General features: G+C 40.7%; 1 protein-coding gene and 1 pseudogene across 2 annotated transcripts; both read left to right on the plus strand.

Annotated features, from left to right (window-relative positions):
- The first annotated feature begins 1684 nt into the window (after positions 1–1684).
- Positions 1685–36347, plus strand: LOC147442077 (uncharacterized). The gene is made up of 3 exons (XM_086529326.1): positions 1685–2399; positions 2499–2616; positions 36137–36347. Exons 1-3 carry the CDS (start codon positions 1685–1687, stop codon positions 36345–36347), a joined length of 1044 nt encoding a protein of 347 aa, XP_086385452.1.
- A 21175-nt stretch (positions 36348–57522) lies between these two features.
- On the plus strand, positions 57523–60108 carry LOC147442078 (L-type lectin-domain containing receptor kinase IX.1-like; annotated as a pseudogene). The gene is made up of 2 exons (XR_015190280.1): positions 57523–58925; positions 59095–60108. The product of XR_015190280.1 is annotated as an L-type lectin-domain containing receptor kinase IX.1-like (transcript).
- The last annotated feature ends 11981 nt before the right edge of the window (positions 60109–72089 follow it).

A 72089-nucleotide genomic window follows, 5' to 3' on the forward strand; every position in this document is an offset into this window, starting at 1 on the left:
TAATTGTTCCCTTAATCTTGGATAAGCTATACCTGTCGCATGAAAGGTCTTCCCAATATGATTTCATAATTGAGTTTTTTTCCAAAGTCTACTATGGCAAAAGTGTGTTGATATTCAAGTCCACAGAAATTGACTATCTGTTTTTCAAGCAGCCCTAATGGTCTCTCAATGTGTTCGTCATCCAATTGCAATTTCATTTGAGTTTGTCTAATGGCTGGTTGTCCCTAGGATTCCATTATTGCTTTCATGGCTATGGCTATGCTTGCTCCACTATCCAGTATTGCCATGGTTCAATGTCATTATATTTCACTGGAAGGGTGGTGTTTCTTTCTTCCCCTTCGTAATATTCTTTGACTTTGTTCATTGAAACGGATCGAATCTCTTTGTTGTCCATTTTTTTTTTCAAATTTTCCAATTTTTTTGAGATTAGCCCCGTTATCCCCACCTTCTCTAGGGTTTTCTGTAGATCATTCCATAAATATAGTCTGAGTTTTAACAGTTCTCCCAAGGTAAGAGTGCACTGGATGGGTGTAGACATGATTGAATGAATGTTGTCTACTTCTAGGGTCTGTTTAGCTCTTTTTACTTGAGTGGTCTTACACACTATAGATTCATCTTCGTTATCTCCCAAGTAAGAGGGTAATGTTTTCAAAGTCAATGGTTTCGACATTCCTAAAGCTTTAGATCCACAATCCCTGTACAAGGATTGTGCATCCATGTTCATATCAGAAGGTAGGTTGTCCAACCAAACTTCCTCTATAGGACCTGACTTTAGAGTTAGGCTCCCATCATTGATCTCTCTAACTTTTTCCCATAAGTGTCCTGGCCAGTCTTCCTCTACAAATGGAATTCCGTCTAAGGCATCTTCGTTGTCCGGCACTATAAGTTCTGGTCCTTTTGTTTCAAGGTGGGATTCTACCACCACATCGGGTTTTTCTTTAGTGTCTCTTACCACAATCTCTTTAGGTTTTGCGATACTTTCAAGATTGGGTTTTTGTTTTTCCAGCATTTCTTGCATGATTCTTACCAAATTTTGATAAGCTTCTAGCGTAGCTGCTTCCATGTCTGGAGAAGGATAGTTTTTCCATTTGTTTTCCATGTTTTGGCCTGCTTTAAGTCCTACTTGGTAGGCTTCCAAGGCTGCATTAATAGGCTCAAAACCAAAATGGATCCTCCAGATTTCACGGTTGTTTCCTTGATTTCACTTGTAGTTTCTTTCACCTTTTCTTGGAATAGATTTTTTGCTTTCTCCTCGATTTCAACCCGTTGTTTTTGTTTTCTCACTCATATCTTGCTCGTGGGAGCATCCTCGACGTTCCGGGAGTATTCTCATAGGCGACCTGGGGTTTTACCCCCCTTTAGAAGCCGTTCGAGCCCTCAAAATTTTGTTCTGAGCAGCGTAGCAGAAGTTACTTTTCGGAGGCGTTTAGATCAAGAGGGTGTGCTTTTTGACAGATTTTCTTCAGGTAAACAGTTCTTTTGGGAAGCAGCTTGTCTTAGCTTTGTGCTGAGATTTTGTGTAGAGTTTTGCTTACATTGGAGAGGAGATTTGTGAATCTCTTGGAGGTTCTTTTTCTCTCTTGTGTGCATCCACAGCATGGCTCAATCTACGGAGAAAGAGATTTGTGGTGCGTTTACATCCGAAGAAAAATTGGATGGTACTAACTATTCTCTTTGGTCTTTTATGGCCAAAAATGTTTTGGTTGGTAAAGGATTGTGGGATTATGTATCTGGAGATGAAGTTCGTCCATTTAGCATTGCACCTGCCACGCCTGGTCGTGGTGCAGCTGTTGGTGCAGGACCCTCACAAGTCACTCCAGAGCAAAAGAGATGGGATACTAAAGATGCACAAGCTATGGCTGTGATTGCCTTAACCATAAAGAGGACAATCACACCACATATCAGATCTTGCAGAACTTCTGAGGATGCTTGGAACACTCTACAAGCTATGTTTGGAGGAAGAAACGCTGCCAGAATAGAGTTTTTGAAGAAACAACTTGACAAAATACAGATGGACGAAGGTGACGATATCGTCGAGCATCTTACAAAAATCAGGGATCTTAAAGAGCAATTTCTTAGCATTGATGAAGTGATTCCAGAGAAGGACTTGGTTTCCAAAACACTCAATTCACTACCACCATCTTATTTGACTTTTCAGACTTCTTTGACTCTGTCTTTGCGAGCTAATCCTGAGCCTCTTCGTTTTGAAGAGTTAGTGACTTTGCTATTGCAGGAGGATCAATCACGTAAGAACAAGTCTTTACAGGTGGATGTTATGGATCATGCTCTTGTTGTACAGAACAAAAACAAGGGTAAAGAGAGTGCTCATCACTCCAAGTCTGGTGCAGGACAGTCTTTAGAGAAGTCTAAAGGTGATTCCGACAAGTCCAAGAAGAAAGGTAAATGTCACTACTGCAAGAAACCTGGTCACTACATTAGTGAGTGTAAAAAGAGAATTGCTAAAGAAAAGAAGAAAGAGTCAAGTTTGGTTGTTTCAGCTTCTGGTGATTCTTCTACAGCTAAAGAAGAGTCTACAAACTTTGTGCACGATTCATATGCTTTCTTAGTATATTCATATTTTTCTGCTTACAGTGTTGACGAGACACAAATGATTTGGTACTTTGATAGTGGTGCATCCAGGCATATTACTTCAAGGAAGGATTTGTTTTGTTCATTGGATACAGCTCCAGCAGGAAAGAAGGTGACATGTGCAAATAATGCTTCTTATCCAATCAAAGGCGTTGGTAAGATTTTGATTACCATTTCAGATGGTTCAGATTTATGCTTGCCAGATGTCTTATATGTTCCAGGGATCAAGAAGAATTTGTTGTCTGTATCCTCTCTTGCAAAAAATGGTCTTCGGGTCATTTTTGAGGATGACAGATGTGTTGTACGAGATCGAGAGAATGGTGATTCTCTTATCACTACAAGTATGCTGGAAAATGGACTATTTGTGCTAGATCATTATGAAAAGCAGATTCAAGTATGTATTATAGAAACAAAGACTCAGGCCATGCAGGATGTTGAGTTGTGGCATGCTAGATTTGGGCATGTTGGTTATGGCAGTTTGATGACTTTACAACGTCATAATATGGTGCATGATTTGTCTTTATTGGAGATGCCACCAAGACATGTATGTGAAGGTTGCGTTCTTGGAAAGATGCACAGATTTGCATTTTCGTAGGATGGTTCAGTTAGAGGGACACGAAAGTTGAAGCTTGTACACAGTGATGTATGTAGTCCTATGAGGACGCCATCTATAGGAAACAGCCTTTATTTTTTGACCTTCATTGATGACTTTTCCAGGTTTTGTTGGGTGTATCTACTCAAAGCAAAGTCAGATGTGTTTGCAATTTTTCAACATTATGTCGCCATGGTTGAAAATGAAACAGGTTGCAAAGTATAGACTCTTCGTACCGATCGAGGAGGTGAATACATGTCAGGTGCATTTAAGGATTTTTTGGGAAAGAAAGGCATTAAACACCAATGCACTATGCCATACACACCACAACAGAATGGTGTTGCAGAAAGGAAGAACAGGTCTTTAATGGAGACGGCTAGATGTATGCTCAAGGCTAAGAGTTTGCCTCATAAGCTATGGATGGAGGCAGTTGCTTGTGCAACACATGTTTTGAACAGGTGTCCTACTCGTGCCTTGAAGACCATTACTCCATATGAAGCTTGGTATGACAGAAAAACTTCAGTCAGTTATCTTCGTGTTTTTGGTTGTCTTGCTTATGCTCACATCCCTCAGCAGTTATGTGGAAAGCTTGATGATAAGGCAATCAAATGTATATTTGTGGGGTACGGTAGTGGAAGTAAAGGTTATAGACTTTACAATCCTGCTACAAACAAGATTTTTGAAAGTCGTGATGTAACTTTTGCAGAAACTACTGCTCAACCTATGGTTGCTTTTGATGTACCTCATATGCAGACACATGATGTATTTGAAGGTTTGCTTCCTTCTTTTGTGGAGAATCAAGAATCACAACAGGTTGATAATCTTGATCAATCTTTTGATCAGCATGTGACACCTCATGATGTAGAGGAAATTGTGCGTGAAGAGCAAGAAGTTCTCAGGGAAGAAAGAACCTTGCCTAAATGGGTTCAGAAAACTTTGCAGGATAGCAAGTTGGATGCACCGTTGCCACGAAAAACACGTGCTGGTACTACTTTTGGCAGAGAGCAAGTAGATTTGGTTTGCTTTAGCACTCTTTGTGACGCAGATGAGCCTGATTCATTTGAACAAGCTTTAGAGTGTGTTCAACGGAAAGATGCTATGCAGCAAGAAATTGATTCTATTCATAAGAATCATACATGGGATCTAGTGGACTTGCCTACAGGTAAAAAGCCTATTGGTACAAAGTGGGTTTTTAAGGTAAAAAGGAAACAAGATGGTACTGTTGAGACAGGTACAAAGCAAGGCTTGTGGCAAAAGGCTATGCACAACAGAAAGGCATAGATTATGATGAAACCTTTGCTCCTACTTCTCGTGCGTCCAGAGTTAGATCACTAGTTGCAATTGCTGCTCATCATGGTTGGAAAGTGCATCAGTTGGATATCAAAACTGCTTTTTTGAATGGTGATTTGCAGGAAGAAGTTTATGAAAGTCAACCAAGTGGTTTTGTTGTAAAAGGTCAAGAGCAAAATGTATGTAGATTGCGTAAAGCTTTGTATGGTCTCAAACAGGCTCCAAGAGCATGGTCAGGGATTGGCCAGGGATTTCAGAATAGTCCAACAGAAAGTACTTTGTATGTCAAAAAGAGAGATGGAGTTCTCATTATGCTAACAATTTATGTGGATGATATGCTTCTTACAGGCAATACTGCAGATGAAATTGAAGCGTTTAAAGATGCTTTGAGAAAAACCTTTGAGATGTCTGATCTTGGTTTGCTACATTATTACTTGGGTATTCAGTTTGTGCAATCAGAGGATGGCATATACATGTTGCAGGCAAAATATTTGCATAAAATTTTGGACAAGTTTGGTATGCAAAATTGTAAACCAATCTCTACACCCGTAGAAACTGGATCAAAGTTGAGCATGCACGATGCTGGAGAACCTTTTGATGTACATACTTATGCAGCAGCGGTTGGTTGCTTGATATATTTGGCAGGAAACACTCGTCCAGACATTCAATTTGGGGTTTCACAAGCAAGCATATTTATGCACAGCCCAGGTATGCATCATTGGTAGGGTGTGAAGCGCATACTTCGTTACCTTTCAGGTACCCCTAATCTTTCCATGTTCTTTCCAAGGGGGGATATGTATAGAAAGCACAGTTCTATGCAGCTTCTTGGTTACAGCGATTCAGATTGGGCTGGTGATTTTGACACACGACATTCCACAAGTGGGAATTGTTTTTTCTTGGGAAATGCATGTATATCTTGGCTAAGCAAGAAGCAACCCACAGTGGCTACATCAACTTGTGAAGCTGAGTACAGGGTAGCTTTCACAACAACAGTTGATTGTGTATGGATACGCAGGTTATTGGCAGATCTTTGTGAGTGTCAACAAGCACCCACTACCATTTTCACTGACAGTCAGAGTGCTATGGCAGTTGCAAGGAATCCAGTATTTCATGCAAGAACAAAGCACATAGAGGTTCACTACCACTATGTCAGGGAAAGGCTACATGTAGGGGAGATCACACTAACTTACTGTCCTACACAGGATAACATTGCAGATCTATTTACGAAGGCGTTATCACGAGAAAATTTTGAAGCTTTCCGAAAAGCTTTGGGCTTACTCTCATACACATGATGATCTGCTACCTTGTACAAATTCACACTATCACTACAAGGGGGATTTGTAGACATGTAGTAGTGTTAGTGTGTAGTCTGAGTTTGTATATACTCTATTATTCTAATACAGAGAGATAGACTACAGAGATCTCATACACAAGCTCTGTGTCTTCTCCTTCTCCATCTTCTTCCTACTCTGAGTTGCTATCTTCCTTCTGTTTCCTGTTTCATCATCTTCACCAATAATTTCCAAACAATTAAGACAAAGGTTTTCTTTCTTTGCAAAGTCCAACTCTTTGTTTGAGAGTGGTCCATGAGGCCCCTCGGGTCTCGTAGATGGTTCATTGTTGCCATTATTTCTATGCATATACTTCCTCTTGTTTTGTGATGTGCATGCTGAAAAAGAAGATGATCTTTTCGATGCAAAAGTAAGTGAACAGTTGGACTAGTGCAGTATCTTGCCATCATCATGATCTTGAATGGGATCATCATAAATATGAGATTGCTTGATTGCCTCATCAAGCGTCTTGGGATCCTTACTTTAAACATTCTTTTAAAGTTCAAAATTTAGAGCTCGCAAGAAAAAACACGCACTTGCTGAAAATCATCTAGGCCATCAAGCTTGAGGATTATGTCTGGATATGAAGATATATATTGGGTTAGTGTGTGATCTTTCTTCTTACACTTATTCCACGCTTTCCAGTTTCTTTGCTTTTGATTAGAAGGAAAAAACTATTTTCAAAAAGCAACCTCAAACTCTGCCCAGTTTTTCAATCGGGTAAGTGTTTTGTATGCCATCCACCATTTGTAAGCAATGAATATCAATCCACTTATTGTGAGAAGTATTTACTGTATCTTTATTAGGATATTTCTCTTCGTCTCCAAACTTTTGCAATTTCTTGCTCTTAAGCAATTCAACAACCTTGTTTGAGTCAAGACGACCCAGAGACACATGTTACCAAGAGTAGATTAGCTCTAATTGTGTCTTCTAAAGGACCAACCCCTCGCACAGTATCTCCGACAAGTGGTATTCCTGTTACATGCGTATACATAAAATTCACAAGCAAATATATGAGTGTAGTCATATTTTCATTTAAATCATTGTTCTTGTTATCTAATCCATCAAATCGTGCTTTTAGGATAATAAAATCATGCATATCCACAAAATCATGATCAATTGCTGCCCTTCATCTCTCATGACATCCATCATGTGAACATCAACAGGAGGTTGTATAAGGGCAAGATTAATGGATGGGTTGCGAATGGACAACCTTCTTTAAAATCAAAGCGATGATCACTTGGAATTTTTGACGCCTTGGTAACATTACATACTCAAGAAAAATAATATATGAGCTCCGAGACCAAACCGGGACCAAATCTTGATTTCATGAAATAATCATTGTCTTCTTGATAAATTTTCGATCAAATCTCCAACTATGCTATGAAATCGTTGTAAACCATTGCTTGGATGATGTAATCCAAAGCCGTAAGTCACTCTAGTGATTGTGGTTTAAGCCGCAAATTGCTTGATTGTTAATAGTCCTTTCGAACAACCTGTCAGGGATTTTGGACCAAGGACTTAATTCAAAGCTCAAAAGTGTGAACTCTCAAGAAGAGAGGGGAGATGGCAATAAGCAAGTCAAAAAAAAAGTTGCGAGATTCTAGCGGTCGATAGGGCCCAAATTTCGCAGTAGAATCGAGAGTTGAGCAAGAGGGCAGGGCACCCCTTTGAGACCAAGGTTGACCTATTTCGAGCAAGTCAACATCGCTTGCGTTGTTTGTGTAAGCAAGCTTACACGCGCACATATCAAAGCTATCCATAGAATTTTGCATACATTCTCTCCCCCCTCCACATGCACGAATTTCCTTTCCCAAAAGAAGGTAACTTTTCTAAACGTAGCTCTATTGCAAAATCATGCCAACCTGGGCTAGAGAGAGAAAGTGCTAAAGCCTTGCTCCTTACGGCAACGAAAGAGAGAGATTCCCCCTGTTCACATATCAATGTAGGATCAAAGGGGGAAACAAGCATTCTATTATCCACCCAATCATCTTCTTATATAGACCTTAGCCCAAGATACCCCTTACAGTACAACTAGAGCACTCATACTATTATCTGGCCATTGCATCAGTGAGAACTTTCCTTCTCTTTGGACATAAAACAATTTGCATGATGTTTGCATAGGTAAGGATTTTTATTTTTTTAATTAGCAATATACTATTTAAAGAAAGAAATAGAAGATTTTATCATTCTAGTGCACGTATAGAGAAATCAAGAGATTAATCAAAGGACCTAGCTTGGGTACACTCCCAAATCCCCGACTCCGCATGGGAGACAACATCAAAGATGCATTTGGGATATACATAAAGTCTTATATATTGGTATGGGGAAAAACATCAAAGAGGCATTTGGCACTAAACAAAGTCATATAACTTTAAGAACCATAGGGTCTTTAACACAAATATTGCAAAAATATACGGATATACCAGTGGGCACATCCATTCCGTCATCTCATTTTAGCTCATACATCCTGAAACACATCATTATTCACCATCTTCGCCTTAGTACCAGACAACTCAGACTCCAAAAAAACAACTTGAGTGTTTAGTCTAGACAGCTGAGTTTGGGTGCCTAAAAGTTGGGCCTTTCTGTCTAAAAGCACCGCTTGCATGCCATTCACAGTATTTTGAAGCAAAGTCATTTGGGTTTGCAATGACTAATTCTGTTGGAAAACTTGGGCAACATTTTCATGACTTAAGCCACAAGTTGGATCTTGTAATAGTTTTGTTACCTTTTTTGCACCTAAAGATAATTTTTTGGTCTTTACTCCCTGCAGAGATTTATAAATTGCTAACACTCTCATATTTGACTTTCCTGCAACTTCTTTTGCAGAGCGAGGGGTCAAGGCATTTTTCTCTACAGTGAAAAACTTCACTCTGGACCCAGTTGGCAAACTTTTTTCGAGAGAGACAGGAGTAACATACATTTTGATGGGCGAGTTTAAAAATACCTTGAGCACGTCCTTTACATTTTGGTCTTCATCAATGGCAAAGTCTTTGACTGGGTTAACCATAAACGTTCTTCCGACAGACTTTCCTTCTTAGTCTTGATATAGGTCTTGAAACAGCCGAATGCTTCACGTTTACCTTACAAATCTCCCTTATCAGCTTTACTTTAGATAAAAAACAAGCTCCTATAGCGTTTAAAAACCCTTTTTATATTTTCGGGGATGCATAACCGAGATTCACTTAGAAAGAAAAAAATATAGCTTACTTTTAAATCAAAAATCGCAAAAATTTACAGTGTTGAAAAACGCTTTGTAGAATATTAGGACCTGTGTATATAAGATTATAATTATAAAAAGAAAAAATACAACAACTTTCCTAAATTCCCTTGGTCTAGGTCATATGAGCTAGGCCAGAACCTTTACTATTTATTTTACATTAAACTTTTTTTCGGCCTTACATTAACACTAGAATGGTAACCTAACAGGACATAAAAGTGTCCTTTCAAGGTTTTGGGAAAAAATTCCAAAACCATAGTAGATCCACTCATTTTGAAAAATCCTTTCATGAGCTTATAGTTCAATAACTACTACATATGGAAAAAATGAGAAACTTGTAATTTTTCTCATCCCTTGGTCACTACAAGCCTCCAAAGTTGATGGACCAGTGCATTTTGCTTAAAACAGCAATTTCTTACGGTTGATTGCATATAAATAAGAGTGGAGATGTTTGTAGGACATGAGATAAAATGCCCCGTTAACTTCAATCGGTTGGTGACCAAAACATATGGTTGCTTTTACCTCACTAATTTTTTTTTGGGCAAAAAAAATAGGTACAAAAAAGTTGCATTTTTGCCATTCTGCGGACCTATCATCAAAGTTTTTATAGTCACGCTCAATACAGATACTATATACATGTTTTCTTAGTTCCCTTTGGGCCTCTCGATTCAAAAGGAGCCATGGAGCATGTCAAAAGGATAATGGATCTCTTACAATTGGAACCTTGGGAGCAATGATAAAGTGCTAAATACAGCAAACATGAAAAAACTGGGTTTAGCATTATGACCTCTAGAAACCCATAGAAACTACTCAATATCTAGCCAAGTTTGTAGTCTATGATTAGATATAGTTACTACCTACAAAATACACACAATTGGCCTAAGAAACTAGCAATATTGAGAAAGTTATACTTGCTACTCTAAAATGTATCGTATTCTTCAGCAATTCAAAAACTCAACCATCATCATATACTATGCTATATAGCATATTAGGTCCCCCAAAACTCAAGGAAGATTAGCTTTATGTTACACATTACACTTACACAATCAAAATTGAATTTGGATATCAAGAAAGCCACCAAAAAAATCATCAAAGTGCTAATTTTGGCCAAAAAACAGGATTATGCAATTCTTGTAAATTGGTCATAACTTTCAATTTTAACACTTAGCTCTCCCTACAAGCATCAAAACATGTTAAGAACTATAAAGGCCTAACCTCTAGACATCTAAACCTCACAAACATGAAGTTTAGAGTGGTATAGTTGCCAAAAATTGAAAAAAAGCCAAAAACAGGACCCGTTTTTTCACACAGTTTACGTTCAAAAATGTTGTGCAAGAGTAAGGTTAATGGTGAGATCGATGCTAAAAAAAAAATGCTAAGTTTTTTTCAGCTCATAAGGCAACTTTGTGGATATATAGCACCTAGAAATTCATTTTCATACTCTTCAAATAATTCAAGCAAAATGGTCACTTAACAGGACACAAAAGTGTCCAAGGACATAAAAGTGTATTGTTACCATTCTAGTGTTAAAATAAAATCAGAAACTGTTCTAGCATTCAAAAATGCTTTCCAGTTTTCAGAGTCCTGCATAACAAAAAAGATTTACATAAAAAGCAAAGTTTCTCTAAGATTTGAACACAGGTAGAGCGACTAGGAATTATATAAAAGAGCACCGCTAACAACTCAACCACAAAAAACACTGTAAAAAAGATCAATAGCTACTTTCTATATTTAAAAAAGGCATGCACCGCCCACAACACTAGAAAAAAGAACCGTCCATGAAGAGACAGGAGGGAGGGGGGCGAGGAGGGGGGATGACAGCACGCAGTCAGGGCAGGCTGCACTCTTTGCAAGGAAAGGGGCAAATGCCCCCCATATATGCATTGTAAGAGAAAGCTCTAGCACATAGAGCTCCCGGTGGACCGACGCTAGAGTGAAGACACAAGAAACGTGGAGGAAGGGGGATTGCAGATCGTGGAGGCGGGGCTTGGATTCTACGAGATAACGAGTTATGCAACGACCATCGAACAAAGGTCCACTTCCGCCAATGCCCCAAGGAGATGGTGGGGGGGTGGGATGACAGGAGGCGGCCAGGCTGTGAGGAAGAAGAAGGGGGTGGGTGGGAAGGTTGATAAGTGGAGGCGAGGGGGAAGTGAAAGAGTAGGCTTGTGAAGGCTGCCATCTATTTATAAGAACCCAGTGGAGAGGGGTTCGAGAGAAGGTACCAGCTGAACGGAGGCAAGCCACTTGCCACGAGCCAGTTGTCTCTCACTTGTTTAGACCAGACAATGCAGCTCAAATGCTTTCTTGAACTGTTTACAACTTTTCTACCTTGCCAATGTGGCTTTGTCATTAACCATAGTAAGACAAGTTTGAAGTCTTCTAATGGTACTACTCCAAACATTGTTGCTCTAGCAGGCTGTTAGATCATACAAGATGGACAAATATTTAGGCTTTTGGGTATCCCTATGGGTTTCAAGGTAATTCTGGAACAAAGGTGGATTTAGATAATGGATTTAGAGAGAGTACTTTTGTGAAATTACTTTGTGAGCATAGCAGGTGAACATAATTGTAGCAACATAAACATAGCATTTAGTTAACTTGGCATGAACAATAGCATTTAGTTAACTTGGCATGAACAATACTTTTGTAAGAGAGTGATTTTAGAGAACATGACAACAATCGATGACTGAATTTATGTGGAGCCGGTGGTCCTCCCTCCAATAGGCATTTGTAGTATGATTTCTCCCATCAAGAGAGACTTGTTAAAATAAAATCTTTGTGTTCCTTTGTGACCTAGGTGATGCAATGAAGATGGAAAGCTTCATGCATCACAAATATAACATAATATTTGTGGAAAGCTTTGACTATCACAAGCCTCAGTCCCAAGACATCAAACACCTTTGAAGGTGGAGAGAGCTAGTAAGGAATGGAGGTAGGAAAGAGGAAGAAGAAACATTTCATAGGAGAAAGAACTAGCTCCTCACTTATCATCACTATTCTTGCTAGCATACATAATAGCATAGTAATGAAGATGGGGAAGATGGAAAGCTTAAAAACTAAATCATGGCTCTTGGTTGGAGTTGCATTCCATAGCCAAGAGTGCTGGTGTAGGCTCTCAACCTCTCTACTTGCTTGGAAGAGGAGAGGGAGCTCTTGCACTTTACACTTCACACAATGAGTGTGTGTGTGTGTGTGTGTGTGTGTGTGTGTGTGTGTGTGTGTGTGTGAGAGAGAGAGAGAGAGAGAGAGAGAGAGAGAGAGAGAGAGAGAGAGAGAGAATATATAGTGTTGACTTTTGCACACTTCAAGCCACTCATCTTGCACCCGGTTCCCACCACAAGCTTGGTCCTTAAGCCCCTCTAGTTTGGACCGGATTCCTACCTCAAGTACAACCCTAGCATCTCAAGCATGACAAGCACCTCAAGCATCTAAGTCATCAAGCACCTCAAGAAGATCAATCATCAAGCACGTCAAGCTTCTGAAACACCTTAAGCTTGGGCCGGGTTCCCACCTCAAGCTCAGCCATAGCTTTTACCTAAGGTCAAAGGCCTTTTACACTAACTATTGGAGGTCTTCAATGAAGGTAACCCTAGGGTCTTTATACTCCATTGGTTAGCCTTGCTCTTTGATAGACCATCTCTCATTTGGGCCCCTTTACCATTGGCCCCATGTTGACATAGGTCTACAAGCATATATCTATATCCTAACCCTTGTTCCCCGTTTATTCTCCCACATTAAATGATTAGTTTAATATGAGAAAATCATTTGAGTTGGTTAGATATTAGATTTTATGACATCACCTCTCTCTAGAAAGCATAGTGGCCCTTGACTATGAGGTAGAAGAGATAAAGCCTTAGTCATTATTCAATCTTACTTAGCGGGTAGAGGATCCCTATTTACTCTATAACATCTTTCCAAGATGGTTGACCACTCCATTTGGTGCTTGGGAGATATAGCTACCGCAAGCATGTATGCTCTTTAGTCCATTTCATTCTCCCGAAGTAGAGTGAAAAATTCTACTTGGTGTTTGAGAGACATCGTCATCTCAAACGTGATTCTAAGCATGCGTACTATTTAGATTTGTGCACAATAAAAAAGAGAACTAGTCTTATAAGACAAAAACATGGGTCATTTAAAAGAAATTTGTACATTTTTTACTCTAATGTAGCATTGTAAGCATTGACAAGGTTCATACTATCCTTAAGCTGTATTCCTTGCATCCATCTAGCATCTTCAAAAGGATAATTTTTGCACTTAATAAGATGCCGTCAGATAATCTTACCATGTCGTAGTACCTTGTTCATGCCAAAGAATATCTTTGGGTTGTAGGACCTCTTCTTGGTCTTTAACTTCTGGAGGGTCTTCAATAATTGGTTCACTTGGTGGCTCTCCTTTATAGGGCTTGAGTAGGCTCACATGAAAAGCATTCTGTATGAGCCAATGGTTGGGCAACTTGAGTTGGTAAGCCATCTCATTAATAGGTTTCAAGATTTGGAAAGGACCATACTATCTTTATGCTAGCTTAGCATAATACTTATGATGGCCCGTAGGATTTTTGCCCATTGTTTGCCTTAATCGAGTCTTAGGAAACTTAAGTAAGACCCAATCATTTTCTTTGAACGTTAAGGCCCTTCTGTGCTTACCACAGTAGCAGGTTTTTGCCTTTGTTGAGAAATGGATATAGCCTTCTTAATCTTTTGAAAAGATTATTGTAGGTCACGGCTATACTCATCGGTAGTGAAGATCTTTCCATATACTCTGAGTAGCAAAGGACTTTTAGGTCTTCCCTCAATGATCTCAAAAGGTGCTTTTCCCGTAGAAGTATGTAGAGTAATATTGTCGGCATACTCTACAAGAGGTAAGTACTTATTCCATTATGAGCGTTGATCTGCTTCTTTAACATAAGTCTTTGGTAGATCTAGTATCATAAGATTGGCTATCTCACTTTGGCGATCCATTTGTGCGTGATAGGCCAAAGAGAAATTCAATCTTGTTCCGAGATTTTCAAAGAGTCCGTTCCAGAAGTTATTGGTCATTCTAGGATCTCTATCTCACATGATGGATGTTGGTAATCATAGTGTTTGAAAATCTGAGATATAAAGAGAGTTGCCATTTGGTGTGTTTTACTGGTATTTTTGACAAGAATAAAGTGTGCTTGCTTGCTAAACCCGTCGACTCTTGTCCATATTCCCATATTCCCATGGATAGACTTGGGCAATCCAAAGATGAAATCCATGGATATACTCTCCCATGGTAAATTTGGTATAGGCAATGGCTGGAGTAATCCAAGCTGCTTCCCTCTATCATACTTGGTCTTTTGGCATACTACACATTTTGAAACATACTCTTGTATGCCCACTTTCATGGTAGGCCAATAGAAATATGCCTCTACTTCTCGAAGAGTAGGTTGAATACCTCTATGCCCCACATAGGGAAGAGCATGGTATTCATACATAACCTTCCCTAACGAAGGGAATGGGTAAAACATAGCCTATTGCCGTGGAGAAGATAACCATACTACAAGGTGAATGGTTCATCTTTCTTTCCCAAAGCAAGGGTAGACATTATGTCTCTAAAGTCAGGGTCAATAGCATACTCATATATCATAGAGGATAGATCATTGTGCGTAGCTATAGACACCGCATTAACTTTTGGTAGTCGTGAAAGTGCATTGGCCACTTGATTTTGCTTGCCAGTAATGTGAGTAATATTGAAAATGAAATTGTGAAAGAAAATATGCCCACCTCATTTGTTTGTCGAAAAGCTTGGTTTGCATCATGAAATACTTGAGACTTTGGTAGTCGGTTCATGGAATAAATGGATTTCTCAATAAGTAGTGCTTCCATGTGTCTAGGACATGTAGAACAGCTAAAATATCTTTCTCATAAATGCCCAAGACTCGTTCATCGGTATTGAGCATTCGGCTCTCATATGCTATGGCATGACCTCCTTAAAGCAAAACTGCTCCAAGGAAATCACCACAAGCATCACATTGGACCTCAAATGGCTTTGAGAGATCCGGAAGCATGAGGACTAGTTGGGAGGTAAGTTTTTCTTTGAGCTTATCAAAAGCATTTTTCTCCTTAGCAGTCTAGCGAATTTGCGGTAAGGTCTATAAATTTTCTCCATTAGATAATTGAACGTAGCTGGCGCATTAGTCAAGCCAAAAGGCATGACTATCTATTTATAAATACCAAACATTGTGTGAAATGTCTTTAGAATATCTTCATCCACTATCCTTATTTGATGATAGCCACTTTTAAGGTCAATCCTACTAAAGTACGTAGAGCCTTGTAGCTTATGAAACATATCTTCTACCTGAGGTATGAGAAATCTATTTTTGATAGTGATATGGTTTAGTGCTCGATAGTCTACACACATACGGTATGTACCATCTTTCTTTTGCACAAAAAGGAGTGGAGAACAAAAGGGAGAGGAACTAGGCCTCACCATCCCTTTGTCTACCAATTCCTATACTTGCCTCATGATCTCCTCTTGTTGAGCTTGTGAGACTCGATAAGGAGGCTTGTTAGGCGGTGAGCTTCCTGGAAGGAGCTCAATGCGATGGTTATCATCCCCTCGTTTTGGAGGTAAGTCCATAGGGATATCATCGATGAACACATCTTGGAATTATTTTAGAAAATTAGACAAGTCTAACTCTTCTTGATTCCTACCATTTAAATTTGATGAAACTTTAGGATCTTTTAGAGACTCTTTGACAAAAATCATGTACGCAGAAGCTGATCTCTTCATTGATTCATCAAAAGTAGGAGGATTTACAAGTGGAATAGTGCGACCATGCTCACTAGCATCTATATACATGTTCTTTCCCGTATAGGTGAAGTAGATTCTCCTTCTAGGGAACTTCATATTGATAGGCATGCAATCAAACCATGGCACCCCTAGGATAATATCCTCATGTTGGAGAGGAGGGATGAAGAAGTCTTCTTTCTTGACATTGCTACCCTCAACCCATTTCAAAAGCTTGAATTCCCAACTTGGTGGCCAACTCTGTGGATATGAGTTTGTGAGAGCCAGGGTCAAACAAGATGAAGGCATCATGCTCTCTTACCTTTCCCCAAGCAAAGGAAAGTGATGATCCTTTGCAATGAGCATCCTCTTTTGGAGCTTCGATGGTGGAAGCTGTAGGAGTCTCATTGTGAGCATTCTTCTTGGGTCAAGAACGATAGCCATGTCCTTGCTCCCCACACTTGAAACACTTATGGTTCTTGCAAAAATCTTCAAGGCTCTTCTGGAGAGAGTCTGTTTTTGCCTTTGTAAACTCCCTTCTCCTTGGATTGATTGTTATTGTTGTTGTTGGAAGTGCCTTGGGAATAATTTTGAGCATTGGTTTTTCCCTTTGCATCATTTTTATATTTGTTTTCCATGGGCTTGACATTCGGTCAAGCCACTTGTTGGAAATTGATGCTTGAAGCAACCATGGTGTGATGGATTACTTTGATGATAGAACCAGGCCGTTGAGAGTTGAGGTATTCGGCCATCTCTTCAGGTAATCCCACACAAAATTATTTCTTTAAAGTCTATCTTTTGGAAGACAATAGCCTTGAGATGTAAATCCCAAAACTTGTCTACATACTTGTCGATAGACTCATGAGAGAGAAGCTTCAACCTGAACCATTTGGTAAGCACTTTGTCCTTTGCATCGCTTTCAAGGAATGCGTCATGATGGAAACTCTTGGAGTTTTCCATGTCTTTGGGGCTTCGCCTTTGCCACGAAGGCTAGCCCACCATTGACGAGTTGATTTTTGGAATTCCATAGCTACATGGCGTAGCTTGGAGGACTCCATGAAGCCCTCGTCTCCAAAGGCCGCATCAAATTGTTCGATGAAGGCCAACACTTTGTCGGTAGTACCAAAGGTGCCATCATAGCTGAAAAAAGAGATAATTTCCTCCCTCTTTGAGCTTCTTTAGCTTTTGTGACCTTTGCCATGCAGAGTAGGAGTTTGTGATGTCCTCCCCTCCTTTATTGTCTAGGAGAATAGCCATAACTTCTGTCACATGAGGAGGAGGGTGAAAAAGAAGGAGAAGAGGGTGACCTCTTTCTTGCCCTTTTCTTCCTTTGTTTCCTATCCTCCCTTTTGTAGTAACAAGGAGAAGGACTGTGTGCTGATCTTTTCCTCTTGGGAGGAGTGGACGATCTTCTAGACCGTCGTCTTCGTGGAGCCACATCTTCACACAAACTTAAAGTTTCGAAGCTTTATTTCTCTTTGGATTCCTCCTCTCTTAAGGGAGAGAGTCTTCTTTTGGGGGTCGCTTCAAGAGGCCTCCTAAGCTCTCTCTCCTCTTGGAGAGGAAGGGAGATCCCATAAGCGTGAAGTTGTTGAGTAATTCGGCTTGCAAAGCAGGGTTGCCCATAGCTTGATGCGACCTAGTGACGAGATAATTCACAAACATGGGGGCATCATCATTAGCACCTTCATGTGCAAAATCAAAGCTATAAATGTTCATTCTACTCTCTTGGTTATTGTCAACCATGTTAAAAATTTGTGTACGTACTTAGTGTATGCTTTGGCAATTTAAAACCTTACTTGCCACTCCTCTTAGCATTTGAAAATTGGCTCCTAAATATCTACACCCACAGCTCAAAGTGGTTAATTAAAAAGAGTAGTGGTGAGTAGGTCTAACATAGCAGAGTTGTCGAGGGCTAGCTCCTTTTGGACTTCTTATGGCTCAATAATGGTAAAGCAATATGCAAGATTAAAAAGAATCCATTATTAAGTCCAAAACTCCCGCGGTGTGCACCATATCCCACATAGTGGGCTCAACAAAACCGATAATAGATCCCAGTTCCACTTACCCTAATATAATAAACAAACTCAACCATTTAAAGGCTACTTAAGGACCTCTCTTATTAAGCAAGAAAAGAGAAACCACATGCTCTGATACCAATGTAATGGAATTGGCCTATTAACTTGAGAGTAGCAGAAATTAGAGAGAGTACTTTTGTGAAATTAGTTAGTGAGCATAGCGGGTGAACATAATTGATGGTAGCAACATAAACATAGCATTTAGTTAACTTGGCATGAACAATACTTTTGCAAGAGAGAGAATTTAGAGAACATGACAACAATTGAGGACCGGATTTATGTGGACCCGGTCCCCCCTCCAATAGGCATTTGTATTATGATTTGTCCCATCAAGAGAGACTTATCACAATACAATCTTTGTGTTCCTTGTGATCTAGGTGATGCAACGAAGGTGGAAATCTGCATGCATCACAAGAATAACATAATATTTGTGGAAATCTTTAAATATCCCTAGCCTCAGTCCCAAGACCTCAAACACCTTCAAAGGTGGAGAGAGCTAGCAGGCAATGCGGGTAGGAAAGAGGAAGAGGAAACATTTCATAGGAGAAAGAATTATTTCCTCACTTATCATCACTCTTCTTGCTAGCATACATAATAGCATAGTAATGAAGATGGAGAAGATGAAAACCTTAAGCATTGAAGCATGGCTCTTGGTTGGATTTGCATTCCATAGCCAAGAGTGTTGGTGTAGGCTCTCAACCTCTCTACTTGCTTGGAGAAGGAGAGGGAGCTCTTGAACTTTGCACTTCACATAATGAGTGTGTGTGTGAGTGTATGTGGGAGACTATATCCTCCAAGCATGCCTCCAGATTCCTTGGTTGACCCCCCCTAGTAGCTCATGCTTGAAACTCATTGGACCCTTTCAGGCCTAGCCAATCACAAGAAGGAGCTAAATCAAGTAACAAGGGTATCCTTGGGACAAGTATCCCTCTTTCCCCTTTGAGAGAGAGGACTTGATAAATGTCAAAACAATTATTTAAATCTTCTAAATTATCATTGGATCCTTTGGGTGTCCAACCAATAGGCTTCAGGAACACCATGAGGGTAACATGAGGAGGAACTTGACAAGTGTCCCTTTTGCTTTCTTTGTACCAAGAATGTCTTGTGTGAGTGTGTGTGTGTGTGTGTGTGTGTGTGTGTGTGTGTTCTCTCTCATCCCTCCTCTTGTAGGGCTCGCCCCCATTAGTGTTGACTTTTGCACACCTCAGGCCACTCAACTTTGGACCCGGTTCCCACCACAAGCTTGGCCCTTAAGCCCCTCAAGCTTGGGCCGGATTCCTACCTCAAGTACAACCCTAGCATCTCAAGCATGAAAAGCACCTCAAGCATATAAGTCATCAAGTACCTCAAGCATCTGAGTCATCAAGCATGTCAAGCACCTTAAGCTTGGGCTGGGTTACCTAAGGTCAAAGGACTTTTACACTAACTATTGCAGATCTTCAATGAAGCTAACCCTAAGGTCTTTATGCTCCATTGGTTAGCCTTGCTCTTTGATAGACCATCTCTCATTTGGGCCCCTTTACCATTGGCCCCATGTTGAGATAGATCTATAAGCACATGTCTATATCCTAACCCTTGTTCCCGTTTATTCTCCCACATTAAATGATCAGTTTAATATGAGAAAATCATTTGAGTTGGTTAGATATTAGATTTTATGACATGGAACATCCAATGGAACTAGATATTAGATATTAGATTTTATGACATGGAACATGCAATGGAGCTACACGTTCAAATGTTTGTGGAGCTTCATAGGTCTAGGGAAACCCGAGTTTCACATTGCACTAGTAAGATTAATGAATTTAAAGCTTAACTTTACTAATCATTGCACATGAGTATTTCCAAAATGCCAAAATGTGGAGAGGATGAGGTTGCACGATCCCCATGAAAAGTTTCTTTTCTTATTGAGGTGACCACTTTACCTTTTCCTAAAACTTCTCCTCTCTTCTCTTTTCTTTTAGGAGTTATTCTTCTAATTTTCACGTTAATAACCGTGAAAAAGCTTGCATTTGCAACTTTATGATAAAAAAAGGATTATATCTTTCTAAACTTTCTAAAACCAAACATGCTTTGTGAGACCATTATACAAGGAGATTTTGATAATTTCACTAAATTTACTAGTACACAGCAGGACAGCTCTTAGAGAGAGGGGAGAGAATTTATTTTTTGCCATTGCTAGCCTACAACAGTTAGCAAGCCAAGTTGTGGGACCAATTTGTAGCATGTGCAGTGTCTCCACGTCTCAAAAAAGCTTGCCAACTTGCCAGCCAACCATCAGAATTTCATTAGAGCACTCACTGGCACAATTTTACAACTATGCCAAAACCGGCATGGTTGCAAAAGCTTGGGCTTAGTCTACGAAGCCTCACTTTTCTTGTGCGTGACCACAATACTGGCATAGTTTTCTGTCAATATAACTGATAACTAAGCACCGTGAGACAACCGCCTAAATGGTCCAAGGTGTTGGGTTCTCTTGCGTGGGGGGTACCCCAAACCCCTGACTGGTCGTCGGTAAATTTTCTACGCATCGTCCTACAATACATCACCGCCTCCCCACGGGTCATTTTTGACCATTTTTGGATTTGTCGCCCGTGAGCCACGAAGGCTTCGTGAGTCCCCTCGAAGGGACGTTTTCATGATTAGAGCCCCACTTGGGCCACAATCGAGCCCTTGGTCCTTGTGGGTCCAAAACGGCTCGAGGAGCACACTCGAGACGATTGTTTGAACAGTTTCAGTAAATTTTTGAATTGCAGCTCACAAGTGAGCCGACAACAACCCTTTTGCCTAGATTTCTATCCCATGACTTTGGTTCTTGGGCGCTTTGTCGGCTCACCCCGTATTATATGCAACTATAAGGGTGTAGTACTCCTTTTTGGGTGATCCTGACATATTAAGCCGGGGTAATACAAAGAATGTCAGTCGAGCCGGAGCAGCAATCCTCACATCAAAAAATCCAGCTTCCATTCTAGGTTGGAGTGTAGGTAACCCATTGTAAACAAAGGCGTTCATAAATACCTCCGTCCCGTTTTGTGATCATCTTTTCGAAATCATATTTTTGAAATTATGTGACAGAGTCCCCATTGAGGGGTTTTCTCAAAATCGTATCCCTCGTGTATTTCTACTTTGTCCCTCAAGATCTTGTTCGGTTGACTAACGTGTTTCATTGAAAGATTGTCAAATGTCCGTGGCTCTAAGTCAAGTCGAAGGTCCCACAGCCAAGCCCCATAACACAAGGCTCAAAGAAAGTCTTTCGGGGGGCCTCCATGAGAGAGGGAACTGTTTTGGAGTTACCTATTGTCCCACAAAGAGGTGCAGTTAGATTTCAAAAGTTACTCCCCTCCCTACCTTGCTTGTGTTTGATTTGGAGTCTTTATTAGGTAAGAGCTAAGATCTAAGACAAGAATGATGATATGAGGTATAATTTTGTTACCATATACATGTGGTAGTGATGTGTGTGAACACACTTAGGACCGTCGGGGCATTTTTTCCCTCACTAGGAAGTGTTTCCCCCCCTGCATTGTATATACGCCCATCACTACCTGTCTATCTTAATCTTTCCATTGCACACTAAGTAATACTCTCTTTGTCATGTGCCTTGAGCTTCATCCGTCTTCTCCAATCTGTGTGTGTTTTCTTGCAACCCTAATTCCAACAAATTCTTCAAGTAGAAGAAGCAATATTTAGTCTAGATCCTCCTTCTAAGCATCTTATAGGGCTTAGAGAGACCCTTAGACAGGAAGAGCTCCTTGAAGCAAGTAGCCTTGCCTATAGTGCTTAGAGAGACCCTTAGACATGAAAAGCTCCTTGAAGCAAGTAGCCTTGTGTATAGGGCTTAGAAAGACCCTTCAGCTCCTTGAAGCACGTAGCCTAGTCTATACTAGGGTGTTTTGGGTTGGAACAATAGATAGGCCCACTAAAAACATGTTTGACTTGCTCAAAAGGAAAAAAGCCAAAGACTTTATTCCTCTCCCCAAAAGGAAAGATGGCACATTAGCTTCTAACCAAAAGAAAATTTGAGTGTTACTCATGAATTGTTTTTAGAGATCTTCTCTAGTTGCCCCGAAAGAAACAAGGACATACAGGATGCAAGGGAAAACATAGCCATGTGCAGGAAGAAGACTATGAACAAAACTATGACTAAAATGTTGGATGCTCCTTTTTCTGGTGTGTGTTGTGGGGGGAGGGGGGGGGAGGCGGGAATACTAAGGGAAACTATTTGTAAGTTAAAGAATGGAAAGTCTCCTAGAATCGATGGCATTTCTAATAAGTCATTTTTGGAGTACAAGGACTTTATCATTTCCTAGTTGCTCCTAATATAGAAAGAAGTTACTAAGAGAGGACCTCTTTCTATTAAGGTCCACAGGCGTTATTAAGCTCTTTCATAAAAATGGAAGTAAGGAGGATCTAAGCAATTGGAGACTTATCACCTTTCCGACTTCCATCTCCAAAATAATTTTAACTCTTAATTTAGCTAAAAGACTCAGTCTTGTTATGCGTAAATATTTTTTTTAAAGAGCAAAAGGGCTTCATCAAAGGCACACTTATACTTGATGCAACCATGTCTTTATGGTAAGGCATAGAGAATTCTTTTGAGTTAGATCAAGAATTTTTCTTTTACAAGGTAGACTTTGACAAGCCTTATTTTTGGATAAAGTAGGAATTTATCTTGCAATCCCTTCATGATATGGGCATGGGGAAAAGATTTATCAACTTTATCCATATTCTATTTGGTAATTTTGTACCACAAATAGGTATTAATGGAGATCTTTCAGATGCTATTATTCTTCAAAGATCTATCAAATGTGCCTTCGACAATTTGCAGATGATACTAAAGCAATTATGTGTGCAGACAATGCAACTCAAATTCTTTCTTGAACTGTTTACAAATTTTCTACCTTGCCACTGTGGTTTTGTCATTAACCATAGTAAGACAAGTTTTAAGTCTTCTAATGGTACTACTCCAAACATTGTTTCTCTAGTAGGCTGTTAGATCATACAAGATGGACAAATATTTAGGCTTTTGGGTATCCCTGTGGGTTTCAAGGTAAGTCTGCAACAAAGGTGGATTTAGATCATGGATAAATTTAGAAAAAAGGTTTACAATCGGATGATTAAAACCTACTATGTCACCCATATAATTTGTTCTTGATCATTACTTTCTTCCATCATTAATTTACTTATAGTCTTGTTGGAAGCCTTACAAATACCAAGTTGTACAGTTGGAAAGAAGGTTCTTGTGGGGAGGTAATGAATTAAGACAAGGATTCCAAAAGTGGCTTTATCTATATGTTGCAAGCACAAATCCAGACGGGTCTAGGTATCCTCAGTTTAGAGAACTTAGGTACCAAGTTGGCAGCTAAATGGATCCAAAGGTCCATTAATTCCACTGACTAAACTTTCTGCTTCATGACTCATCTAGTTTGGAAACTTACAATATAGACAAGAAGCCAAGCTCCACATAAGTGCACATAAGTGTTACAAAGCAGGATAAGATCCTGGCATGACGTCCACAAGAATGGAGTGTTCATGTCTCCTCAAGAAATTCCTAGCACTTTTAGTTTGTCTGTTGTTTGAAGTTGTCTGCAGGATCCAAAATTTTCTCAAAGCTACATTTTGGTCAACAATAAAAAGAGAAAAATTGATCTTCTTCTCATTTTTGCAAAGAAGTCCTACAACAAGATCCCTCATCTACCTTAATTTGATGAAGGACTCAAGGCCAAGCTGAACAAGAAGTGGAATGTAATTTTGAATTGGCCTATTAACATGAGAGTAGCGGAAATTAGAGAGAGTACTTTTGTGAAATTACTTTGTGACCATAGGGGGTGAACATAATTGATGGTAGCAACATAAACATAGCATTTAGTTAACTTGGCATGAACAATACTTTTGCAAGAGAGTGAATTTAGAGAACATGACAACAATTGACGACCGGATTTATGTGGAGTCGGCGGTCCCCCCTCCAATAGGCATTTGTAATATGATTCTTGTTACAATACAATCTTTGTGTTCCTTTGTGACCTAGGTGATGCAATGAAGATGGAAAGCTTCATGCATCACAAACATAACATAATCTTTCTGGAAAGCTTTAAATATCCCAAGCCTTAGTCTCAAGACCTCAAACACCTTCAAAGGTGGAGAGAGCTAGCAAGGAATGAGGGTAGGGAAGAGGAAGAAGAAACATTTCATAGGAGAAAGCACTATTTCCTCACTTATCATCACTCTTCTTGCTAGCATACATAATAGCATAGTAATGAAGATGGAGAAGATGTCAAGCCTAAGCATTGAATCATGGGTCTTGGTTGGATTTGCATTCCATAGCCAAGAGTGCTGGTGTAGGCTCTCAACCTCTCTACTTGCTTGGAGGAGGAAAGGGAGCTCTTGCACTTTGCACTTCACACAATGAGTGTGTGTGTGTGTGTGTGTGTGTGTGTGTGTGTGTGTGGGGGGGGGGGGGGGGGGGGGAGAGTATACCCCCCAAGCATGTCCGTATCTTTCTTGGTCAACCCCCCCTTGTAGCCCATGCTTCAAGCTCATTGGACCCCTCCAGGCCTAGCCAATCATAGGCACGAGGTAAATCAAGTAATAAGGGTAGCCTTGGGACAAGTGTCCCTCTTTCCCCTTTGAAAGAGAGGACTTGATAAATGTAAAATCAATTAATTAAATATTCTAAATTATCATTGGACCCCTTGGGTAGCCAACCAATAGGCTTCAGGCACACCATGAGGGCAACATGAGGAAGAACTTGACAAGTGTCCCTTTTGCTTTCTTTGTACTAAGCATGACCTCTGTGAGTGTGTGAGTGTGTTCTCTCTCATCGCCCCTCTTGAAGGGATTAGTGTTGACTTTTGCACACCTCAAGCCACTCAACTTTGGACCCAGTTCCCACCACAATCTTGGCCCTTAAGCCCCTCAAGCTTGGGCCGGATTCTTACCTCAAGTACAACCCTACCATCTCAAGCATGGCAAGCACCTTAAGCATCGAAGTCATCAAGCACCTCAAGCATATCAGTCATCAAGCACGTCAAGCACCTGAAACACCTTAAGCTTGGGCCGGGTTCCCACCTCAGGCTCAACCATAGCGAGGTCAAAGGAATTTTACACTAACTAATGGAATTTTTCAATGAAGATAACCCTAAGGTCTTTATACTCCATTGGTTAGCCTTGCTCTTTTATAGACCCTCTCTCATTTGGGCCCCTTTACCATTCACCCCGTGTTGAGATAGATCTATAATCATATGTCTATATCCTAACCCTTGTTCCCGTTTATTCTCCCACATTAAATGATCAGTTTAATATGAGAAAATCATTTGAGCTGGTTAGATATTAGATTTTATGACATCACCTCTTTCTAGAAATCATAGTGGTCCTCGACTATGAGGTACAAGAGATAAATCCTTAGTCAATAGTCAATCTTACTTAGCGGGTAGAGGATCCCTATTTACCCTACGACATCTTTCCAAGATGGATGACCAATCCATTTGGTGCTTGGGAGACGTAGTTGTTGCAAGCATGTCTGCTCTTTAGTCCATTTCATTCTCCCAAAGTAGAGTGACAAATTCTACTTGGTGTTTGAGAGACGTCTTCATCACAAACATGATTCTAAGCATGCATACTATTTAAATTTGTGCACAATTAAAAAGAGAACTAGTATTATAAGACAAAAACATGGGTTAATGTAGCATTGTAAGCGTTGAAAAAGGTTCATACTATCCTTAAGCTGTATTCCTTGCATCCATCTACCATCTTCAAAAGGATAAATTTTGAACTTAATAAGATACTGTCGGATAATCTTACCATGTCGTAGTACCTTGTCTTCATGCCGAAGAATAGCTTTGGGTTGTAGCATGTCTTCTTCGTCTTCAACTTTGGGAGGGTCTTCAATAATTGGTTCACTTGGTGGCTCTCCTTTGTAGGGCTTGAGTAGGCTCACATTAAAAGCATTGTGTATGAACCAATGGTTGGGAAACTTGAGTCTGTAAGCCATCTCATTAATAGGTTTCAAGATTTGGAAAGGGCCATAGTATCTTTTTGCTAGCTTAGCATAATACTTTTGATGGCCCGTAGGATTTTTGCCCGTTGTTTGCCTTATTCGAGCCTTAGGAAACTTAAGTAAGACCCAATCATTTTCTTTGAGCGTTAAGGCCCTTTAAGTGCTTATCACAACAGGATCTTTTTACCTTTTTTCAGAGATGGATATAGACTCCTTAATCTTTTGAAAAGATTCTTGTACGTCAGGGCTATACTCATCGGCAACGAAGACCTTCCCATGTACTCTAAGTAGCAAGGGACTTTTAGGTCTTCCCTCAATGATGGCGCTTTTCCCGTAGAAGTATGTACAGTAATATTGTAGGCATACTCTACGAGGTAAGAACTTTTCCCATTCTGAGAATTGATCTACTTCTGTAACATAAGTCTTTAGTAGATCTAGTATCATAAGATTGGTTGTTTGTCTTATTCGAGCCTTAGGAAACTTAAGTAAGACCCAATCATTTTCTTTGAACGTTAAGGCCCTTTAAGTGCTTATCACACCAGGATCTTTTTACCTTTTTTCAAAGATGGATATAGACTCCTTCATCTTTTGAAAAGATTCTTGTACGTCACGGCTATACTCATCGGCAACGAAGACCTTCCCATGTACTCTAAGTAGCAAGGGACTTTTAGGTCTTCCCTCAATGATGGCGCTTTTCCCGTAGAAGTATGTACAGTAATATTGTAGGCATACTCTACCAGGTAAGTACTTTTCCCATTGTGAGCATTGATCTACTTCTGTAACATAAGTATTTAGTAGATCTAGTATCATAAGATTGGTTATCTCACTTTGGCCATTCATTTGTGGGTGATAGGCCGAAAAGAAATTCAATCTTGTTCCTAGATTTTCAAAGAGACCTTTCCAGAAGTTATTGGTCATTCTAGGATCTCTATTTGACACGACGGATGTTGGTAATCCATGGTGTTTGAAAATCTACGATATAAAGAGAGTTGCCATTTGGTGTGTCTTAATGTTCTTTTTGACAAAAATAAAGTGTGCTTGCTTGCTAAACCTGTTGACTATTGTCCATATTCCCATGGATAGACTTGGGAAATCCAAAGATGAAATCCATGGATATACTTTCCCATGGTAAATTTGAGATAGGAAATGGCTGGAGTAATCCAAGTTGCTTCCCTCTATTATACTTGGTCTTTTCGCATACTACACATTTTGAAACATACTCTTGTATGTCCACATTCATGGTAGGCCAATAGAAATATGTCTCTACTTCTTGAAGAGTAGGTTCAATACCTCTATGCCCCTTATAGGCAAGAGCATGTAATTCATACATAACCTTCCCTCACGAAGGGAATGGGTAAGACATAGCTTATTTCCATGGAGAAGATAACCATCCTACAAGGTAAATGGTTCCTCTTTCTTCCCCAAAGCAAGGGCAGACATTATGTCTCTAAAGCCAGGGTCAGTAGCATAGTCATCTATCATAGAGGAATCAATCATTGTGAGTAGCTATAGACACCGCATTAACTTTTGGTAGTCGTGAAAGTGCATTGGCCACTTGATTGTGGTTATGAGCAATGTGAGCAATATGGAAATTAAATTGCAAAAGAAAATTTTCTCACCTCATTTGTTTGTCGAAAAGCTTGGTTTGCATCATGAAATACTTGAGACTTTGGTGGTCGGTTTGTAGAATAAATGGAGTCCCCAATAAGTAGTGCTTCCACGTGTCTAGGGCATGCAGTACAGCTAAAATCATAAATGTCCAAGACTCGTTCATCGGTATTGAGCCTTCGGCTCTCATATGCGATGGCATGCCCTTCTTGAAGAATGCTCCAAGGCAATCACCACAAGCATCACATTGGACCTCAAATGGCTTTAAGAGATCCAGAAGCATGAGGACTCGTTGGGAGGTAAGATTTTCTTTGAGCTTATCAAAAGCATCTTGCTCCTTAGCAGTTCATACATCCTTAATGTTTATCTTAGTTAAGTCATGTAGTGTTCCTGCTATTTGAGAGAATTTTTCTATGAAGCATCTATAGTATGCACACATACCAATAAAGCTTTGTAGCTCATGTAGATTCCTTGGATTAGGCCATGCTTTTCTTACCTCTAACTTTGATGGATCCATATGAATACCATCTTGAGAGATAATATGACCTAGGTATTGAATCTCTTGAAGGGAAAATTTGCTTTTCTTTTGGTTGAGAAAAAACTTATTCTCCCTCGATGCTTGAAAAATCACTTGGAGATGTTACTTATGTTCCTCCAAAGACTTGGAGTAGACGATGATGTCATCAAAGAACACTCCAGCGAATGCAGTAAGGTCTAAAAATTTTCTCCATTAGATGAACGTAGCTGGTGCATTAATCAAGTCAAAAGGCATGACTAGATATTCATAAATACCAAACATTGTGCGAAACGTCTTTAGGATATCTTCATCCACTATCCTTATTTGATGATAGCCACTTTTAAGGCCAATCCTATTGAAGTAGTAGAGCCTTGTAGCTCATCAAACATATTTTTACCCCGAGGTACGAGAAATCTGTTTTTGATAGTGATATGGTTTAGTGCTCGATAGTCTACACACATACGGTATGTACCATCTTTCTTTTGCACAAAAAGGACTGGAGAACAAAAGGGTGAGAAACTAGGCCTCACCATCCCTTTCTCTACCAATTCCCGTACTTGCCTCATGATCTCCTCTTGTTGAGCTTGTGAGACTCGATAAGGAGGCTTGCTAGGCAGTGAGCTTCCTGGAAGGAGCTCAATGCGATGGTTATCATCTTCCCGTTTTGGAGGTAAGTCCATAGGGATATCATCGATGAGCACATCTTGGAATCCTTTTAGAAAATTAGACAAGTCTAACTCTTCTTGATTACTACCATTTAAATTTGATGAAACATTAGGATGTTGTAGAGACTCTTTGACAAAAATCATGTACGTAGAAGGATTTACAAGTGGAATAGTGCGACAACGCTCACTAGCATCTATATACATGTTCTCTCCCCTATAGGTGAAGTAGATTCTCCTTTCAGGGAACTTCACATTGATAGGCATGCAATCAAACCATGGCACCCCTAGGATAACATCCTTATATTGGAGAGGAGGGATGAAAAAATCTTCTTTGCTGACATTGCTGTGGACATGAAGCCTCAACTTCCCAATCAAGGAAGTAACCCTAAACCCTCAACCGATCTCAAAAGCTTGAATGCCCAACTTGGTGGCCAACTCTGTTGATATGAAGTTGTGAGAGCCAGGGTCAAACAAGATGAAGGCATCATGCGCACTTACCTTTCCTCAAGCAAAGGAAAGTGATGATCCTTTGCAATGAGCATCCTCTTTTGGAGCTTCGATGGTGGAAGCCATAGGAGTCCCATTGCGAGCATTCTTCTTGGGCCAAGAACGATAGCCATTTTCTTGCTCCCCACACTTGAACACTTATGGTTCTTGCAAAAAGCTTCAAGCTCTTCAGGAGAGAGTTTGTTTTGCCTTTGTAAAATCCCTTCTCTTTGGACCGATTGTTATTGTTGTTGTTGGAAGTGCCTTGGGAATAATTTTGAGCATTGGTTTTCCCCTTTGCATCATTTTTATATTTGTTTTCCATGGGCTTGACATTCCGTCTAGCCCCTTGTTGGAAACTGATGCTTGAAGCAACCATGGTGTGATGGATTACTTCGGTGTGATAGAACCAGGCCGTTGAGAGTTGAGGTATTCGGCCATCTCTTCAGGTAATCCCACACAAAATTATTTCTTTTGCTCGGCAAAGTCTATCTTTTGAAAGACAGTAGCCTTGAGATGTAAATCCCAAAACTTGTCTACATACTTGTGGATAGACTCATGAGAGAGAAGCTTCAACCTGCGCCATTCGGTAAGCACTTTGTCCGTTGCATTGCTTTCAAGGAATTGCTTCATGATGGAAACTTGTGGAGTTTTCCATGTCTTTGGGGCTTTGCCTTTGCCATGAAGGCTAGCCCACCATTGACGAGTTGATTTTTTGAAGTCCATAGCTAAATAGGGTAGCTTGGAGGACTCAATGAGGCCCTTGTCTCCAAAGGCCGCATCAGTTGTTGGATGAGGGCCAACACTTTGTCGATAGCACCAAAGGTGCCATCATAGGTGAAAAAGAGATACTCTTTCCTCCTCTTTGAGCTTCTTTAGCTTTTGTGACCTTTGCCCTGCAGGGTAGGATTTGTGATGTCCTCCCCTCCTGTATCCTCTAGGAGAATAGAGGATACATCAGGGTAGGATTTGTGATGTCCTCCCCTCATGTATCCTCTAGGAGAATAGCCATAACTTCCGTCACACGAGGAGGAGGGTGAAAAAGAAGGAGAAAAGGGTGACCTCTTTCTTGCCCTTTTCTTCCTTTGTTTCCTATACTCCCTTCCTCAATGACGAGGGGAAGGACTGTGTGCTGATCTTTTCCTCTTGGGAGGAGTGGGAGATCCTCTAGACTACCGTCTTCGTGGAGCCACATCTTTAGAGGGACTTAATGTTTGATTGATTTATTTCTCTTTGGATTCCTCCTCTTGTAGGGGAGAGAGTCTTCTTTTTGGGGTCGCTTCAAGAGGCCTTCTAATCTCTCTCTCCTCTTGGAGAGGAAGGGAGATCCCATAAGCATGAAGTTGTTGAGTAACTTCGGCTTGCAAAGCAGGGTTGCGCATAGCTTGATGCGACCTAGTTACGAGATAATTCACAAACATGGGGGCATCATCATTATCACCTTCATGTGAAAAATCAAAGCTATCAATGTTCATTATACTCTCTTGGTTATTGTCAGCCATGTTAATAAAATTTGTGTACGTACTTATTGTATGCTTTGGCAATTCATAACCTTAGCTGCCACTCCTCTTAGCCTTTGAAGATTGGCTCTTAATTATCTACACCCACAGCTCAAAGTGGTTAATTAAAAAGAGTAGTGGAGTAGGTCTAACATAGTAGAGTTGTCAAGGGCTAGCTCCTTTTGGACTTATTATGGCTCAATAATGGTAAAGCCATAGGCAAGTCTAAAAAGACTCCATTATTAAGTCCAAAGCTCCCGAGGTGTGCACCATATCTCACATAGTGGGCTCAACAAAACCAATAATAGATACCAGTTCCACTTACCCTAATATAATAAACAAAATCAACCATTTATAGGCTACTTAAGGACCTCTCTTATTAAGCAAGAAAAGAGAAACCACATGCTCTGATACCAATGTAATGGAATTGGCCTATTAATTTGAGAATAGCAAAAATTAGAGAGAGTACTTTTGTGAAATTACTTTGTAAGCAAGTAGGTGAACATAATTGATGGTAGCAACATAAACATAGCATTTAGTGAACTTGGCATGAACAATACTTTTGCAAGAGAGAGAATTTAGAGAACATGACAACATTTGAGGACCGGATTTATGTGGACCCGGTCCCCCCTCCAATAGGCATTTGTATTATGATTTCTCCCAACAAGAGAGACTTATTACAATACAATCTTTGTGTTCCTTGTGACCTAGGTGATGAAATGAAGGTGGAAATCTTCATGCTTCACAAGCATAACATAATCTTTGTGGAAAGCTTTAACTATCCAAGGCCTCAGTCTCAAGACCTCAAACACCTTCGAAGGTGGAGAGAGATAGTAGGGAACGAGGGTAGGAAAGATGAAGAGGAAACATTTCATAGGAGAAAGAATTAGTTCCTCACTTATCATCACTTTTCTTCTAGCATACATAATAGCATGGTAATGAAGATGGAGAAGTTGACAAGCTTAAGCATTGAAGCATGGCTCTTGGTTGGATTTGCATTCCATAGCCAAGAGTGTTGGTGTAGGCTCTCAGCCTCTCTAGTTGCTTGGAGAAGGAGAGGGAGATCTTGCACTTTGCACTTCACACAATGAGAGTGTGTGTGGGAGACTATACCCCTGAAGCATGCCCCTAGCTTCCTTGGTCAACCCCCCTTTGTAGCTCATGCTTGAAGCTCATTGGACCCTTCCAGGCCTAGCCATCACAAGCAGGAGGTAAATCAAGTAACAAGGGTAGCCTTGGGACAAGTGTCCCTCTTTCCCCTTTGAGAGAGAGGACTTGATAAATGTAAAAACAATTAATTAAATCCTCTAAATTATCATTGGACCCCTTGGGTGGCCAACCAATAGGCTTCAGGCACACCATGAGGGCAACATGAGGAGGAACTTAACAAGTGTCCCTTTTGCTTTCTTTGTACCAAGCATGCCTTGTCTGAGTGTGTGTGTGTGTGTGTGTGTGTGTGTGTGTTTTCTCTCATCCCCCGTCTAGTAGGGCTAGCCCCCTCCTTGTAGATGTACATCTCCTCACATAATCACTCATATTATCATAGCATAGCTTAGTAATTAGCATGGTAGAGGAGATGAGCATGCATGGAAGCTTGTCTCTTGGTTGGATTTGCATTAAGCTTCCTTTACACAAAGGAAAAGAGGGACACATGTAAGCTCCCTAGCCCAGATGCCCACGAGGTGCACCCAAATCCTATTGGATGGGCATGGAGGTGGACCAATGATAATTAGGCTGAAGTAAATCTAGTTTAAATTATTTAAAAGCACTTAACAAAAGAACCAATAAGAACTAAGATCTCTAGAAGTCTATTGGACAATCTTCCAAGGGGTCCAATGAGCATTCAACAGCCCAATGGCTTGCCTGATTCCTATTGGCCAGGAGACAAAGGGATCCAATGAGAGTTTAGTTGCATTAATTAATTACCTAAAGCTCTCACAAAAGGGAAAAGGGAGACACATGTCATAAGTTTATCACTTATGCTTCTTAAATCCTATTGGCTAAGCTTGGAGAGGTCCAATGAGGTGCCAGCAAGAGCATTTCGCAAGAGGGGTCGACCAAGAGAGACAGGGGGCTGAATTTCTCAAGGCATTATTCCACACACACTCATACTAGCTCATGTGTGAAGCAAGAAGACTCTCTCTCTTGTTATCAAGCTTTAATGGAAAGCTTATCACCTACTCCAAGCAAGTGAGAAGGGAGGCCTACACCAACAACTCTTGGCTTTGTGATGCAAATCCAACCAAGAGACAAGATTCAATGCATGCTCATCTTCTCTACCATGCTAATTACTAAGCTATGCTATGCTAATATGAGTGATTATGTGAGGAGATGTACATCTTTCTTGTAAGACTACTCATTCTTCCTCTCAATCTACTCTCATACCCCACTAGCTCTCACCATCTTCGAAGGTGTGTGAGGTCTTGGGTCTGAGACCGTGAGGAAATTGATGTTGTGTTTTAAAGTGTTTGCTAGTGCTTGAAGCTTCCATCTTCTTTGCACTAGCTATTTATTGAAGGAACACAAAGAGTTGTATTTTAGACTGTCTCCCTTGATGGGGGAAACCTATAATACAAAGCCTTTTGGAGGGGGGACTGGCTCCCTCTTTGTAAGAAGTTTACTTATCTGAGAAAATGGGATCACTTTAAAAAATATTTAGAAGAATGTGTTGCATTGGAGACTTGTTGGGTCCATCAAAGTATGATATTTTTTTGCACCACGATCAATGTACATGCTACGTTTTTGGAGCAAAAGAACGGAATTTTCCATGCCAGGCCATGTTGTCGTGGCAGATTATGGCCAAATCACGCCTATTTTGCCCTAAAGAACCCCATCGGGTTGTGTTAAATAGGCCATTTGTGTGCCCTGGCACACGGGGCTCAATCCGAGCCCCTCGAGTCTCAAAACACCACCCAACAGTGTTCTTTGATGCAAAATAGGCGTGATTTGGCCATAATCTGCCCTAGGAACATGGCCTCGCATGGAAAATTCCGTTCTTTTAGCCACAATTTGACAATATATTATTACAAACGAGAATATTTCGGTGAGCCTTTTTGGTTTTTCGATGAGTTATTTTAGTTTTACAACGAGTGATTTTTCTCATGTACGATGGCTTCTCCTCATTATGGGGGTCTTACAAATGTGATTTTCTAAAATAAGAAATACAAGGGTAAGTCAAGGCCATATTTAACGCATTCCCATGTCCATCTTCAATGGAATAAATTGTTAAATCGCAAGAATTTTCACTAAGTCATGAATTTAGGTCATATATTTTTTAAGTTGGCTCAATGTTTTTTGAAAATACCATTTTTAGGTATGTAGTACAAATGTGAAGCTTCTATGAGATGTCAATAAAGATTGATACTCTTTAAAGCTCATCAATAAACTACAACTTATTGCATAAATTTCTATTTTTCAAAAAAGATATTTTTGGGTCATTTGAAATCAAATATGAGTCTTATCATGTTTTTAACATATTAAAACTATACTTCCATGAATATTTCATATTGTATACATCAGTTATGGTGAGATTACCAAAATCTACCTTGACCTACGTAGTCTAAGCCACTAACTTGATCCAAGGAACTTTTGTGCATATGTCCTAAAGTCCACCATCTCCCCCACCATTCTAAAATTTGATCAAAGATTCATTAAATTTTAAGTACTTAATACTTCCATGAATATTTCATATTGTATACATAAGTTATGGTGAGATTACCAAAATCTACCATGACCGGCATGGTCTAAGCCACTAACTTGATCCAAGGAACTTTTGTGCATATGTCCTAAAATCCACCACCTCCCCCACCATTCTGAAAGTTTGGTCAAAGATTTATTAAGTTTTATATACTTACTTAAACTTCCAAATAAGAAGCCCTCCTATATCCCATTCTCTTCCTAATTTCTAATAAACGTTGATTGTACTATTAGCAGCTATATGTTTTATGTTCACATTTTAGATTAGATGCCCTTTATTCAGAAACGTGAATAATGATCTTTCCTTTGTTTTATGGTTCCTTGTGACCATCCTTTCACCAGGCACTGTTGATTTTCAATTATGTACAAGAACGTGTCAACTACAAAAGTTATTGGCTAACTTGATTATCGGCACAAATTTTTATGGGGCCTAGAAAATGATGGAAACAATAGTATTTCAAGACAAGTGTACATAGTTAACCACTATTGAATAACAACGTAAAGTAACTTCAAAAACATGACAAATTTCAGTGCAAGTAAAGAGATGACACAGTAAGATGGTAAAGATTGTATTGCATTAATCAATTACATGAGCCCACTTGCTCAACATATGAGTAGTGTACTTAACTATTATGTACATGGGAAACATAGCTAGTCTCTCTCTCTCACTACCACTCTATTGCTCCACCTTTTGGCCCCTTCATCTTGCCTTCCATTTGCAACACCTTTCTTTGCAGCTATAATTTTAGCAAACACTTTCAATTGGTGCTTGGTTGTTGAGATTTGGTTCCACACTTGAATGTCCATCTTGGCTTGGTTGGTTCTTGGTCTGCAATTGAGCCACAAAGTGACTTATTATATCTCCGTAGGGCTTGAATATTCAAATATTGCAGGCATGAAATTCCACGTTATTAACTTTTGCGCTACACCTTCTGCAGAGCAAACGTAAACACATGGATCTACAATATCAAAATGTAAATATAATGTGAGTTTCTTAAATCCATAGGTGGATTCGATTGCAATATAAACATTCAAAACTTTACCACTTCCAAGAGCAAGTATTTAACATTGTTGAATTTAGACCAATCCATATTGTGGCCTACATTGCTAAAATGCATTGGAGTCAAGTTTTCCAAGCCATTGACTAGCAGCTTACAAATATAAGTTTGGGAGGTACTAGCACTAGTTTTCAATGTTGTTGAATATAGGAGAGAATTTTCTAAACAAGAAATGACTAATAAAGAATCCTGTTAATTTCAAAGAAGAAAGAGCTCTACTAAGTCATTCATGGAAAAAATACACTTGCAAAAAATGATTTGCAGAAACTGACACTTACCTCAAGATCCTTATCCAACATTGAAAATTTATGAACCTTCATAAGTCCCACATACACCCCTTGCATTCTGTGACATTGGCACTAGGTATAGTAGATCTCCTCCATTGCAATCCTTTGTCAGGTAGCTATGAGCAAACACATTCCTTCTAGAAACTACTTGCATAGTGCATAGAAAGCACTTTCTACCAAGTACACTCCTGCTAGAAATTACTTGCATAGTGCATATTTCATGCGTGCGTGCATACACACACACACACACACACACACAAACACAGAGTAAGGAGATGTTGCAGCAACTATGCAAAGGTTTTTGAAAAGGGATAGGGAACTAGAGTAGGAAAGTTGATGTTGCACATCCAGAAAAGGTTATGGAAATCAAAAGAGAGATGCAAGCTTGGGAAGAGAGTGAAAGTGGACTAGAAACCTTGATCAAGGAAGGAGATATGTAGATAGAAGTTGCAGATCTAGAATGAGATGTTGAAGCTATGGAGAAAGAGGTTGCAGATCTAAAAGAGAAAATGTTGGAGCTATGGAGAAAGAGGTTGCAGATCTGGAAGGGAATGTTGGATCTATGGAGAAAGAGGTTGTAGATCTTGTAGCTATGGCGAAAGAGGTTGCAGGTTTAGAAGGAGATGTTGTAGCTATGGAGGAAGAGGTTGCAAATCTAGAAGGAGATGGTACAAAGGTAGAATGATGTGTGGTAGGCTACTTTACAAAAAGATGCCCTGGCATGAGAAGAGTAGGAGAGAGAGATGTTAGGGTGTTTTAGAGAGAGAATGAAGATAAAGATTGCAGATATACACTTTTCAGAAATTGAGGGAAGAGAACGAGAGCTTAGGACACTTTTGGAGGGGGAGGAATAATAAGAGAGAGAAGACAAGAGAGGGAAACTTTTAATATTTGAAAATTGAAAAGGTGCTTTTGGGGGGAGAGTAACTCCAACCAGATCTAGTAAAATCTGCATATATTCTTTAAGAAAATAAGCAAAATTATTTGTATATAGGCATGTTTAAACTATCTACCCCACCATTCTAGCCCTTGGTCAAATCTTGATTGAGTTTTAAGTTTTTCCTTAAACTCCCAAATAAAGAGGCCCTCTTATACCCCATTCTCTTCCTAATGTTAATGCCAGGGACATCCTCCTTGGAGAATGTTACAACTTGGTTGTGGTACTGTGGAACATATGGAAAAATGACTTTGTATGGCACTACTATTTTTAAAGAAATGATGCCCTTTATAAGGGCAGTTTTACTATAGACACCCATATGCTTCACTTTGAGCTCAGGAGAATAGATCCTTATTGTACTAATTCTAGGAGCAAAGTCTCTATTTCTTCAATATGTAGTTCAGAGATCTACTGCTTGGCAGAAATGGTCCCCCAAGCTGGTGATTTTCTACTTAAAAGAAAGACTTCACATAAGGGAGGATTGCCTATCTTTGTAATCAGTTTTTGGATTGCCTCTCTCCCTTCTGGGGTGTTCCCACTTGAGCCCTTTGGGGTTGCTAAGACCCGAAAGGGCTTGTTCCCACTTGATCCCTCCAGGGCAGTTAAGATCTGAAAGGGCTTGTAATCTCCTATGAGTTCTATGCCTCTAGTGTATGCCAATTTGTATGGTTCTTTACTTTGTAATTCCTCGCGCTAATGGTTAGAAAAAAGGGTTTCAAAAACGGTGTAAGAGAGAGAGAGAGAGAGAGAGAGAGAGAGAGAGAGAGAGAGAGAGAGATGCGTCAATTCAATTGTGAAGGGGGGGGGGGGGGGGGTTATGATATGTGTGCATGCATGCTGAATGGGGTACTTAAGTGGTGTGTGCTTGGACTTGAAGTACTCTAGACTTGCACAGACACAGACGCGCACACACACACACACACACACACACAGCTACAACAACATGGGAGGTGCTTTTATACTAGTGTGAGTGAAGGTGTAGTGAAAGGTTATTTAATGACGTGTCCCTGTAATTATTGCAATTGCATGGTGATTGCTACTAACGGGGAGTTAGAAGCTGTGCGGGAGCAATAATTTGGAGGGAAAGGTCCTTTGGTTTTTTTTTAACATGTCACTATTTCTTACATGGACTACCAACTACATCGGTGGTCAAAATGCATTACGAGTTGTTGATGTGTCCAACAATGATCGTTGAGAACATTATACATATTACAGGGTGTTGATGTGTCCAAAATTTTATGGCATTCAACATACATTCTAACCAGGAACAACGAGTAGATGGAGGGCCCGTAATCCTTGCCTCACAATGCTAGACCTTGACGGCCCATAACAAGATGATGTGGTGGTCTTTGTAGATGTAGTAGCCTATCAAAAAATATAACTTGGTAGAGCATGGTTGAAGAACGCATACAAGATGGAAGGAGTTTATTTGCTTATTTCACACAATGGTGCATCTTCAAATCATAGATTATGATTTTGTTTCTCTAAAATCCAAAATTGTTGGATGGCTCACCTACGTGCCCTTGTGGCCATCCTTTTTTTGGCATTTGCTAGACTTGTTTTCCCCTTAGGTTACCAGATCTGTTGATATTTGAATTAAATTTACCTCTTCCAAGTTTAGAGTGGGATTAACCACTAAGTAGTTAGGATCTAGCTAATCAAAGCATCATTAACAATCATAGGCAAATGGGTCAACTTTGGAACTTTTAAAAAATTTTCAATTTTTAGGGTTTTTAAGCATGCGCGTTTTTTTTTTGGGGGTCCCTCCCTCTTTTATGACACCTCTCTCCTCCTATTTACCCCCCCCCCCCCCCCCCAAGCCTACCTCCCACCTCTCTCTAAGAACCAAGCATTGAAGTGGGAGACAATTAGGTTGCACCCCTACCATTCCTCCCCCTCTAGGTGATATCCCAAGAGCCTTCTCATTGGTTCTCCCTTAAGCCTTCACTAATCAAAAAGGCCCAAGGAGAGTCCATATTTTTCCTAATGGCTCTGTGTCTTCTCCTTCTCCATCTTCTTCCTACTCTGAGTTGCTATCTTCCTTCTGTTTCCTGTTTCATCATCTTTAACAGTGAAGTCGCCCACGCAAACCCGCCATGTCAGCGATAGTCAATGGCACTGCAAGTAAGGTAAGTAAATAAATAAATAAAAGAAAAAAATCAAAATTTAAAAAATCTTTTAAGTAAAAAAAGCTGAAAAAAGAGATTAAAAATTAAAAAAACCTCATGAAAAAATCATTAAAAAAAAAACCTCTTAGAAAATTCTACAAAAATATTAAAAAATCACAAAAAAAAAAATCACAATACATCAGTAAGTCTCTACCAACCAAGCTACACTCGGTTGATGTTTGTGAAACCTTTTGATAGATACATGTATTGAGTAGCATCGTATGTTCTAGGCTAGGTTCCTAAACTTCCAAAAAGTGGAGGTAGACATTTTCTCAGTGTGTGTGCGTGCAAGCATTTTTCCAATGGCACCAAATGATTGCTAGTTGCCCACACACTCAAATCTCTCTCTCTCTCTCTCTCTCTCTCTCTCTCTCTCTCTCTCTCTCTCTCTTTGTTGCTTGCTTGCTTCTATTGAAGTGTGGTGCTACTTTTCTTACACATAGATAGGTATGAGCTGATGTGTCAATTTTTGGGTCTTTTTACCATTTTGACCAAAACTAGGTCATTTTACACAAAAAATACCATTTTCGATGTGGAAAATCCCAAACGGAGTCAAAAAATAATTAAAATTTGTGAGACTGAGCGTTTTAGCATAAATGTTATGTGTAAGTGTAGTTTTAAACTTTCCATGATCATTTGACACATCTTCGACCCGACAATGCCCCAAACTTGCTATTTTCGACAGTTTTTGCTCAGATAGAACTTGTAGGTGATGTATGTACACTGCAATGATCCAAACCACACTTGCTATACTACGCATATTCTAGAAGAATTTAGCATAAATAGCATCACACCCAGGGCTCCAACTCCCTAGTAAGGTATGTTCATGTGACGGCTACCACATAGAGGCATATGTACATCAGGTACTCTGTGGCACTTGGTCCCATGCATCTAGATCCATGCTAAATGAGGTCATACACATTATTTCACATCATGGACGTGCCACGACACAGAAAATAGACACACACACACACACACACACAGAGTCATGTCAGGCAGTAGAAAACAACTTTTCAAGGATGTTCTTTGGCTACACACTACCATGTATAGTGTACACACACCGTCCTTACCAATTCAAAATAACTCTGAAAAGTTCTAAGGTCCCTCCTCATTAGACTTTGGAAGGGTGAGACGAGAGAGAGAGAGAGAGAGAGAGAGATCACTCTCAAATGGAGCTGGAGAGGCAACTCACACATGCAATTGTTTGGATTGCTCCAGATTGGGTCAAAGAACACCAATTTGGATGTGTGGAAGCTCTGAAAGGGGTAGTTCATAAGAAGAAGATTGTATTTTAGACCAAGAAGTAAATGATGCTGAATATGTACCAGAACCCTTTCTAGAACATTTCTTCAAACCATTCAATTGGACTCAAATTTTGACCATGATGGATATATGCCTTAACATTTCAAATCTTGGGCTATAAATCTTTGCCCAACGTTGAAGATAAACTACAAGTTGAGAGTGGTTATAACACTATACAAACACTACCTTTGCACAAATAGGGAGAAGCTTGCAATCCATTATACGAAGGGCGCTTACATGTCGGTTGCCCAAACTTGGGCAGCAGGGTTGTGTGCGTGCGTGGAATCCAAGAGGCGGAGTATGATTGGCTGCAGGTATACCGGGGTGGACAAGGTGTTGGGCAACAGAGACCCCCTGTCCAAGCTTCGGTGGGGGCTACGATCGATTGATGATTGGCTGCAATCATGGCAGCTCAGTCTTTGCACCATATGGGCAGTGGACATGGTCTCTGTAATGCTTGCGCACCCATCTCAAAACAAATTGGGTAGGCTTGTTTCGGTCTATAAGCGCCCTAAGGCTTGAGAGAGAAACACACATTATATCAAGGGCTAGTCACACCAGTCATCCAATGGTGCTAATACGGAGCAGCAGCGACCACTTGCTTACTGCTTGGAGAGTGCAATAATAGGTTGTCCGACAATCTTCAAGAGTATGACACATTGGGTTGTAAGTGTGGTGCAATCAAACCCCTGCAAGAGAATCAGGTTGCAAAAGAGAGAGCGTCAATCAGGCGGGTGGAGCTTTTCCCACATGGCCAATAGGCGGCGGTACCTCTCTCTCTCTCTCTCTCTCTCTCTCTCTCTCTCTCTCTCTCTCTCTCTCTCTCTCTCTCTCTCTCTCTCTCTCTCTCTCTCTCTCTCTCTCTCTCGTGCGCTATATTGCTTATCCTTGTATTGTCCGACCACAAATGGCACTATCCGGATTGAGGAAATGACGTCGTATGGGGGAAGGGGGCTGTCAGAATCCCTTCCTCGTATTGATAGCCGTTTTTCGGCTCTCCATAATTGCCATACTAAGTTACTCCACCCTACCAAATTCACCCAAACGCTATGGCTATCCCTACCATTTCACTGTACATAGGCGTGTGTGAGTTAAGGGGCTTTTCCCATATCTTCTTAAAAAACCCTCAGCTAGCTAGTCACTGTGCTAGTTGAGCCAAAAAAATAAAAAAATAAAAAAATGAAAGTATATTATGGCCTCTTTGTGTGTAAATCTTTCATTGTATATATGGCCTAAATATAGGGATTTTTTATAATTATTTTGGTATTTTATTTAAATATTTCTACTTAGGTGTGTGTTTTATTAAACCTATCTACACCTTCTTTCATCCTCTTGCACCATAATTATATTTTTTGCCAATATGTACATACTCTAACCTCATATTTTTCTTTTATACAAATCACTCCCACATTTTTACCCTCACCCTCGTGAAAACAAAAAATTGATTTCTACTCATTGATTACGTTTATTATATTATTTACATGCATACCTTTTCCTCTTTCACCCAAAATAATTCAAGGAGGGACCATATCATATGATTCCAATATCTTTCCATATCCATAACTCCTCCATATTTTTATTATTATTATTACTCATTATTCTAACACCATGTGCTCATTGAGCTAAAGTCCATGAATAGTCCATACACTAGTCCCACCATGTATATATTTATTTATTCACCAAAAAAACTCCTCCATGCATGGGTCAAGGGCAACTTGGATGCTTTGTATTATAATATGACAAAGGGGGGGCTCACTCTTGGATGCATTGTACAAATTCAACAAAGGAGGGGGCCACTAAAAGACTTTTGCAGGCATAAAAAAAGGCTTTTTGGTGAGAATTTTGGCACCTACCTCCACTCCGAATTTGGAGCGGTGGTCAAAAGATAAAATGTAGCCCACGCTCTGAATAATCACCCCAAATTTTTTCATGATTTTTGGAGCTACTAACGGTGAGCTATGATTTTTTGAGTGGACCCCAATCTGCCCACTTTTCTCACAAGTAGCCCATAGTCTTCTCTCACCCTTCCACACACCTACTCACTCTTACACATCCCTCCCTCTCCTTCCCTCACTCAAACCTGCAATTTCCATGGCTTCTCCCACCCTCTTCACCATTACCCTTCTCTCTCATCCCTATAGTTCTTTTATGAACCTCTACATACATACACCCTCTCCATGTCTCTCTCTATTGCTTCTATGTTACAATTTCATTTACCTCACCTAAAAATATCTAAAATTCAGCATCTTAACCATGATAACTTCTGAAAATTGAGGATTTTTCATCAACAAATCCTCTTTTCATCGTGGTGATCAACCGTGGCGGCGGCGTAAAGAAGCGAAGAAGAAGAAGAAGACCAACAGTCATTTTTTCCACAATCTACACAAGGGTGAGTTCAAGCTTCTTCAAAGCTTCACCATCTCAATGATTCTCTTTTAATTCACCCCTCTTCCTTCATCAAATCAACTCACTTTACCCATTGTAAATGTAACATTAACTTTCTAGTGATTACTAACGACTAACATACTAACACAAAATAGCATTGACCTAACCATAAAAGACACCTCACCTCAAGACATGTATAGTAACTCTCTCTCTCTCTCTCTCTCTCTCTCTCTCTCTCTCTCTCTCTCTCTCTCTCTCTCTCTCTCTCTCCCCTTCCTTAAAACTTACTTTCACCTTATCTACCATCAATAATGCTCTCTTTTGAGCCCACACCCATGACTCAAGCAGACAAAGAAGGCCCGCAATGTTTTGATATTCAAAAAAATCATAATCCTGATTTGTTAGCTTGTAAATTAGGATTTCCAATAATCTTAATGAGGGGTCTCCAACCTATAAATAGGCCCCTCTCCTTCTTGTAAAACAACCTCCAACATCTCACATAGCACCCCAACACTCTATGCGTGAGGAGAGACTTAGGTGTAGCAACCACTTGTGAGCTTCACTCTTGGTGTGAGAGAAGCCTTCAAGCTACACATTGCAAGTGAGAGAGCGTGAGTTCCACAAACCTCAAAACCACTATTGTATATGCTCCTTCATCATCAATAAATTGAGGTTTGGTGCATCAAAGACGTGATTCGACGTTCAAATCTTCGTCCTTCCATTTGTGTAATACGGTTTGGAGAATTCAAGGTGACTTGTGTATTTGAGTTTTTATCGGTTGATCTTGATTTTAGAAAGTGTTTTAGTGTGTTTTTCATTGCCAGTTTTGTGTCCATTGTAAGAGGGTATTGTGGTGAGAGGTCTCCCACACCCTAAGACAGTGTGTGTGTGTTTTGGCAATGTTTAGCAATCACTAAGCATTGAGTGAGTTTATACAAGTTCTACGATAACATCATAACGAACCATCTCCATTTGCAAGTCACAAATACGGTATTACGCAAGATCCTTTTCTCTCTCTCTTCCCTTTGCTCTAGCTCTCTCTGGTCCAGTTTGTGTGTGTCTTGGTGTGAGGTTGTTTGTGTGCGTTGTGTGGTGCATCTTCTTGGTTGTGCCAAAATCTCTCTTGCGTCCTAGTCCGCATACCATAACTAGGTGGTGCCCCTATCTTGTTTAGGTTTGGCTGTGGGTTTGTTGTTGTGTTGTGCTTGTGGTTGCCCCAGCCCCAATTTAGCAGCACGGGAGCCTTGAGGGGTGTTTAGAGGTCGCCTCTCTTGTTGCCCGCCCCGGACCGCCTCAATTTTGGTGCCCCCACTGAGGACGGCTTGTGTATTTTTGTGTAGAATCAACCTTTAGCATAGTCAAGTAGTTTGCATGAATCACGAAAATTTGTATGATCCCTTCATTCCCATTGCAAGGCAAAAGTTACACATAATTGTTAGTACTAAGTTGCAATTTCAACGTGTCATTCGTAGAATTTTAGGTCCTCTTAGGTTGGCCGAGATAAACGCTTCAGTAAATCCTTTTATTTTGCCTCTCATTAGGTACGACCTTAGTTTGGACGTCTATATTTTTGTTTTGTTTTAAGCATTAGGTCATGCATAGACCATGGATAATGGCTCAGGAATAGAGGTTTTCCCCTTCCATTTCACTCCACACATTAGAATAAACATTGCAATTAGTAGGAAAATCCATTTTCAACAACGTATGGTGTTCATGTTTGGTGCCCAAAGAGTAGGAGAAATTCTCGCATCACCAAACCCTGTCATCCTACCTCTTATTGATTATCATAGGTCGTTTGATGTGAATATCTTTATTTTGTTGTAGAATAGATTGCAAGCTAGATACATTATTGTGTAAATCTTTTTAAGAAAGAAAAACAAAAACGGGTGTCACTTTGAAATCAATTCAATGGAAAGCCAACGCCAAATGTCTGGGTATCCTCTTTTCTTTGGAGAGCCTGGAGAGGATGCTGAATTATTTTTAGCGAATTTCAAGATGTCTTGCCGTATCAAGAGGATAATAACTGATCAAGAACGTGTAGAAATGTTTGAGGTGGTCCTTAGGAAAGATGCTAGCACTTGGTTTGACTCTTTGCCTGAGGAAGTTAAGGGGAATTACACAGAAGTTTTGAATCGTTTTAAGAGATACTTCTTTGATCCCCAAAACACTCAAAAACTATGGCAAGACATTGTTTCTCATAAGCAAAAAGACTTAGATGACTACTACTTGTACAAGCAAGAGTTTCTACGTCTTTGGGCTCTATGGATACGAAATGTTGCTAACCCTGGTGATGGTGCAGAATTTCTAAAGAAGGAGAGGTTCATAGCCGGACTCTTTCCTGACCTTAAGGTAAAAGTTGAGGCGGGTGCACCTGCTACCTTTGATGCAGCTGAAACTAGGGCTGCTGAGAAATATAGGAAACTCAAGTGCTTAAGGGGAGAGGTTCCAATAGAAGGTCTTAGACCCAAAGGTAAGTCACAAGCATCAACATCGAGGGAGCTTCCTGAGGTAACGGCGGAAGTAATTGAGAAGTTAAATGAATCTTTAAGCAGCCTGTCAATTCACCTTGCACAAGCTGTAGGTCCAAAGGGACAAGCAAAGAAGTCTGAAGAGCGAGATCCACGACCTAGGAGAGTCTTGCAATGTTGGAATTGCGGAGAGTCTGCACATGGGATGTATAATTGTCCTTGGCCCCGTGGGGAGCAAGGGAGACCTAACTTGAATTACCTAGTGATGAATGCAGGAGAAGGAGCTGGTCAACAACCAAGGCTTCTACAAAGACCAAATGGACCAAGACCACCTCCACAAGGGGTAGAAGGAGTTCCACCTTTGCCAGATCCAAATGTGCATGTGGTAGAGGTGACAAATTCAAATGAGGTTGACATGGAAGCCAATGGCATTAAGCGTGGCCGAGGAAAAGGTAAAGAGAAAGAAGGAGTCACATCACAGAGTGACCATGGACAAGGCAAGAAGGCAAAGGAAACCAAGGAAACCAAGAGGACTCGACGTCGTATCAACCTCCAAGACTTCCCTCTTGGACATGGTATGGCTCCGTACAACTTGTTGGAAGACATGAAAGGTAAGGGTCCTGATATTTCATGGCCTCAATTTCTTGCATTATGTCCACAAGTTAGGAGGGATTTAACAAGGGCAGTTAGCACTAGGAGAAAGGTAAAAGAGAGTGTGCCTGTTGTAAAAATTGCACAAGCTGAAATGAATGAGGACATTACACCAATGCTAGACAGTTACATCAAAGGAAGATTGGTTAGGAAAGGTCTAGTGGATGGGGGTGCACAAATTTGCATCATGACAGAGGGACTCATGCAAAGACTAGGCATGCACATCCATGAGACACCTGAAATCAAAGTGAAAATGGCAAACAATAGCAAGGCTAGGTGCGTAGGAATTTGTAAAAATGTTTTTGTGGAGGCCTTTGTCATTAAGAAGGCAGTGGATTTGTATGTTATGTCGACCAAGGGAAGTGGTTATCCATTTATCCTAGGAAGACCATGGCTAATGAAAATGCGAGCTTTGCAGGATTGGGAGAGTGGGAAATTAATTTGCAGGAATGACAATCATAAGAAGGTTGTCTTTGACATGAAGGAGCAACGCCAAGAGGAGCTCCATGAAGAATCATCTCAAAGTGAGACGGAAGAAGGTTGGACCGATAGCACTTCAGAAGAAGAAAGTAGCAGCAGCATTACTGAAGAGGAGTCTTCCATCGAAGTCATGGGGGTAAGGTTTAAGCCAAGCAACCAAGAGACCTCTTGTCAAGGCTTGGAGGAGGTAGGTCCTCAAGAGAATGAAGGTGTTCAAGATGAAGGGATGCTGGAAGGTATGCTATCAACAACACTTACAAAGGATGAAAGAGAGGAGTTCAAATGTGTGCTAAGGAAGTTTCCTAGGCTTTTTGCTAAAGACTACACCGACGTGCGTGGTGTAGATGTTGTTCAACACAAGATTGAGTTAAAGCCTGAGGCCACACCTAAGGCTCAGAAGCTACGAAGGCTAGGAGTCATCAAGGAGCAGGCTTTACTCAAGGAGGTAAGAAAGCTTCTAGCAGCAGGGTTCATTTATCCACTGGAGAATTCAAAGTGGGTCTCTCCTGTTGTTGTCACTCCTAAGAAGAACGGCAAGTGGAGGGTGTGTGTGGATTACCGTCCCCTCAATGAGGCAACAAAGAGAGATCACTTTCCCCTCCCATTCCAGGATGAGATACTAAATGAGGTAGCTGGTCATGAGAAGTACACTGTGTGCGATGGTTACTCAGGTTACTTTCAAATAGGGATTGCACTGGAGGATCAATTGAAAACAACCTTTATCACTCCTTGGGGTTGTTATGCTTTTAGAGTCATGCCATTTGGTCTGACAAATGCTCCTGCAACATTCCAACGTTTCATGAACATGGTGTTTCAAGCATTCTTTGGAAAGTCAATTAGGGTGTTCATTGATGATTTCTGCATTTATAGCTCAAAATCATTGCATCTACAAAGGGTAGAAGAAGGTTTAAAGAAGCTCTACGACATGGGAGGTCAACTCAACCCCGACAAGTGCCACATAGGTGAGGATGAAGTGATCTTGCTCGGTCACAAGGTTTCCTATAAAGGCATTGAGGTGGATCCTTCAAAGGCAAAGGCTCTTATTGAGCTCCCCTCACCCAAGAATCTCAAAGAGGTCATATCATTCATTCAAAAAGTGAAGTATATGTCACGCTTTATTCACTTAGCTTCAGAGTTGCTTCATCCTTTGCAAAAGTTGACACAACAAGTAGAATTTGCATGGTCTGATGAGCTTGAAGAGTATTTTTGTAACATTAAAGTCATTTTGTCAGAGCTACCAACACTCATGCCTCCTTGTTGGGAGTACACATTCTTTGTTAGCTCTAGTGTTGGAAGGGAAACAATTGGTGCCGTGTTGCTACAACAAGATCCCCACAGTACAAGGATGCGACCCATCTACTTTGCTAGTAGGGTCATGAATGCTTTGGAGAGAGACTACACAGAAGCAGAACTCATGATGCTTTCTCTCATGTTTGCGGTGAGAAAGTTTAGATCCTACTTGCTCCCAAAACCTTTTGTAATCCTCACCGCAGAGAATTTGTTCCCTTGGGTGTCATCTCAAATGAATCTTAGTACTAGGATCTCAAAGTGGATTATGGAGTTGCAAGAGTTTCAATACTCTTTCAAGGTAGAAGATAGTGTGCGTGCACAATTGGCAGGGATTCTCACTTATAGGGTACATGAAAAGGAAATTAAGGTGCCTCAAGTAAAGACCCTACCATTGCCACCACCAAAAAGTATTCCCAATGCTTTTACCTTGTTCTTTGATGGAGCTTTTCGACGAGCCACAGGGAAAGCAGGGGGAGGGCTAGTGTTGCTCAACCCAAGTGGAGAGGTGGTCATGAAAGAGAAGGTCAATCTACCAGGTTCAACTAGCAACAATGAAGCAGAATACGACACACTACTTCATGGTTTGAAGATGTGCATTGGCCAAGGGATAAAACATCTCATGGTAAAGGGAGATGCACTTCTCATTGTTAAACAGATTTTAGGCATTTGGGCATGCAAGAATGAAAGCTTAAGGACAAAAGTTCATGCCATTCGTAAGATGTTTAATCAGTTTGAAGAAGTGCAACTATATCATATTCCTAGGAAACAGAATGAAGATGCCGATTTACTTGCACAGCAAGTAGTTACATGTGTTGAGAAAGAAGTGCAGGTCATCATGGTGGCAGCAACTGTCAAGCAACCGAGATACCAGGGATTGGAGTCATTGACTCCCATTATTAGCTACATTTTGGAGGGCGAGTTTCCACAAGACTTCACGAAGGCTCAGAAGAGGAGACTCATGAAGAAGGCAAGCGCATATCTCTTCCTAGAAGGCTCCCTCTATCAAAGAGGGAGGGATCAAGTATGCAGAAGAGTACCAACTATTGAGGAAATTCCAGCCATTCTAAAAGGTTTGCATGAAGAAGCATGTGGTGGTCATTTTGCCCAAGAATTAACTGTGAAGAAGATTTTGCTTGCGGGGTATGTTTGGCCAAGTCTGCATGTGGATGTCCAACATTGGTGTAAAAGTTGTCACAATTGTCAGGTAAATGGGAATAGAAGATTGGTTTATGGTCCAATGCAAATCGTGCTTGCAAATGGACCCTTTGAAAAGTGGGGCATTGATGCTATGGGTCCTCTACCTAGGACAAAAAATGGTAAACTCTACATTCTAGTGGCTATAGACTATATGACTAGGTGGGTGGAAGCACAAAGTGTGGCAAAGGTAAATGAGAAGACAGTGAGCAAATTCGTCTACACTCACATTTGTTGTAGATTTGGCACACCTTTGGAGATTGTTTCTGATAATGGTCCAGGGTTTAGAAAGGGATTGCTCACAGAAGTCTGTGAAGAACTTCACATTCTAAATCGTCACAGTACACCCTACTATCCCCAATCAAATGGTTTGGTAGAAAAAGCTAATGGTGTCATTGCAGGCATCATTAGAAAGATGGTGAAAAACAAGACAAAGTTGTGGGATGACTTCTTGGATGGTGCCTTGTGGGCGTATCGAACCACATATAGGGAAGCCACGGAGTTCACACCATTTCACTTGGTCTATGGTCAAGAGGCTTTACAGCCAATTGAGCTAAACATTCCAACAATGCGACTTCATGGAAAATCAGCACAAGATGATCAAGAAGCATGGATGGATCGACTTCTTACCTTAGCTGAGCTTGAGTGGAAAAGAGAAGTAGCATACGAGTGCTATAAGAGGAAAGCCACACAGACAAAGGAGAAGCTTGACAAGAAACTGAAGGACAAAGGCATCAATGAAGGAGATCTTGTGCTAAGGTATGACAATCGACTTGACAATCGTTTTGATGCCAAGTTTGAAACTAGATGGCAAGGGCCATACATAGTCAAGAAGGCTTTCAATTCTGGTTACTATCAGCTTATGGACTTGAATGGTAAAGAGCACTCCAGGAAGGTAAACGGGTATCGCTTGAAGCCCTATTTGAGTCGCCTTCTACCAAAGGATCTACCAAAGATCTGTCCAAGGGCCACTATCTCATGTAAGTATTGTTCCATGAAGCATGAGTGTAACACAAACCAAAATTCCAAGGGGCCAAACGATGAAGATCTTGTCAAAGACTCTGAAGCACTCTCTTTGGAAAAGATGCTCTATGATGGTACATGAATATACCATCATCCTGGGGAAGGGCTAATGATAGCCGTTTTTCGGCTCTCCATAATTGCCATACTAAGTTACTCCACCCTACCAAATTCACCCAAACGCTATGGCTATCCCTACCATTTCACTGTACATAGGCGTGTGTGAGCTAGGAGGCTTTTCCCATATCTTCTTAAAAAACCCTCAGCTAGCTAGTCACTGTGCTAGTTGAGCCAAAAAAATAAAAAAATAAAAAAATAAAAGTATATTATGGCCTCTTTGTGTGTAAATCTTTCATTGTATATATGGCCTAAATATAGGGATTTTTTATAATTATTTTGGTATTTTATTTAAATATTTCTACTTAGGTGTGTGTTTTATTAAACCTATCTACACCTTCTTTCATCCTCTTGCACCATAATTATATTTTTTTCCAATATGTACATACTCTAACCTCATATTTTTCCTTTATACAAATCACTCCCACATTTTTACCCTCACCCTCGTGAAAACAAAAAATTGATTTCTACTCATTGATTACGTTTATTATATTATTTACTTGCATACCTTTTCCTCTTTCACCCAAAATAATTCAAGGAGGGACCATATCATATGATTCCAATATCTTTCCATATCCATAACTCCTCCATATTTTTATTATTATTTTTACTCATTATTCTAACACCATGTGCTCATTGAGCTAAAGTCCATGAATAGTCCATACACTAGTCCCACCATGTATATATTTCTTTATTCACCAAAAAAACTCCTCCATGCATGGGTCAAGGGCAACTTGGATGCTTTGTATTATAATATGACAAAGGGGGGGCTCACTCTTGGATGCATTGTACAAATTCAACAAAGGAGGGGGCCACTAAAAGACTTTTGCAGGCATAAAAAAAGGCTTTTTGGTGAGAATTTTGGCACCTACCTCCACTCCGAATTTGGAGCGGTGGTCAAAAGAGAAAATGTAGCCCACGCTCTGAATAATCACCCCAAATTTTTTCATTATTTTTGGAGCTACCAACGGTGAGCTATGATTTTTTGAGTGGACCCCAATCTGCCCACTTTTCTCACAAGTAGCCCATAGTCTTCTCTCACCCTTCCACACACCTACTCACTCTTACACATCCCTCCCTCTCCTTCCCTCACTCAAACCTGCAATTTCCATGGCTTCTCCCACCCTCTTCACCATTACCCTTCTCTCTCATCCCTATAGTTCTTTTATGAACCTCTACATACATACACCCTCTCCATGTCTCTCTCTATTGCTTCTATGTTACAATTTCATTTACCTCACCTAAAAATATCTAAAATTCAGCATCTTAACCATGATAACTTCTGCAAATTGAGGATTTTTCATCAACAAATCCTCTTTTCATCATGGTGATCAACCGTGGCGGCGGCGTAAAGAAGCGAAGAAGAAGAAGAAGACCAACAGTCATTTTTTCCACAATCTACACAAGGGTGAGTTCAAGCTTCTTCAAAGCTTCACCATCTCAATGATTCTCTTTTAATTCACCCCTCTTCCTTCATCAAATCAACTCACTTTACCCATTGTAAATGTAACATTAACTTTCTAGTGATTACTAACGACTAACATACTAACACAAAATAGCATTGACCTAACCATAAAAGACACCTCACCTCAAGACATGTATAGTAACTCTCTCTCTCTCTCTCTCTCTCTCTCTCTCTCTCTCTCCCCTTCCTTAAAACTTACTTTCACCTTATCTACCATCAATAATGCTCTCTTTTGAGCCCACACCCATGACTCAAGCAGACAAAGAAGGCCCACAATGTTTTGATATTCAAAAAAATCATAATCCTGATTTGTTAGCTTGTAAATTAGGATTTCCAATAATCTTAATGAGGGGTCTCCAACCTATAAATAGGCCCCTCTCCTTCTTGTAAAACAACCTCCAACATCTCACATAGCACCCCAACACTCTATGCGTGAGGAGAGACTTAGGTGTAGCAACCACTTGTGAGCTTCACTCTTGGTGTGAGAGAAGCCTTCAAGCTACACATTGCAAGTGAGAGAGCGTGAGTTCCACAAAGCTCAAAACCACTATTGTATATGCTCCTTCATCATCAATAAATTGAGGTTTGGTGCATCAAAGACGTGATTCGACGTTCAAATCTTCGTCCTTCCATTTGTGCAATACGGTTTGGAGAATTCAAGGTGACTTGTGTATTTGAGTTTTTATCGGTTGATCTTGATTTTAGAAAGTGTTTTAGTGTGTTTTTCATTGCCAGTTTTGTGTCCATTGTAAGAGGGTATTGTGGTGAGAGGTCTCCCACACCCTAAGACAGTGTGTGTGTGTTTTGGCAATGTTTAGCAATCACTAAGCATTGAGTGAGTTTATACAAGTTCTACGATAACATCATAACGAACCATCTCCATTTGCAAGTCACAAATACGGTATTACGCAAGATCTTTTTCTCTCTCTCTTCCCTTTGCTCTAGCTCTCTCTGGTCCAGTTTGTGTGTGTCTTGGTGTGAGGTTGTTTGTGTGCGTTGTGTGGTGCATCTTCTTGGTTGTGCCAAAATCTCTCTTGTGTTCTAGTTCGCATACCATAACTAGGTGGTGCCCCTATCTTGTTTGGGTTTGGCTGTGGGTTTGTTGTTGTGTTGTGCTTGTGGTTGCCCCAGCCCCAATTGAGCAGCACGGGAGCCTTGAGGGGTGTTTAGAGGTCGCCTCTCTTGTTGCCCGCCCCGGACCGCCTCAGTATTTATAGAACTAGTACGATCAGCCGCCTTCAGCGGCCTCTCTCTCTCTCTCTTTCTCTCTCCCACTTTATTGAGTGCACATGGGCTTCTCTCATTTTTGGAATTTATCCTTCTGTTTGCAGTTTACGATACGTAGAAAGTGTTTTACGCCATATTATGTTTATATAGATAGATATTTTGATATGAAGAGGGGGATTGAAAAGATAAATATATAGAAGTGTACTCACCCTTTTTTCCCAAAATAATATATGTAAATTATCCACCAATCCAGAGGCTCTCAAAGTGTCACACGACCCAAAAGGGAACATAGAGGATGGTAATGGCACGGCAGAAGCATGTCCATCATGACATGTATCTTCCGCATGGACTATCTGTGGATGAAAAATCTACTATTTTGCCTGTCCAAAACAAATTATTAAATTTATAAAAAAATTCATAAAATAAGTATCTTGACTCCTGATCTCTAAGTTCTAACTATGCACACTATGAGTCATAACTAACATTTTACTGGACAACCTAGTGTGGTGACTCAGTATTGGTGCCATTTTGGAACTTGGGTGGACAAAATAAAGCCTGAGAACCTAAAAGAAATTATCTCGATTTCTGAATACCCTGAGCCCTCCAAATTCCAAGGTCCCACCTGCACAGTGTGTACCATCATCATGGTGCATAACCATAGACAGTTGCATCATAGTACGTGTGGTCATGACCTTTGCCGAGAGTGAGATATGTGCCTACGACTGTGCGAGGCTTGAGTCTTGAGGTGACACAAGGATCTGCAGCCTGCACAGTGCGTGATCCTATAGACTGCAAGGTTGTCTGTTGGCAACGAAGGTGAGTGCCAAGCTCCAATGACCAGCCACATTGGGCAAGTCGTAACTTTGAGCAATCTGGACGCTTACACTTGTGTTATTGAAATGGGTGATTTTAGGTAGTTATTGATATTTTGTTTTGTATTTTTTGATGTTTATATAAGAGTTGTGGCATTGTTGTCTTTCATTGTATTTATTTTAATTTTTGTTAGTGTCATTCTTATTAGATCGATAAAGAAATTTCAATTGGCAAGATTAAAGAATGTTTCTATGAATTGGCAATGCACAATTTTGTCATTCCAGTGCAATTGACAAGCCCTGACATATCCTTTGCACAGGAAACTCCATAAGAAACTAGTGTGTGACTCGTGCATTGCTACGGTCAAAAAATATGTATGTGTGCACAAGTGACCAAGGTGTACGTTAGTCTCTATAATCACTCCAAGAAGATAGCAAATCCCTCTCTCTTTCTTATTAGGTCTTGAGATCAAGCCTTGTTGAGTAGATCTTTGATATCTGTTTGAATTGTTCTTATGTTAATAAGAATTATCTTGTTCTTCCTCCCTCTCTCTCTCTCTCTCTCTCTCTCTCTCTCTCTCACACACACACACACACACACACACCAAGTTTGGAGTTCAATCCTTGTTAGGTAGATCTTTGGGATCTCTCTCAATGAATAAGAAAAGGAAACTATAGTAACCTTTGAGTGTGGTGGATTGGTTATCATAGTTCCCTCTTACACACACACACACACACATTGGTGTCCCATCATACAACGAGGGTGTAACAAATTCTCAATAAGTGTGCCCCTCCTCTCTTGGCATAGCATGTACTTGGAGTGGCGAGAGAGTGATCATGGATGTACTGGGAATTTGGCTTTCCTACATCGCTCATGTTTTTCCATTTTGGCGCTATTTAAGATTCCCAATGTTTGCAATAAATCAAGATTTGTAGTATTTTTACCTCTGAAATTGTAAATTTCTAGCTACATTCCAAGCTTTCCTTAAAGACAGTCGATAATAATTTTGCAAGTTTTAGTGCTAATATCTTCAATTCTTTAAATTTTGACCTAAAATTTAAAGTTTAGTGAGTCCTTATTGACAACCACCCTCGAAAAAAGGTAGGTTTACTTTATCCAATACCTCCTCACATCAAAATATGGTTGCCTCAAATTTGCGCAAGGAGGATTTGAGTCCGACTCAAATTTCAAGATTTTAAGTTGAAAAGTTAAACTTTATATTGAATGTGTCTTCTCAAATATAGTTTTCACTTCTATACTATATATAATGTAGCTTAAAATTTACAAGGAAGGAGAGGGACTCCACGTGTCACTCTGTCACTCCCTGGTTCACTTCAAAGAAAACCTTACAAGACATCTAATCAAAAATGTAAAAATGAAGGGTAAGATTGTAAGAAATGACATCTATACTATACATGAAGCAGCTTAAAATTTTCAAGGAAGGAGAGACTCTCCATATATCACATTTTGCTTCATTTCAAAGAAAAATTTGCAAAAGAAAAGTGATGGGTTAAATTTATTTTTTTTAGCAAAACTCACAATTGTGAGTGGATTATATTGAGCAGCCCAAAAAATTACAAGGTTATGTCATGCTCATGTTAAGCCATGACAACATCCAGGGATCAAAATTACAACGGCTATCAGGGCAGCCACCCCGCCTCCACATCCTTGATACACAAAGCCCGTGCTCTTGTAAAAAAGAAAAGCATAACATTGTAAGTAGTGACATGCTTTTCAGAATGTAAAGTCAATAGACTTTCTACTTTGTAAAGAATAAATGTTTCATTTTAAATATACATAACAAAAAATGGATACTTTTAGTGAAGATTTTATTATTCAATAAGAATTTAATTTTTGAATACATATATTTGGCTTTATTTTTTCAAGGGGGTTTTTTTAAGATTAAAAATGATATACTTAGATCTGTAAAAGTTTATCTTTTTTCTAAGTGATCGAGAAAAAAAAAGATCGCCTCATGTCGACTTGGTGATGTCTTGCTATGCATGCAAATAAAGAGGCGAGGAGAGAGAGAGAGAGAGAGAGAGAGAGAGAGAGAGAGATTTTATTGTTGAGCTCATATTGTGTAAGGGGGACGTGTCTAGCCTAATCGCAAATTCGTTGCCTCGTTAGAGAGAAAAATATGATGTTAAAACAAAACATCATGCGAAGGGAGTCCATTACTTAATTCATTGCCAAGAGACCTCAAATTGACCTTATAATTATTGAACTTAACACACATACACATAGATAGAGAGAAAGAAGGGGGGGGCGGAGACCGGGGGGGGCAAACTTTCTATAATTAGGAGTATGTTGGAGCTTGGCATGACCAACTAGAAGGAGATTTGTCCTTGGTCAATCCACAAGAATGTGGAGAGTAACTACACCTCATTAGTTGTTCGATCTTACACTCGAAAAGGTAGACATAGTGTTAATTCAAAAGATAGATTTGTGCTTGGTTGATGTGAATGTGGAGGTCACTTAGACCTTTTGTGTTATCATACATTGTTATCTAGAAAGTAGTTATAGGGGTGGTTGATACACAAGTGTATTAAAGAGCTATAAAAGCTCACAGGAGAATCATAGGCATTTTCCCACATTTGCCCTCCTTGTGAAGGGAAGGAGAACATTGCTTCAATTGACGCACATGTAGCCGCGGAAATGCGCGGATCACATACTAGTATATATAATCTATACTAATAGATAAAGGGGAAGGAGATTCTGGCTCCCCCCCCTGACACGCGTCAAATGGAGATCCATCCGGCAGTGTCGTCTGCAGGCCCGGGCAACACAGTGACGCAAAGAGAGAGAGAGAGAGAGAGAGAGAGAGAGAGAGAGGCGGCGAAGCCGCCGGCTACACTAGTGTAGCTTAAAATTTTCAAGGAAGAGGGCCTCCACGTGTCACTCCCTAGTTCACTTCAAAGAAAACCTTACAAGACAGCTAATCTAAAATGTAAAACTGAAGGGTAAGATTGTAAGAAACGAGAGCCAACTTTACAAAACATTTAATTTAAAATGTAAAAGTGAAGGGTAAATCTTACAAAACATTTAATCTAGAATGCAAAAGTGAAGGGTAAGATTGTAAGAAATGACAGCCTTTGTAGAATGTAAGAAATGACAAGCTTTTTAAAATGTAAACTCAAAAGAGTTTCTATTCTTTATCAAGTAAATGTACCAATTTGATTGCATATAACAAAAAAGGGATAATTTTAGTGAAGGTTTTGCTACTTAATACAAATTTACTTTTTAAAGATATAACAAAAAAGGAAGAACTTTAGTGGAAATTTTTTAATTTAATAAAAGTTTTATTTTTGAAGATATATTTCGCTTTATCTTTTCAAGAGGCTTTTTTCAAGATCAATATTGCTATTTTTTAGAAATTTTTGAAAGTGTGTATTTCTTTAAAGAGATTGATAAAAGAAAAAAGCTCGCTTAATGTTGACCTAGGGTTGTCTCGCTTTGAGGACATGCATGACATGTAAATGCAGGGGTTGTTCTCCACGTTATTAACCATGAGAGAGAGAGAGAGAGAGAGAGAGAGAGAGAGAGAGAGAGACCATCGCATTGCATGTGTGTGTGTGTGTGTGTGTGTGTGTGTGAGAGAGAGAGAGAGAGAGAGAGAGAGAGAAAGATTTTACCATTGAGCTCACGCACCCATCAAGCCCTTCAAATTTTCAAGATATTATTTATTGGCATTATAGTGTATTTTTAAAAAGACAGCTAAAGTTTTTCACCCATAGAAGATGGATTAAATACCCGATAAAGACTAACCCTCACATTAACATCCCAAATGGATAGAGAGATTGCCCAGTTGGATGGACCTTTTACCAATGCTGGGATATTTTATTCTTTTTATTTTTAAGAGTTAACCTGTGGGCCATTCTTAAAAATAATTCTTTACATGTTGGAAGGCAAGGTGTCTATCAAAAATCAACTGGAGAGAGAGAGAGAGAGAGAGAGAGAGAGAGAGAGGACAATTTTGTAGTGCCCAACAAATGATGCAGGAGGAGAGAGAAGAGAGATCAAAAATGTTCCAGGGTGTAGGAACAATCTAAAGAGACATTAAAAGTTACACAATAAGTCTTCAACAAAAGTGAATATCTACACACACACACACACAAAAGACAAAAGACAAAAGTGAATATCTACACACACACACACAAAAAAAACAAAGAAGAAAAAAAAAATTAATGTCATAGGAACAATCCCAAAGATATATTGGACAACATGGGTGAGAACAAAGTTATTTTTGTTTCATCTTCTCTCTCTCTCTCTCTCTCTCTCTCTCTCAAACACACACACATACACACACACATCTTGATAAAAGGAGAATCTAAAATGTTGTAGGAACGATAATGGGAGGGAGAGAGAGAGAGAGAGAGATGGCATCTCTTGCATTTTCCTTGCTTATCCCACTGCTACTCCTTGCTACCTTGCCTCCCCCTTCTCTCTCATTAACCTTCAATTACCCTCACATGGGCAACTCTGTCAGGCAGTACTTGATAGACAAGGGCAATGTCTCCTTCAGCCCTCAGTATGTGGAGCTTACCTGGTTCGACAACGATCCCTCGCAGAGTGCTGGTCGTGTTTACAATCAAGACCAGCTCTTCCTCTGGGACTCTGCTACCAATGAGGCCGCGTCTTTCAATTGCTCTTTCTCATTCAGCATCGTCCTTAATGGCAATGAGCCCGCCGATGGGCTCGCCTTCTTTTTGCTCAATCCTTCTCTCTCTGAACTCCCTGAAGAAGGGAAGGGGTTCTGGCTGGGTCTCCTCAATGCGACCACAAATAATACCGCCTCAGCAAGCGTTATGGCCGTCGAATTTGACACCTATTTCAACACTTTCGACCCCAACGACAACCACATTGGCATTGACATCAACTCAATTGCATCTGCAAACTACTCTGATCTCAGCTTTAAGCTATCAGAGTCTTCCTCTGTTTTCTCTTGGGTTGATTACTCAAGCTCAGAGAATCTGCTGGAAGTTTATGCCACAAATGTGTCAAGCACCAAGCCCACCTCCCCACTGGTATCCTATTCTATCAATTTGGCCCAAGTTTTACCAGAGAATGTTCTCATTGGATTTTCTGCGGCTACTGGAGCTGCATCTGAGTATCATCGCTTACTTTCGTGGAGCTTCAATAGTACGTCCATAGGAAACAATGGTGTTGCACCAGCACCAGCACCACCCGCCCTAGTTCTTCCGATTAGCAACAATAAGGGCTCTAAGGTAGGCCTCATTGTGGGTCTACTTAGTGCAGGCATTTTCGTCAGTGCGGTTCTACTTCTACTGCTATTTGGATTGCGAATCCGGCAAAGAAAGAAACAGCAAAGATCCGATCAGCCAATTCCCTCGGGCATCGATCTGAGTGGACTGCCCTCTCCTTCAGCTGCGGGTTTAGGGCCTCGCGAGTTCAACTACAGAGAATTAAGCGAGTCAACCGATAATTTTGGTGAAGATTTCATGCTGGGGAAAGGTGGCTTTGGAACAGTCTACAAAGGAGTTTTACCCATCGATGGTGAGGTTGCGGTGAAGTGCATATCACAGAAATCCGCACAAGGAGAGAAGGAGTTCTTTGCCGAGGTAAGCATTATAAGCCGCATTCGCCATAAAAACTTGGTCCAGCTTAAAGGATGGTGCAAAGACAAGAGCAACCTTCTTCTTGTTTATGAGTACTTGCCTAATGGTAGCCTGGACCACTATCTCTTCAGCAAGAGATCCTCATTGATTCTGAGCTGGAGCAAAAGGTTTGTAATTAAATGCCATTTAGCCACCATTTTCTCCACACATATACAAGTGCCTGCACGCGCACGCAGATTGATACATTCGATTTGTCTGTGAGTCTTGTAAGCACCCTCCTGAGTAGGAGCCCACAATGTCTTAACCTTCTGACTCCTTGACTTGGGTATTCCCCAGGTACAATATAGTTTGTGGATTGGGTTCTGCCTTACAATACCTGCATCAAGAGTGTGAAAAGGTCATTGTCCACAGAGACATCAAGGCAAGCAATGTCATGCTAGACTCCAATTATAACGCCAAGCTTGGAGACTTCGGGCTTGCCCGGCAATTAGGGGAAGGGGTGGAGGGGCATACGACACTCACCGCAGGCACAGTGGGCTATATGGCACCGGAAACTTATGGAACAGGCCGAGCAACCACCCAATCTGATGTGTACAGCTATGGAATGGTTCTGCTAGAGGTAGTGTGTGGCCGCCGCCCCCATTGACACGAGCTTGCCTGGAGAATTGGAAGGGCGCCTCCTAGACTGGGTTTGGGACTTGCACAGCAAGGGGAAACTGAAAGAAGCTTCTGATGCCATACTTGAAGCGGCTTTTGATGACGAGCAACTTCTCAGAACATTGATTGTTGCACTCGCTTGCGTACACCCAGAACCCAAACTGAGGCCATCCATTCGTCTCGCTTTAGAGGCATTGCAAGGAAGGGTTTCCCTGCCCACCATTCCTACTTTCAAGCCTGTGGCTTATTACGGCCCCCCTCCGTCAACAAACCTCTTCTTGAGTGCAACTACAATCGGTTCCTCTTGTCCCCCAGCCTCCTCATGTTCATCGGGACCCGACACCGATATGAGTGAGAAAGCTCTTCTGCATTCATAGACATAATCTCAAGGGATCACACAGGGAATTAAGCATCAGTCTTGCACCATGCTCCGACACAAGCATACTGCAACACATGATCCAAACAAGCTTGAGGTCCCTGTAAGTCCAAGAGTTCGAGAATTTGTAATCTAGATCCTAATTTGACTTCAGGGGTTCCTTTAGACATTCAAAAGACTTGTTAATGTTTGTGCTTAGGATGCCTTTTGTGGCAGCTTAATGTCTTTGTGTCATAGCTCAATGTCTTTGTGGCAGCTTAGTGTCTTTGTGTCATAGCTCTCTGAAGCCGCCTATAAAAACACATGACATGGCTGAACCCTCTTTCATTCTAGCTCACGCAAAAACTACATGCACACACACATTAATGCATGCTTTCAAAAATAGGCAACAATGGAACAACATTTCCTGATGCGAAATTGTTTTGCTTCAAAACCAGAGAATGAAACAAAGCTTGCCTGCAAACTCTTGGCAACTTGCGGGGAGCCAGAGACTTGGGTTCTTTCCAACTTCAACACGTCCGCCAGCTAAACACACAGTGGTCCTAGAATACTGGCATTGAAGCAGGGTCCCCAGTCTCTCTGTGTAGCCCTCATTGTGGAGGAGGATGCAGACACATTAACCCAGCTACATACTGACGCCCAAAGCTCGTCCTGGCATTCTACGTTGTCGATGCAGGCAGCGTCTTGGCGCCTGATCATGCCAGGACCCGGTGGTGGGATGCAATACAATAATGCAATGAAACATTACTCGTCGCCTACTGAAATTGCAAAGTATATATACACTGCACATCATGCCATACAAAAGTATGGTGGAGAGTTGGCAGTTTGATATCTCCAAAAATTAAAACAAATGGAAGCTGTGCCTTGGTCCGTAGCATTTATGTGTTGCACCAAGCAAACACATAGACATGGAAAATTGGATGCAGATAAGGGGCCTTGCAATGTTGTCAAACTGGAGTCACACTTCTGTAGTCAAAACGTCAAGTGTTGTGAATATATGTCCTCCTTGCCATACGCAAAACACACATTTAAACAAATACAGAAGATGTAAGATATTGATTAAGCTTAAAGTGAAGCAGGTCTAACTTTATATTCTATGTCAAAGGTCCACTACATAAAGAGTTATGGATGCTTTTCTACAAGCGTCTTACAAACCATACTTGTACTTAATTTAAACTTGATTAGAGAAAACTGGCTTGTCTATTGACTAACGCTCATAGTAGGCTTGTTCTAGTCTATTTTTTTACTAAGTACATTCTAGCAGCAAGGTTGATTTATTGTTGTTTTTTATGATCACGTTTGCGTGGGTGGAGATATACTCTCTTACGTTCCTTTGAGATGTTCAATATTTAGGGTCTTTTGCCCATTTAAGAGTGCCTTGCGTTCATCATCAATATTTCCCCCTTGCTCAACTCTGCCATTTTTGCCAAAGTTGGAGATTACCCCCGCCTTTGAGAGGCAGAGGATGCGAGGGAACAGACTTTGAAGTCAACAAAGGACATATTTGTTGACGTTTGCTCCGCCCTACCCACTGCTCTGTGAAAATGCGTCCTAAGGCTAGGTTCAGATGAGGCGGAGGAAGGGCCGCATAAAGGAGTGTGTTTCCTTTATGGCATAAGCTTAATGGACACAACACATAATTCTTATTTTTGGACCCAACATAGGATAAGAAATACCCCTCCCCCCTTTGGACCAGTTTCTACTACCATCCCCTTTTCAGCGTGAAGTGCGAAGAGCGCGGTTTTGGTTGCTGCAGTCAATAGTGCAAAGATCAGAGGCAACCTAGATTCGCTAAGGCAGTTCAGTGAGTTATTCATAACCTCCACCTCCGTCTGAACTAATGAGGGAAAAAGCTTCCAAAGCATGAATTTGTATCGCCGGATCGTCGGAATCCACTTTAGCATGTTTGTGTGTCTGTGTGAGTGTGGCTATACCTGCACGCACATGAGCTTATATCCAGTGGCATGTTATGGCAAGTATGGACTCTTTTGATCTATGCACATCTTGCAAGCAAGGACTAGTACCTCGCACATCTTGCAAGCAAGGACTAGTTTATCGTCTTTGGTTGAGTTTATTGGTATATGTCAGAGGCATTATTCAAAGTAATAGAGAATGTTGGGTTTGGTGCAAAGGACAAAGTTTCCATTATCGCAGCTGCCAACAAGCGATGGGTGCAATTGCATATGCCATTGCATGGTGCTGCATTTGTATTGGATCCCAACTTTCAAATGCACCAACAATTGGCCAATAAAGAAGTCATCTGACTTCAAAACAATGTGCTCTCAACTATTGGGATAGGAGGATGGAAAAACTTCTTTTCATCAGTGAGTTGATTATGCAATAGAACTAGCATGTTCCAGTATCCATGGCATATAGATGCCATTGCACACACAAGTGCGTCTCTATGGTGGAAGGAGTATGGTGGGGAGAAAGTGGAGCTACAACACATTGAAGTTAGGGTTCTATCTGTTGCAACATCAAGTGGAAGCTATGAGAGAAATTTGTCGGCTTTTGACTTTATGCATACCAAGAAACAAAACTGGCTTCACCCTTAACTTGCTACTGATTTGGTTTATGTTTTTTGCAACATGAGACTTATCCATAAGCCAGTGAACATTGCATCAAGAGTAGCACAAAATAACTACGGTGTCTCTCAAACCCATGAAGCTATAGCTGCGAAAGTAGATGATGACGATGATATGGAATGGGAGATAGCTGCGAAAGTAGATGATGACGATGATATGGAATGGGAGATAGCTTCAGAATGCTCTGATATGGATGAAATAGATGAAATGATTGGTTTGTTTGATGGAGACAAAGATGTATGACTAAAGGCCTATAAGTTTTTCTCACTCTAAGTACGTGAAAACTATGAAAAATTGCCATGTTACACTACAAGATGTTCACCTCTCTCTCTCTCTCTCTCTCTCTCTCTCTCTCTCTCTCTCTCTCTCTCTCTCTCTCTCTCTCTCTCTCAAGCTACTTTTGCAATAAGAGTCATGATTACAGTTAGATACAATATAATTTGTTTGATCAAGAATACAAAAATGGACAGTTGAGGGGATAAATGACGAGCTATGACTACAAAAATTGTATCCCTTTGCATTTTCTTCAAATCAAAATAGATAGGGGTAAAGTGAGCGAAGTGCTCAAGCCAAAGATTGAGTCAGCTTGTTCAGTAGTTCATCTATGTTGAACTCATTATCACGGGAGATGGTTCTGCAGGTTTTTGTTGCAAAGGACAATCCTGATCTAGCAATGGTCCATATAGTGTGATGCATATTGTTGCAACTTGGCTTGGGCCTCTGATAGCTCTATCTCAAGCTCAAGGATTTTGCCATGCAAAATATCAGGTGTCTCTCCTTGGCTTGCAAGATCTTGTCCTTGGCTTGCTAATGCAATGAGCATCTTTGATTCTTTGGGAATAAGAACTATGGGACGTTTGCGTGCAAGCATTGGATTATTGACATGACTTACTGCCACTTTCTCTGCAATCCGACCATGTCCAATGCCAGAGTTCTTGGGGTGATCTGACCAATCTACACGTTTCCCAAGGATGTCGTAAACATAGCACTACTGTATAAAGTAGAGTGTCATTTGGTTATTGTTTGACATAACTCTCTCTCAACGTATGAATCTTTGTAATACTCGTGTGAGTCCTTTGTGCTACAAATTTGATAGCTTTACGAGAGCTGATTCCTTTGCATTGCAACTGATTCAAAAAAGTTGTTGGTGCACAAATTGGTTTGGACATAGCTTCCTGCTCTCCTTAAGGCTGAGAGGCTCGCCTTGCAACCCAAACTCGTCCTCTTAGATTCTAGCAATAGCTTCGAGGTCTTTCTCTTGGCCATAACTCTCTCTCTCTCTTCTTTGTAGATGGCCTGTGCTTCAACGTTCTTAAGTTCTTCTTCTATATCTGTCAATCAAGCGAATATGTCATCATTAGAAAGACTTATCATGAAGGCAACAAGTCATCACTTTTAAATCTTCAAAGATAACTTAATCATGCTGCAAGAAAGAGACATAACATTTATCACCATGTCGTTGGAAAGAGACAAGATAACTTGATCAATTATATAATTTGCAAGCGCAACTAAAGAGGAGAATAATCAAATCATCATCTGATCGTAGACCAGAAATCATTACAATGTCATAGCCCACTCTATGGGCACCGTTTAGACAGAGAGAAAGATCAAAAGCGCTAGGTCGGGTTGAGGGATTGTTTTGCTTGCCACTCTCAAGGTGGGTAAGTAAGTACATTGCTTAAAAAATCCATTTTGTTTTGCTCTTGTGGCATTGACATGCGCTTCAAGATTTGTTTACAAGTATGACACATGGGAAAGATAGATCCATGGATTTATTCCAGGGAGTGCAATTAGTAGATATGCATTCTAGGGTAGCCCATGGAAAATCTCTATCAATCTGCTTTTTTATTTCTATTTGCGAGTTGCGGAGAGGAGGAAAGCATGTCATTGTTTTGGTCTTTGTACATGACCCCCAATCCACAATGCCTTCATAGATCCCCTTCTGTCCAAAGTGAAGCATCATGTTGGAGATATCGTGCGCATGCAAATACTTTAGGGTTGGAAGAAGAGCATTTATTATCTGCAAAATGTTATTATGGAACTGCTCTATTGTTTCTTCAATGATTACATTATTGTGAATGGTAGTTGACTGTCATCTGCAGTGCACTCTTTTATCCACTGCTCTACATGGCAGCCATTCCAAAAACATGGAATGAGCATTGGACATTCTATGTGGCGGACTATGGCAAGTGGATAAATAATGCCATGATGAGAGATGTCCAAAACTGTGGCTTCATCATTAACCTGATGATCCACTGTGGGTCCATGCAAGTTGACTTTGAAGATCTTCGTCGCATACAGTGGCTCTTCAAATGCAGGATGTGTGACACCTACACGCTTCATGTGTGCCCATGATCTCCTTTCTCCTAGCTGTGGAGCCTGTATGTTGAAGATTGCAATTTCCGGTAAAAGATGCAATATAGGGGGGAGATGAGACTGATCGAGAGCGAGAGTGGCACTAGCAACAGACTCTATTCTAACAGACTCTGTTGCTCCTGGCTCTTCAATGGCATTGGAAGAGCTGTCTCTCGTGCGCTTTGCTGCTCTTTCCAGCTTTCTCTTGCTCTTGAACTCAGTATACAACTGTTGCACAAGTTGTATGCGAGTAGGTATGCCTGGAAAAGTATTGATTTTATGATTTTTTAGATCCTAAAAAATCTTTGCGATCTGCCTAGTAGACTGTTTGATCATGTTCAATAATGAACCTGATGTCATTAGAGATATGTCAAAAGCAACGGGTGTAAATGGGACCTGAAGATGCTCAAATACAGACTCCGCTAAGGCCTCTGTGAGCTGGTAATAATGTTCAGGAGCAAAGGGGTTTAGGCAATGACAAAGCTCAGGCGCTGACATGTGATGAAAGTGACGTACTATCACTTTGAAGGAAAATCTTTGTTGATGTTTCACCAGCTTAGTATCTGCCATATCTACAAGATATAATTTTAAAACATAAACGTTGTCAGACGAGAGGGGAAACTATCAAAATCGTGTCATGACTAATCCATACACAATTGACATAATTTATAGCAAACAATGATATATTATGATTGCAATCCATACATTGTAAATAGAGAGGAGAACACACAAAGAGAGAGATGGAGAGAGGTGAACATACCAGGAGTGTAAGGGACGCTCATCACAAGAAGTGGACCCTGTTATGTGTGTTACATAATACACATAAACAATGTGAAAAACCCATCTTGTGTGAGGTACGCTCAACACAAGTCTTCGACGTTGTTGTAATGTTCATTGATAGTTTAGTCAATCTAGTCCCTGATGAAGTGTGTGGAATGCACAACACAACCATCAGTGGACAGTTTAACAATCTCATATTGTGGTCAAACAAGGTACATATTTACATCCAAGACAACACCAAGTCATCAATTGATGCGTGTCATGCTAAGATGAAGAGGGCATAGGTATGCATCTCTCTACTCTTACACAGACAAACATATCCCTCATTTTTCTATGTAGTAAGAACGATGATGTGACTTAATCTAATCTTTGATGAAGTGTGTGGAACTCATAACACAAACATTCATGAACAACTTAACCATCTCATATGCAAGCCAAATATCGTATTTATGTACATCCAAGACAACACCAAGTCATCTAGTGATGAACAATGAGGTGTCTTTGGAGTTTGAAGCACAAGAGTAACCAGTGCGTCACACAGAGATGAAGAGGGCATAATCTATGCATCTCTCCACTCTCTATTTGACGAGCAAAACTTTTGCGTTTCTACGTGATACAAACGATGATTTGAGCTGATCTAAAATTGAGAAACCTATAGGTCACTCTGAAGTGAGAGGTGTAGCATCATGCCCACTGCACTCCACGAGTCAACCACTAAATTCTAACTCAGCTCTGTGGTGAAAGATATACTACTGCACCACACGAGTAAGAATCTAAGTCTGTCATAAAACCCTTCTCTACAGTGAGCCAAGTGGATGCAATGCACGAGAAAACGACTAGCTTTTACTCACTTTTGTGGTGAGCCGGATGGCTACACACCACGAAGTGGCCTATAACCTGCAAGCCAACTCTATGGTGAGAGAAAACTATTGCACCACACGAGTCTGTCACAACACACAAAAACAAGTTAGAACAAATGTACACAACTTTAAAAGTATATCTCAATAATCTCTAGGTGTCTGTTGCACTCTTAACTGCAGTCGCTGGTTTCGATCGAAACCAACAACCGTCTTTATATAAGACGTTTTTTCGATCGAAAGATATTTTGATTGAAAAGAAAAAACATGGCTATTCGGTGATTATTCGGGATTTTAGCGTATAATGACGTTTTATACGTATATCTTTTTCGATATGGACGTATAAATGCAACCCAGCATGAGTGTCTTGGATTCTGCTTTATGTAATGCTCTTCTTACAATGTATGGAAGGTGTGGATCTATAGGGAGTGTAGAGAATGCTTTTCTCCTTCCTACAAGCAGGCCCAATTGCCTGATAAGAGCATTGTCGGCAACTCCATTGATTTATGAAGAGACCCAAAAGTACAGACATCTCCAAGGCATTTAAGAATAATTCCAAGGCTCATATCTTGTCTAGTCCCTTTGCTGTGGATTTTTAACATGACCTTTCCAATGATAAGCATACTAATCTCCAAATCCTGATGCGTTAGCTTTGTGTTCAATGCCATATCTGACTGGCTTTAACTCCTCAAGCTGCTCAGGTTTACAATCTATGATATAATGCAACTAGCCATGCCATTTTGGGGGTACAATTGACGCATCATAGTTATTCAAATCAACATATTCAACCCACCTATGCCTCCCATAATGTGCGTTTAACTTTTCATAGTACTTGTTTCCGAACTTGTCCACTTCAACAAGTGTTGCTCCTCGATTGTGCAACTCGGATTGCCATCTCGAAGAGTTGCCCCCGCCAGCCGCCCGTGCCTAGACTGCAAGTTGATTCTTTGGAAACAGACGTCCACCTTCTCTCTCTCTCTCTCTCTCTCTCTCTCTCTCTCTCTCTCTCTCTCTCTCTCTCTCTCTCTCTCTCTCTCTCTCTCTCTCTCTCTCTCTCTCTCTCTCTCTCTCTCTCTCTCTCTCTCTCTCTCTCACTCAAAGTGGCTATATACAAACCTGAATGAAAAAATTTGAACTGCTTATTTTTGGAAAATTTTGAGCTGCTTATTCTTACTCGATGCTTCAGAAGCCGAGGTGCAAAATTTCTTCATGGTGGCGTAACCTTTTCATGGCAAAGTTATTTTTTTAGCATTTCTTTAATTTAAAGCACGGGCCACATGGTGCCTCGTGCGTTTAGCTAGTGAAAAAAGAGCCTTTGGCTCACCGAGTGAATCGTTAAATATAGACGTCACTATTTTTGGTTTTTTGTTGACTTGAGATGCTTTATGTTGAGCTGATCAATGACTCTTGATGATGGATATAAGGACGAAATTTGGGAGTCCACAAAGTGGCTAGGAGAGAAAGGTGTGTAGGAACTGGTCTTGGTTGAAAACATGAGAAATTAATCGAGCAAGAATGTGATCAAAAGCTAATCATTCAAGTAGGGTATGAGGCTCATACTCTCCAAAACTCCAAGGGCATAATGTGCATATACGGGACATATACAAAGGGGCTCTCCCCAAGTGCCCCAACGCTTTACTTGGTATAAAAGGGAGTGGATCCAAGCTTGATTGCAACTGTGATGTGGATTTTGGATACATGGATAGACTCAAGTAGTATAGGTCTATGATCGTCTTTCTTAGAGAAGAAAATGTGCTTTTGTAATTGGAGACAATGTGGGTGATGTGTAGATGGCTAAGACAGCTTCACTAAGTGGGAACGTTCTCTTATGAGATGGCCAATGAATTAGTTAGTAATTACTATGATAATTACTATGGTAAACCCAAGGTGTATAAATAGGGCCCGTTACATTGTAATCGGGTTAGCATGTGGGTTAGCATTTCGGTGGCATTTGTACTTGAGTTGTCAATCATTGGCAGTTGATGGCTGTATTCTCTCTGTAAATCATATCATACTCACTGTAATCTTTTATCTGTAATACCAATCACGGCAGATCTTCCAATTACACTTACTCTGTGTCGAGTACTCTAAATCTGAATCTGAACATTATTCTCAATACGTAGTCTGATTCTCATTCCAATATAGGTAAATTCCAGTTCAGTTTCTGATTCTCTGTCCAGTAGACTGTCTAAACTAACACATCATCAGTAGCCGAAATCTTCTAACACTGGAATTAGCTATCTCAAGAGATCAGCTCTAATTCCATTTTGGTGATCACGGTGGCAGGAGCTGAAGCTCGTTGACTGAAAGACTCTTCTCCCAGTTGGAAGTTTTCAGCAATGGCACCTAAATCCAGTCGTTGGCCGGAAATCCACCATTCGTGTTGATCCTATTCCTAAGGAGTCAGGAAGAGAGTCTGACCCTAAGCAAGAGAAGATGACTGACACTGAGGCTCGGAAGGAGCATAGTCAGGCTGATGAGGCGCAGGACTCACAGCAATCCAGTCATTCTCAATGTAGACGGGCAGAAAGGGAAGCACGGAAAGCCAAGAGTTCTCGGTCTCGGCAGGGGGATGAGGGTACCAAGGGAAGTAAAGGCAGTCACCGCACTTCTAGAAGGCAGGCCAAAGAGGACACTGACACCGAGACAGAGACAGAGATTGATTGGGATGCTGACACTAAAAATTGCAAGAAGACTTCCAAGCGCCGTTCTAAATCCAAGAAGAGAAGTGGCAAGATCAGTGGTAATCGGAATGAAAATTTCTTTTCCAATATTCAAGGGAGTTAAGAAGGATGATCCAGACGTTCACATATAGGCTTTTGAACAGTATGTTGAACTGAAAAATATTGATGAAGATGATTGGGGGGAATACTTCCCGCAAACCTTGAAGGAGGCAGCGAGGAAATGGTATTACCATTACCCCGCCTGCCAGCTCAGGTCATAAAACAAATTGCTTAAAGCCTTTAGACAGGAGTATTCCGCTCAGGTCATACAACAAATTGCTTAAACCCTTCAGACTGGAGTATTCCGACAATAGGGGTGATGAAGATATCCTCTGTGAACTGGATAAGATCAAGTAGCGGAATCTATCAGTCCGAAGTTATGTGGAAAAGATCAAGGAGCTAACCAGGCAGTTACAGGAACCGCCATCTGAGAAGAGGTTGAGGGCATGATTTCTGAATGGTTTTAGAAGCAAAAAGCTTAGGGATCAGGAGGTACCGGCTCCTACCAAGAAATTCAATGATCTGGTACAACGGGCACTGAAGCTGAACAGCAGGCCAAGAAGGAAAAGAGCCACAAAAAGTGAAGCTCCAGCAGCAGTAGCTCTGCTACTGAGAGTTCTGATTCCAGTGAGGTGTCCAGTATCTCTGAAAGCAGCTCTAATGAACGGTCCAAGGAGAATTCAAATAAGGGATCTTGGACCATGAAAATTAAAGAAATGGCTAGACAGATTGCCGAGATTAGCCACACCAGACAGCCAGTTCGAAAGATGGAGACTTGGTGTTCGAAATGCAAATCCAAGCATCATATCTCCAACGAGTGCCCACAATGTACCTACTGTAAGGCTTTTGGTCATTTATGGAACAATTGTGGCATCAGGATTCATCACTTTAAGAAGGGCAAAGACCTGTCAGTGGTCACCTATACTGAACTAGTGAAGGTAGAACCCGCCAAAGTAGCTCAAGAGGAGAGACCAGGTACCAGTGGTACTGGTCAAGGACGTGGACGATTCCAAACGGGTATGGGCTGAGGCAGAGGGCGTGGCAACTTCCAGAATCGGAGTATGAACTGCTACACTTGTGGGAAGTACGGCCATTTCGCAGCTCAATGCCCAGACGCACCTGCAACTACTGCTACTGCGGCTAAGGCACCAGAGCCAGTCCCAGTACGGGTAGTCACAAGAAGCAAGGGTGTAGTGATTGAAGAAATTCCAGAAACACCAGTCAATACTACCAATAGCAAGTGGGCTCAACAAAGAGAAATTTGGAAGGCCAAGGGGAAAGAGAAGGTGGTAGATGAATGGCAAGAGCAGAGAGAACTAGCGGCTAAAATCACGAAGGATTTAGCCAAGAAACTGCGGAGCAGCCAGAAAGTTCTGAAGCTCGAGTCATTCAGAGGATACCAACCCAATCAACTGATAAAGATCAGTCAATACCGGCCATACCTGAGACCATGCTGGCTGCGGTACAAGGAATGGTTAATGAACTGAGAGTTGATGGAAGGATTGGAAGCACTGCAAAAGAGGAATGGCAGTGTGAGGATACAACCAGTTCTTCAAGCTCTGACAACCAGTCTGACCAAGAGAGAGAAGAAATCCATGTTAAAATTTGTGATAGAATTCAGAAGCTGACTGTAGAGCTGGAGAATATCAGAAAAACCTTGCCTGAAGTGGCAAACTTCATCAGACAGCGCAGGAAAGCTGAGGCGGAGGTCAGAACAGTGGACCTGACGGCCGTCCAAGATGATGAAGTTCCACTCATTCAAGTGGACTACAAGGTGCGGAAGCAATGGGAACCTCTTTCAAGTGTTATCTTGGATGGAGGAGCAGGAGTAAATATAATGGGAGAACATCTCCAACAGAGAATGGGTATCATGAATCTAAATCCAACACCATTTAAAGTGTGAATGGAAAATCACAGAGTGGTACAAGCTATGGGCATGATTGAAAATATGCAGATAAGAGTAGGGAGGGAAAAATTTAAAACCAGTTTCTTAGTTTTGGATGTGCAAGGGGCATATGGGATGCCACTAGGGCGCCCATGGTTGAGAACAGCACATGTTGTTCATGACTATGCAAACCAAACATTAACCATAGAAGGGGCCAGCGGCAGAATTCAGATCTAGATGAACAATACTAGGAGCTGGAGAAAAGAGCTGAGGCTGAAGGAGTTATGCCAGAAGTACATAGCCAAGAAGATCGAACGAATGTTAGCGGCCCTGAACATATTTCCTTTAGCAAAGATTGACTTGAATGCAATTTTACTGAATCAAGAGCAGGCTGACAAGCAAAAAAAGCAATTCCCAGAGCAGTTTACTGAAATCAACATAGGGGAAAGAACAGTTCAGTTAACTGGGAGGTTGGTAGAATCAGCTGATATTGGTATGGTAGAAGAGCCAGTATGTTCTGAAGAGCACACAGTGGATCAAAATGCTGATTCAGAACTGAATGGACCATCCTGGGATTATGTTGAAGAGTCGACTAAACGAAAAGGAGGCGGGCCTAATTGGTTTCTTCCAGACGACCAAGAAGTGGAAGAATGGAACCTAGGATCGGAGGATAGTCCTAGGATGATCAAGGTCAACAAGCATCTCAACCCGGCAATGAAGGAAAAGGCACGCAGGATGTTCCAGAACTACAAAGACGTGTTCGCCTGGGAACACACAGACCTGAAGGGAGTTGAACCTGAAGTATATCAGCACCGGATATCGTTGAAGCCAGATGTTAGGCCAGTACGACTACAAAGATACCGAATGAACCCCAACTATGCTAAGAAGTTCAAAGAGGAGATTGATAATCTTCTCAAGGCTGGGTTCATCACAGAGGTGGCCAGTGGCGATTGGCTATTTCCCATAGTCATCATTCCCAAGAAAAATGGGAAATTGAGAGTTTGTGTCGACTATAGGAAACTCAACGCCCAAACTATCAAAGATCCATTTCCATTTCCTTTTATTGACATGTTGCTTGATGAGATCACAGGATATGAAATGTATAGCTTTATG

This window comes from Adiantum capillus-veneris, chromosome 14, assembly GCF_014529385.1.
Source record: "Adiantum capillus-veneris isolate H3 chromosome 14, ASM1452938v2, whole genome shotgun sequence".
Lineage (NCBI taxonomy): Eukaryota > Viridiplantae > Streptophyta > Polypodiopsida > Polypodiales > Pteridaceae > Adiantum > Adiantum capillus-veneris.

Bases quoted from the DNA above. Each gene is read 5' to 3' on its own strand.
- LOC147442077 (XM_086529326.1), top strand. From the start codon at position 1,685: ATGGCCAAAAATGTTTTGGTTGGTAAAGGATTGTGGGATTATGTATCT. The intron at 2,400-2,498 runs GTAAATGTCACT...TGGTTGTTTCAG, and splicing joins CGACAAGTCCAAGAAGAAAG to CTTCTGGTGATTCTTCTACA. The intron at 2,617-36,136 runs GTACTTTGATAG...GAGATGTTGAAG, and splicing joins GACGAGACACAAATGATTTG to CTATGGAGAAAGAGGTTGCA.